The sequence below is a fragment of the Balearica regulorum genome, chromosome 17, assembly GCF_011004875.1.
Source record: "Balearica regulorum gibbericeps isolate bBalReg1 chromosome 17, bBalReg1.pri, whole genome shotgun sequence".
Lineage (NCBI taxonomy): Eukaryota > Metazoa > Chordata > Aves > Gruiformes > Gruidae > Balearica > Balearica regulorum.
The window spans coordinates 2,126,026-2,194,830 of NC_046200.1; the positions used below are offsets into that span (position 1 = coordinate 2,126,026).

Here is a 68,805-nt window from a genome sequence, read left to right on the forward strand (position 1 = left end):
TGCCAGGAGGATGAAGATGCTGTGCCAGGTGGATGAAGATGCTGTGCCAGGAGGATGAAGATGCTGTGCCAGGTGGATGAAGATGCTGTGCCAGGAGGATGAAGATGCTGTGCCAGGAGGATGCCGGCGCAGAGGCACCTCCCTGGGAGCAGACCGTGGGACCACCCAGCATTGCTGCCAAGTCCCTGTGTTGCCCCTGCTCAGCAATAACGTGTAACATCTACACGTGTGACCCAAATTCTCCCTGTGCTGCTCCATCCGCAGGCGCGGCCGGATCCCCATGGGGACCAGACGTGTTCCTCCAGCCCCCCCAGCATCCTCCCGTGGGAACGGGCACCGCTGGGTGCTCAGGCGCCTGTTAGCCCCATACCCTAAAGAGGTGACCACTGTGCACGCCCGCCTTGTTTTCCTCCTCCACCAGCTCCTCAGTCTCTTCACGGTTTAAATTCTTCCATAATGACCAAGAGACCTCAGAGGCCGGTGAGCGAGGAGGAAGGCTCTCACTCATCTCACCTCGCGCAACGCAGGCTCAACCCCCGTACGAGACATCAGAGCAGCCCCCCACCCCTGAGAAAGGCAGAGAAAGCCGTGGGCTGGGGCCATGGGTTTTGGATACGTGTCCTCTCAGTGAGATCCGCCTTAAAAATCCAGGGGCTGAGGGTGAAATTTAAAATGCACTAAATAAGTTTATTTTTCCCAGGCTGGGCTGGTTGAAGACGAATCCTCCCTCCCCGCCCCAGCAGCTCAGCTGCAGCCCCGGGGAGTAACTCCCCCTCTTGCGCCCTGGGGAACTCATGTCCCTGGAAAGCCCCGGCAAGTGGTAACGAACCCTGCGAGTGCAGTGACGAGGGGCCAGGCTCCCTCCAGCGCTGGCGGTGCCCTGTGATGAAGTTAGTCTGGAGGTCGGTGCTCAGCTTTGGGGGGGGGGGGGGGGGGCTGGTGCCCTCCTGGAGGGGGATGCAGTGGCAGGGGCTGTCACCACTGAGGTTCCCCGCAGGCCGGGGGCAGCGTGGAGATGCTGAACTGGAAAGCAGGTAGGAGAGACCTTCCCTGAATGGGCTGAAGGTTTTGGCTCTGCATGAAGCGGCTGAGCTAACGGCTGGAGCTGGGCTGTCAGCCTGGGGGCTGCGGTGGGGGCCCAGAGCATCCTCCAGGCTCTGACCAAAGGAGGGACGGATTCTGCTGGAGATTCCTTATCCTGGACCATGGGCTCCAGGTGATGAACCTCTGTGGGATCCCAGTACCGGGAGGGGACTGGGAGGCTCCCAGGGAAACCTGTTGCGTGTTTGAGCCTGGGAATAGCGGAACGGTCCCCAAATACCAGTCCCAGGATCTTGGTTCGTTTTTCCAGCTCCTCCCCAAAGGGCTGTTGGACGTGCCGCTGTGGTGGGGGCTGGAGAGCAGCGCCCGCGGTAGCGGCAGAGATGGGACAGCAGCAGATGCCAAAGGAAGATTTCATGACGTGGTAGATGGAGCCATCTCTGGCCCGCGGGAGATGTGCCCCCAAGCAGGGCTCTGCAGGGAGCGATGGGGTACGAGCCCGTGCTGCCTCCGTGGACGTGCCGGCCGGGGCCACCAGCGCGTGCCCCTGTCATCGCGTGCCCCTGTCATCGCGTGCCCCGTCGTCGCGTGCCCCGTCATCGCGTGCCCCGTCATCGCGTGCCTGCAGGGCAGCCAGCGTATGTACGTGGGAGAGGGAAAAAAGCAAAACCCAAACCAGTCCCATGGTTTTGTAATGAATTAAAGCTGCAGGAGAGCGAAATGCAGACTAAAGCTGTGCAGATGCTCAGCGTGGACACACCAAAGGCTTAGCTCTGCCCCAGGGGACACATGAGGTGAGCCTGGCTCATGTTTTGATGACGTGCTCGTTACCAGACTAATTGCTTCCTTGGCAGATGTTGGAGAGCGGTGGGTGGGACCGGGGCTGGGTCACCCGCACCCCTGGGTGGGGGAAGAGCTGCCTGTGGCTGCAGGCAGGGAGCCCGGGGCAGGGTGCCCTGGGATGCTCCAGACGGTTCCTCTCAGCCGCAATGTCCTCTAATTCCCACCGAATCGTACTGAGCGCCCTAACGAGCCCCGGGGGATGAAGCGCTGTGTGCCGGAGCCTGGTGCTGCTCCTTCTCTCTCCATTTGCAAAGGGAATTATTATTCCTCCTCGGGTTTTACTGCTCCAAATTTTTTATTTTTTTTTTTTTTTGGTGGAAAGCTGTAGGAAACTCTTGGTCTCGCCCCCTCCCACGTGGCTCTGGGCCTCCCGTGGGAAAGGGCTGAGGCTGGTCGATGGTTCCTGCTGGACAATCAGCATCCCGCTCATCCCAAACTTTCCTTGCTGGCTTGGGGACCGAAAGCAGTTCCTGGTGAGGAGAGATGGATCCCGGAGTGCTGCTGGATCCGACCATCCCAAACACCGGTGCTTCCTGGGAACCCCCCCGGGACCTCGGCTGGGATTTGATGCTTGGAGCTGCATCTTCTTGTAAATCCCCGGCTGGGTGACATCCTGTCTGTCACCTCCCGGGGGCTCGAAGGCAAGAAACAAGTGACTCGATAATGCTGGAAAGGATGTCCTGCGCTGGCGTTTAAAAACAAACCGAAGTGCCCGTGCCCGGCAATCCCTCCTCCCTGCGCCTGGAGCTGTCGGTGGCCCTTGACAGCTCCTGCACAAACCAGAAACCGCCGATAAATTGCCCAGCGCGGGCACGTCCATCACCCCCCGCCATCCCGGGGGGCTCAGCCGCTCTCCCCAGGGGTGACCCGTCATCCTGCCCCCGCGGCGGCTTCTCAGCCCGTTTTGGGGGGATGGCAGCGGGTGGGTGGCACTCGATGGGAGCGGTGTTGGTGGGGCAGGGTCCTGCTGCCAGCAGATCCGGGCATTTCCAACCTCCCGCATCGGCCCTGCTTTGCAAAGGGTGTTTTTTAGGTGCGGGGCGGTGAGAAGGGGCAGTGCTGGAGCCGTACCCCAGCCCCGTGGGTGTGCATTGCTCTCCCGCGTGTGCCGCTCGTGTCTCTGAGCACGGCTCAGCGTACCTGGCAGTGCTCTGCAGAGAGAGGCACAGCCTGGGGAAAAAAAACCTGCAAAATTGGAGTCAAACGGAGGTGGGGAACGTGCCGGGAGGGTGGTTTGGGGCTGAAACAGCAGCTCTGTGTGCAAGCCTTGCAGCCTGGCACCGGTGCAGGGATGCTCTGCTCGGGCTGGCCCTGTCCTGCCCATCCCGGCGGTGGAACGCGGTGGGACGTGGCGTGTCCTGCAACCGGCAGCACCGTTTACAGCCTCGAGACTGCCGCGGGTCTCGGCAGCGCCGTCCCAGCGCAGATGTGGCCGTGCGGCGTCCCGCTGGGTTCCCGTGCCACGTTGCTATTTATAAGCCCCGAGTTGCACAAGGTTGGGACTGTTTTTTCCATGATTGTATCAAATCAGCGAAACGGGGGAAAGTGAGCAGTCTGTTTGACATCCTGTATGTGGGCTTTTTATTTGTGCAACCAGTTTTCGTTTCCACTTGGATCGCGAGGCGGTAACGGGATACGTAGCTCATCACCGCAGCGGGTCGCGAAGCCGAGAGCAGGAGGGACGAGCTCCCCACAGCCCGCCCGTGGGAAAGGCAGCAACGCTCATCCACGGGGATAAAGCCAGCCCTGAAACGGGGCAGGGTTTGGGGCTGGGAAATGCAGTGGGAACCCCGTGTCGCGTCCTCGCGGCTGAACCCCGTTCCCTTTCCGGCCGTTTCGTGTGGGGGTTTTTTTTTTTCCCCATGGCTCTGCCCAGGGTGAGGGGAAAGTGCTGCTGAATGATGGAGGAAGCTCCCCCCGGAGAGTGAAAAGCTTCGTGCAATTTCTTCCGCATTAAGTGTGACATCTGCTACGGGATGACTCAGGCAGGTTCCCACCGCCTGCACAGGAGAGGAGGGCGAGCACCCGTACCGGCGGGGTCCGACCTGCCGGGCTCGGTGCTTTCACCCTGCCTCGGCGGAGGGGGGTCCAATAAACCTAAATGAACCGGTTCCCGATAGCGCTGAATTTAGAGCTGTAACTGCTTTGCTCGGTGTGGGCGGCACTCGGTGCCCTTGCCAGGGAACGCGACGTTCCCCATGGTTGCTCCTGCAACGCCGCGGCGTTTCTGCACGGCCGCCGTCCCTGGGAAACGGGGTGTTCGTCCTGCTGTGGCCCGTTGCTGTTTGCAGCGGTTTGCTGAGCAGGTGATGCTGAGCGCCTCGGAGGGAAACCGCAGGGCGAACGCTGGGGATGTGACATTTTATCCCAAGTCAGCGTGTTTTTTAACTTCACTGTTTTGCTAAGCACAGGAATAAGTGCGTGTGAGCAGGATGCTGCGTCCTGCCTCGCCCGGTGGAAGCGGCAGGTGCCTGGGAAAGGACTCGGTGGCAAGGGGATGGACCGATCCTGCCCAGGCACATCGCTCAGCTCCTGCCCCGGTGCTGCGGGGTCTGCAAAACTTGACCTTGCTGGGGGAACTGAGGCTGTGCCGGGTCTTGGCTCAGGACCCCTCGGTGCTGCCGGGCTGTCTGTCATCTCAGCACAGCATCACTGTCCGGGCTCGGTGCAAGGGGTGCTGTGCCCCGAGCTTGGTCCCGGGAAGGGCAGCCCTTAGCAAGGCCACGTGCCGGAGCACCTGTGGCTGAGCGTCCCCAGCCCCGCCATGCCCGGCGGTGGTTTTTTGGGAGCCCCTGGCTCCTGCCACACTGCCTGTCCCACGCACGGGCTGCGTGCCGCCCGGCGCTGCTTGGGCTGTGCACCGCTTTGGGCTGTGCACCGCTTTGGGCTGTGCACCGCTTTGGGCTGTGCACCTCTTTGGGCCTCATCCAGGAGCTGGGCTGTAATTGCGCCGTTCAACTCCAGGCGCGCTGAAGGAGATAACGTTCGTTTTGTGGTTATTTTTCTCCCCTGGCTGGTTTGGTCTGCAGGATGTTTTGCAGGCTGTCTTTACAGCCAAGGATAATTAATTAGCCTTAATTAATTAGCCTTAATGTATGAACATCCTTTCTGCTGGGGTGAGGGGCTGTGTGTCCCTGATGTCCCAGCCGCTTTGGCCAAAGGGAGGTGGGTGAAGTGGCTGGTGGCAAACCCAGGGCAGCGCCGGTGCTGGTGGGTCCTGGACGGATGGATCCCGCTCCTTCCCTGGGCCACATCCTGCCGGGAGGAGGGGGGTAAGGTGGGGGTATTGCCGTGGGGATCCAAACCCTGTGCTGGCTCCTATCCCGGCTGGGTTGAACGCCGGGGCTGGGGTGGCCGCAGCTGAGAAGCGTGGGGGCTGCGCGGGGAGGGAAGGGATTTTTCTCGGTGCCACATCAAGCGTGGGGTTATCCGAACCTCCTGCCCTGCGTGGGTGGGGGCTGCGCCGCTCAGCGCTCCCAAACCGGGGGCTGATCCGGAAAACCTCCCGGTCTCCTCCCCGTTTGGGGCCAGGCTCCCCCCCGAACCCCATCCCTGCATCCAGCCCTGCCCGTCCCTCCTGCCCAGGGGAACCCGGTGCCTCTCACAGCCCCCCCCGGTGCCCCCCGAAAGACTTCCTTTGCATGTGTTATCGGGGCTGGGGGGGTGATGGAGCTGCCACCGCAGAGCCCCCCATGGGCTGCGCAGCCTGGGGGTGCTGCCTGGAAGCAGCTGCTGCATCCTGGTGGTAATGAAAGCCATCAGGGAACCAGCCCCCGAGCAGCAGCCGCGGCGTTTGGGAGCCAGATTTGACGAAGGGAAGTGACTCAACGTCTTGGAAGGAGTTGGGGGCGGTGGGGGGGGGTGGCGGTGGTGGAGGACAGCGGGTGACCCGGCGTGGGGACAACACGGCGGGGTGGCCGGCAGCCACCTGCCTCCCCTTGGGCTCCCTGGCCAGGGCAGGCATCACTCGGAGCCCTCTGTGCTTCGTTAGCCCTCGTTAGGGCAGCGTGCTCCCGGCCGGGGGGACGGGACAGGAAAGGAGGCCCCTTGGGAAGCGGCTTGTTGCTTCCTCGCGCTGGGTCGCGACAGGATCCGGGCCAGCGTTCCCAGCTCCCGGCGTCACACCCTCTCCCAGCTGTTGCTCGCAGAGCATCGTGCTGCCAAGAAAAGCCCGTTGATGGATGCCGCCGCCGCTCCTTCCCCCTCCCCTCGCCCTTAAAACCGGCGGGGAGTGGCACTGTGCCGGGGTCCGCGCGGGGGGTGAGAGCCCGCTCGCTCCCGGGGAGCCTTCGGACTGGGGCTGCGCTGAGCAGCTCCTCTTCCTCGCCGGGCACGGGGTGACCCTGGCACCCCGACCTCATCCTCCCCGGCACAGAGCAGCGGAGAGCGTGGCACCGCACGAGGTATTTGGAAAGGTCACTGGAAGGCTCGAGAAGGGGATACTGGGGGGGACTGGGGTGTGTTACTGTGGGAGAGGGCAGGACGGGACGGGTCCTGCTGGCAGAGCGATGGGGCAGAGCCAGCCCATGCAACCCGCCCCAGCCAGGACCACGTTTCTCACGGGGGTTTTTTATTGCTTTTGGGCGTAAACTGCATTTACTGCCGCTGCGGGGTGGGGGACTGCTTCGCCCGGGCGCATCGGCGTGCAAAGGGTTTGCATCCCGCTGGGGACCTGCCGCGTGCCACGAATGTCACGAGCACGGCACGCTCTGCGTTGCTGCCGGCACCCCGCGCCCCGTGCAGCCGCTGCCCCATCCCGGGGGTCCCGCAAGCCCCTGGGAGCAGGACGCCAGCGTGCCGGTCACGAGCCACCTGGGTTGGCACATCTGCGCGTGGTGCAGGCGTCTGGGCTTTTTGCGTCTCTTCTCCTTTCTCCGGGTCGGATCCTCCGATCCGGGCGCATCAGCAACTTTCCTCCTGATTCAGCTGCGGGGGATGTTGCAACGCGTCGTTGTGCAAAGACGAACATCGGCCCAGACTCCGGTTCCTCCTTTTCAGCTCCTGTGGGAGCTCGGCCGTGCGTGATGGGGGTTAATGTCCCCACCTGCGCAGGGCATGGCGGTGGCCGCGGGCTCCCCAGAGGCATCGCTCCTTGCTGGGCATCGCCCGCTGTCCCCCGGGTCGCGGTTGGGTGGCAGTTTTCCAGTTGCGGTGCCGCTGGCTCTGAGGAAATCGGGATTTCTCCCTTGTGCACGGCTGGAGCCGAGAGCCAGAAAACGCATCGATGTCGGTGACGGCGAGGGGTGGGGGGCTCTGCCCCAGGCTCGCTGCTGGCTCCCGCTGAACATGATGCTCCTGGCGCAGGTGCGCGGTGCCGGATTTCGGTCCAGCCGCTGCACGTGCATGGATTTTTAGTGTGTATCTCCCTCTGGGCCGGCTTTTCTGGCTCAGGGTGGAGGTTTGGGGCCGTCCAGGCTCAGCCCGTGCCGGATCGCCGGACGCACCGCGCACGCCGCGGGCAATCGCCACCTACTCGCAGGCGCGGGCGGAGGCCGGGCTGGCGCTTGGCTGCTGCCCCTCTGCTCGGGGTCGCGGCGCGGACCAGGACGGGCTGATTCATCGCTGGGAACTCGCCGCTGGACCCAAACCCGCCTCGGCACGTGGGGCCCAGCTGGATGAACAGCTGGGGACAGGCAGGACCTGGCGAGCGTGCCGGAGCGGGGGGATGTACTCCCCTTCCGCCATGCACCCCAGGGGCGGATTTCGGTTACCCCTCTCCTGCGTGTCCAAGGCCAGGGGCATCCCAGGCGGTGGGGCAGGGCTGGGGGGGGGGATCCTGGGGAGCAGGGACATGGGGCAGCCGGGGGTGGAGATGCCCCATCGCGGATCGCAGGGGGCTCTTTGGCTGCGCTCACCCCTCGCTGGGACCAACAAGACCACAGCTTTTTTTTTTTTTGCTTTTTTTTTTTTTGGCACCGGCAAGGGATGCCCAACCCCTGCCCGAGGGTCCCGCGGGACTCCCGAGCCAGCTGCGAGCAGCGGAGGGGCCGCGGTGGACGGGAAGCGGAGCTGAGGGCAGTCGGCTGCCCTGTCCCCTCTGCGTGTCCAGCTGAACCGTGCAAGAAAGCGCCTCTACCCAAGGACCCGAGTCCCCACATCCTGCCACCGAGCACCGCTTCCCCCTTCCCAGGCACTGCCCACCTCCGCACCGAGCCCGGCAGCTGGTTTATGCCACGGGCTGCAGATTTAGGGTTTGGTTTTTGGTTTGTTTTGTTTTGTTTTGTTTTGTTTCTCTCGTCCTCCCGTCGGCAATACTCCTTCTCGGGATGAGAAAGCTCAGCAATATCCATGGCACCCTTCCACTCGGATGCTGAAGCGACGCAACTTGGGGGTCGTTTGTGTGCAAGCCCTAACGAGGTTGTAGAAGTAGCAGCAACGTGTAATCCAGCCTCCTTGCGCTCAAAACCCCAGGGGATTTATGCAGCTCAGGTAAATACCTCTGGGTTTCTATATAAATATATCTAATTTTTTTTTTTTTTCTCTTTTAGATGTATTTGGGAGGGAGGGTTTTGCTGTAGCCGGCTGGAAATCATCACTTTGCTGAAGGGATTTGCAACTGCTTGAGGTTTTTTGCTCCTCTGTTATTATAAAGTTGGTTTGGGGGTTTGGCACGGCAGGCGACGGTGACCTCCGGGGTCCCAACGCGCACCGCGCGTTGGGACCCCGGAGGTCACCGTCGCCCGCCGTGCCAAACCCCTTATTTTTTCTAATTTTCCATAAAATCCCCAAGTCTTTTAGAGATGGAGTTTACAGCCTGCAGTGACACGGTGGCTTTGCCCATGGGAAAGCTGCACGGGGAGGAACCGAGTGTGAATTTTGGAAGAAGTTGCGGGGCGGAGGGCGGGGGGGGGGGGAGATGTCCTTTATAACGTGGCAGCATCCCCTCGGTGGGGACAGGGAGAACAGGGGGTTTTTCTTCGCTGTGCTGATCAGCATGCAGCTGGGAGCGCGGCACGCAGCTGCGAGCCGGGGGGCTGGAGGATGCTCCTGCGGATTCAGGGTGATTTTCTCATTGTGGGGAGGGGGGGGGGTTTGCTGAGCTCTGCCAACCCTGACCTTCCCCCATCCTCGGTACGGTCACGTCCGTCCCTCCGGCAGCAGGAGGGACAGAGCAGTTTCTTTTTTTTTTTTTTTTTCTTTTTTTTTTTTTTCTTTGGTTTCCTTCCTCTTTGTACCCTCGAAATCTCGAGCGGTTGAGAACAGCCGGAACGGCCCCGCAGGTGGCACGCCGTGTCCCCAAGACGTGCGTTGACTTTGTCCCTGAGCGGCCGTGATAAAACCCAGGTTGTGTTTAGGGACATCCTCACTGGGCTGAGGCAAATCCTGAGGTCCTAAAGGGGATGCAAATCCCCTGGGATCACCGTGTTCCGTGCCCTATCCCTCCCGCCTGGCCTGGTGCGATGCAGTGGGGAGGATGCTCAGAAAAAAGGAGTTTTATTGGCCTTTTTATTGCTTGCAAAGTCCCAGGAGAGTCTAGAATTAATAGCAGCCTATATATAAAAAAAAAAAAAAGAAAAAGAGAGAGAAGAGGAGATGAAAGAACTTTTATTATCTTGCAAGCAGCTCAAGTCATTTTAAGCAGCACGGAAACACAAACTGCCCTTTTTAAAGAAAATCTTTGCCTGAGTAGGTACGAACGCCCAAGACTTTCCCCTTTCATGCTCAACCCTTCGCAAGAATGGGAAAGTCGGGGAGCAAAGGGCTGGGGCTGGGCTCTTACTAACAGGGCGGCTCTTAACGACCCGGGCACTGGGTGCCAGGGAAGGACGAGTTCCCTTGCCGGGCTCCTGCAGGAGTTTTGCCCTGGGAAGAGCCTTGCACAACCTCTATTTTGAGGTTAAACGCCACTTTCTGGCTGGATTGGCGTGTGCTTTCTATCGGGGTGACCCCGCGCCGTGGCTGGGGCAGCTCGTGGAGACCCGTCCCGACCCGTCCAGCCCAGCCAGCTCTGCCCAGACAAACACTGACTCATGCTGTTATTCTGTCCCACCCTGGGCACAGCAGCTCTTTTAAGGCTGCCTTTTCCAGCTATGCCTTTTTTTTTTTTTTTTTTTTTTTTTTCTTCCCTGTTCACACGGGCGGGAGACGCAGCCATAGTCGGTACGCGGGGAGCAGGCAGGGGTGCCGAAAGCTCCCAGGCGTGGGGGTCCCGGCAGAGCGAGGAGGTGAGGACCGCTCCGCGGCGGTGAAGCGGGGATGCGTCCGAGTGCCATGGATGCAGGTAGGGCTCGGGCTTCCCTGCCGCCAGCCTTGGGCAGAGCGCGGTGCCTCAGTTTCCCCTGTGAGGACTGGCTTTGCCTCCGGGGTCCCCTGCAAACGGTGACTTGGGGGAGCTGCCAACCCGAATCCTCGCTGGCACGAGCGCGCGTGCCTGGTGTCAGGCTGCTGCGGGTGCTCAGCGTGCTGCTGCCTCTCCCTGTCCCCTGCCCCGTCCCCTCCTCAGCCGGGCAGAGCTGGGCAGAGGGTTCAGGGACGGGTGGCACAGCGGGGCCGCGGCCGGGGAGCAGCTTTTGGGCAGGCCGGTGCTCGGGGGTTTGCGGTGGCGTGGTCTGAGCTCCCTTTTGATGGGCACGTGGCTGGGGGCTGATTCACACCCCGGGCTCCGTCCCCCGGCATCCTCGTGGGGACAGGGATGCTGCGCAGCATCTCTCCGTGCCGCAGCTGTTGCCATGGCAATTGCTGGATAAAATAAGGGTGAATTTGAGCTGGGTACCCATTCCTTTTGTTTTCTTGCTCCCCCCCCGAGCGCTGGCAATCCCCCCCGCACAGGTCTGGGAGCGGCTGCTGCGGGGCTGGACGCTGGATCCCGGGGAGGGACGTCCCTCCCAGGCTGGAAAAATGCGGGTGCCGGCGGGTTGGATGGGGTGGCCTCAGGTGCCAGCTCGGCGTGGGGCACGCATCCATCTTCCCCAGGGCGTGCTCCTGCTGACAGCAACAGGAGCGCGCTGTGCTTAGGGTCCGACCCACAGGGTGGGACTCGAGCTCGACCAGGCGGGCCATCGAGATGCTGCTTCGCCCCGTGCCCTTCCCAAAGCTCCTCAGATGAGCCACCATGTGTTTCCCTCCAACATCTGCCTGCGATTCCCATCTCTGGCGGAGCAGGGCTGTGCTGGGACAGCCTGGCCGCGTTCCTCCCACGCACGCCGGAGGAAGCAGGTTTGGGTTTGGGACCTCGGAAACCGCTGCTGGGGAGGAGGAGAGGGGGAAATGCTCAAATGAGAAAAAGGCCGAGCAGCTGCCTGGGGGCAGCGGCAGGGGTGCAGGCAGGGGTGCAGGCAGGGGTGCAGGCAGGGGCACAGCGCACAGGGGCTGGCAGTGGTGAGCAGAACCCACCCTGCTCATCCACCTGCTTCCCAGGGACGTTTTTCAGTCCTGTCCCTGGGTGTCCCTTGCACCCTTAGCACCCGTGGGTGCTGTGGGAGAACAAGCACTAACCCAAGGGCACCCCGGTTTCCCCAGCGCTGGGGCAGCGCTCGTGGGGACCCCGCACAGGCACGCGCTGGTCCCAGCCCGGTTTCACAGCATCATGCGGGTAAGAGCGCGACGCACTTTGATGGCTCAGGCAGGATCTTGTGTGCTCAAAAGCTGGTCTGCTTATTGTATTTGATTTTATTTGATTTTATTTGATTTTTTTTTCCCCCCTCCAACCTGTATCAGTACCTCCAGTAAAGGCGTTGCCCGCAGGCGTTGGGGGAGGCAGCAGGCAGTGCTGGCAGCCTGCCTGTCTCTGTAAATGCCTGGTGCAGGCAGCTGAGAGCTCGGGCAGCACGCGCTGCCGGGGGGCTGAGCATCCCCTGCCCTCCCTGGGCATGGCCGTGTCCCCGGTGTGCGGATCCGGCTGAGCTCCCCCCCCCCGTTTCCCCGTAACCCCGGTCACATCCGTCTCCCGCCCGTCTGGGCCAGCCACGGAAGAGCTTTCGCCCAGAAAAGCTGGATTTGAACATTTTCTGCTGTTCTCTCCGTTTCCTGTTGCCTTCCCAAGAACAACATCCCTGACCTCATCCTCCCCCGGTGAGCGCAGTGATGCTGCTGATGCGCGAGCCGCCCGTCGGGAATCCCACCCCGGCGCCCGCGGGCTGGGCTCGGCCTTCCCTGGGTACCAAGACAAATACAGCTGCGGGATGACGGGGCCGCCGGCGGCTGCCTGGACTGAAAGGCTATTTTGGGTAGATCCTCTGCTCATTTTTGTTGAGGTAGGAGGACATTGATGAATAGACCGAAGGGAGAGCAAAGCAGTTTTGGCTCAAGCTGGGTATTTTCAAACCAGACAGGAGCGTTGAAACATGCTTATGGTTTTGTAGCTTTTTTTCCAAACTTTGGGGTTTTTTTCAGTGAGAAATGGGGAGGTTTCACGCAGCCGCCCCTCGGGCTCTCCATTTTTAGGGAGGCAGGTGGGAATTTGCTGGATGCTTTGCCGGCGGGTCTGGACACCAGCTCCCGGTATCCAGAGCTGTCCCGGGAGGTTCACGGTGGATTTGGCAGCTGCCTGTCCGCTGCCTTGGGGTTTGCGATAGCTCCGCACGAGCCCTGGAAACAAACCCATCATCTGCCCAACCCCGCGGGGAAACAGAGCCCTGCGGCTCCTGCTGCTCTCCGGCCAGCCTCGACCCCTCATCCCGAGCGGGGACCGGGGCCACCCCCCTGCCCAACCTGGCAGAGGTCGGGGGGGGGGTGGGGGTGTTCTTTTCCATCATGTGCCTTTTCTGTCTGCCTCGAGAAGGGCAAATGTTAAAACAAAATAGAAAAAAAAGGAAGTGTGTGTGGGGGAGGGGGTTAGAGCAAAATAAACAGAAAATTCAAATAAATAATCCATTAAATACAGCTTTGAAATGTGAAGCTGAATGTCATCGCACTTGCTGGGCTCAGCAATTAAAAATAATAATAGAGAGGAGATTTTTTACATTAAAAATATATATATGGGCACAATTGGAAGAGGAGCCTGTAAAGCTGCAGGGATCCCTCCTGCCCACCCCGGGCAGGGGACCCGTGGGTGCTGCAGCGGACGCGGGGTCTGGCTGCCCTCGTGGTGGTGAGGGGCAGCGGTCTGTCCCCGGGGGTCCCTCGCTCACCCCACGGGTGACACCACAGGGGAAATGGCAGGCGGGGGGCATTTCCTGGGGGGTTCTCCCCGGTGGCAGAGCGAGTCCCAGGAGCTTTGGGGTTCTCTGGTCCGAGGGTGGTGGGGTGGAGTGGGGTGGGATGGGATGGGATGGGATGGGATGAGATGGGATGGGATGCGATGCGATGCGATGTGATGGCATGGCATGGGATGGGATGGGATGGGATGCGATGGGATGGGATGGGATGCAATGGGATGGGATGCGATGCAATGGGATGGGATGCGATGCAGTGGGATAGGATGGACACTGGACTCTGGGCTCCTCCACCTTTCTGTGGCTTTGCCTTTGGGAAGGTGATGACATGAAAACCGCTGGTCCGTGAAGGCAGCGGTCAGGACGGCTCATTACCCGGGGACATTAATAGTCAGCGCTATAACCTCCAGTTCTGCTGATACTGTTACTTCCACCGGATCATCAACTTTAATCCTTTCGACGATCAAGGTTTTTCTGGGGCAAGGCCTCCTTCCAGCTCAAACTAATTCACAAGCTTTGCACTAAAACCTTATTTATTCTGGCTGCTTATCGTCTCCTGGAGCTCGTCAAGAGGGGAAACGATGGGGCTGTGATTTAAACCCCCGGCCGTGGACTTTGCAGCGATGGGAGCAGCAGCAATCGCAGGAAGGAACAGGAGGAAAAGCCCAGGGAGAAACAATAGGTTACAGGACAAACACTACGGGGATTTCAAAGCAGGGCTGGCGGGGAGGGTGATGCTCAGGGGGACCTTTGAGCTGAAACGCCCTGAAAACAGGAGGGTCCAGCCTGGACGGGCAGAGCCACGTCCTTCCCGCAAGACCGAGGTTGGGTGCGATGCCCCGTGCTGGCTTTCGCACAGATCCCACCCCTCTTGCTGCCCACCACGGCTCGCTCCGGCGTGCTCGGGCTTTGCTAATTGCCGTTGGTGGCTCTTGGCCTTAACCCACCGTGACTGTTCACAGGGGAGTGGTTGAACCCATTTAACGCAGGGCTCTAAGTGGCTGGTGGAGACCGGCTTCTGATGATGGTAAACGATGCTGTTAGGTATGGCAATTAACATTTTAAAACACGCAGGGCACCGATTTAATCAGAGAAATAACCGTGTGAGAGTCCGGGCACCTCGCACATATTTATGGCTTTAATTATTTATAATAACGTTACTGTGGGCTTGATCGTAGGGCTCTTTGCATGAACCTGCTGAGGCTGGCTCGTGTCGGATGCTTGTACCGAGCGTACGGTACAGGATTTCTGTACTGGGTTATCCCAAAAACTACTGGGATCACGGCAGTGTCACCGAAATTGGGAATAAAACTCCTTAACACCAATGTAGTATTAAAGAGCAGGCGTTCTTCATTGCGGCATTGGATGCACGGGGGATGCCTATCGTGCATGCCACCAGCTACAACCACTGAGGGTTGTATTGCCCCAAATCATACATATTCATTTTGTTTCCCGGAACTCGAAATATTTCCATCTTAATTACGCGTGCGCTTTAAGTCTCTGACGGTGCCCAGTGGTTTGTTGAAGAGGCGCTTTTGCCGTCCTTTTTCATGAACTTGAGTCTTTTTTCCATATATGGTCACGAGTAGCCTCATCGAGCAATCTTGTCACAGTGTGTTGCAAGAGGCGTTTCCTGACTCTTATCTGGTGGTCTTACCTGGCATCTGGTTTTGGGTCGTTTGTAAGTAATCATCTTCCAGGATGGACGTTCTTGCAACAGCAGGACCCCAACTTCACCAGCTCTGCGGTCTGGGGTTCCCAGGCCAGCACAGCCCCCCCCGAGGTGTGGGGCAGCACCAACCTGCTGGGGAGGCTGCACAGGGTTAAATTGCGGCGGTGGTGGCTGAGTCTCTGTTTCCTCCCTTAACCCCACGTCCGAGGGCGAACGCCCTTTCTTTGATCTCGGCTTTATTATTACAGCTTCGTCCCTAGACCCGCGCGGAGGGACCTGCCTTTGTGCCGTGGGACGCTGAACCGCTGTCTCTCCCTGCATCCCGACAGGCGTCCAGCCGTGGAGCCGTGCTCACGGGGAGGCAAGGTGAGAAGGTGTCACACCGGCTTCACCCGGCCGGGTGCCCAGCATCGGTTGGGTGTGTGGTCCACTGCGTGCTGGATTTTCAGTCCAATTTGCTGGGTGCTTGGGGGAAAAAAAAGAGAAGAGCTGTAATATTTTGCAGATTGGAAGGTCTCAAAGCTGTTAATGAGCTGTTAATAAGCATCATCCTAGTTTTTCCCCTGGAAGTAGGCGGGTAATAGACATTTCTTGCAGGATGAGGCTACAGCCACATCCTGGTGGAGACGAGTGACTGAATCACGTCCTGTGGCTCAGGGAGCTGATGTCTCTTGGTCGGGGGGGTGGAAACACGGTGAGGCGCTGTGGGAGGGAGCATCTTCCCCCAGGACCAGCAGTGGGGTCCCCATGGGATTCCCTTCCAACCCAAACCATTCTATGATTCTATGATCGCCTGTACCCATGTGCTCCATCCCTCCTCTGCACAGCCTCTCGTGTCTGCACATATCGGGGGGCCGGCGTCCCTCCCACAGGCTGTGCTTGCTGTGATTAACACCATGTGTTTGCTCAACAGAAACACGCAGAGAAACGTCACCGGCTGGAGAACCTGGGACTAACCAGGCTGTAGTTTGTTTACAGATAATGGCACTTTCGAATTTGTCCTATTACTTGGATGATGTCGATAACTACAGTGACTACCCAGATTACACCAGTGAAGACACCAGCAGCGTGTGGACAGACCAATCCCACGACCCAAAGGATGTTGCGAGGATCCTTTCTGTCGTCATCTACACCGTGTCCTGCGTGTTGGGCATCCTGGGCAATGGCCTCGTCATTGCAATCATAACTCTGAAGATGAAGAAGTCAGTCAATGCCATCTGGTTCCTTAACCTGGCCGTCGCTGACTTCCTCTTCAACATTTTCCTGCCCATAAACATTGCTTACACAGCCATGCGGTACAACTGGATCTTTGGGACAGTCATGTGCAAGTTGAATTCCTTCCTCCTCATCCTCAACATGTACACCAGTGTCCTTCTGCTCACCACCATCAGCTTTGATCGCTATGTGTCAGTGGTTTTTCCCGTCTGGTCTCAAAACCATCGGTCGACCAACCTAGCGTATTTGGTTTGCTTAATTATCTGGACCGTTGGCATCATTATGAGCTGCCCGTCTCTTGTCTTCCGAGACACGGCACAAGCCCGCAACTCCGTGATTTGTTTTAGCAACTTTTCCCTCTCCAGGAATAAATCTTACCAAGCCCTGGCACTAATGAGGCACCGAACGGTGAACATCACCAGGTTCCTCGCCGGGTACATCCTTCCCATAACCATCATCACTTTCTGCTACATCGCCATCGTCTTCAACTTGCGTCGAAACCGCCTTGCCAAGTCCAAAAAGCCCTTCAAGATCATCGTCACCATTATAGTCACCTTCTTCCTTTGCTGGAGTCCCTACCACCTGCTGAACCTCTTGGAAACACAGCCTGACATGATCCCGCGCTCCGTGTTTGAGATCAGCATCCCCATAACCACGGCGCTTGCTGCCTCCAACAGCTGCATGAACCCCGTCCTCTACGTCTTCATGGGCCAAGACTTTAAGAAGTTTAAGGTCACCATACTTTCCAGACTGGTGAACGCCCTCAGTGAGGAGACCGGCCACTCCAGCATTGTTCACAGGAGCTTCTCCAAGATGTCTTCAATGACCGAGAAGGAGACGACAGTCCTCTAAACTCGACCTGGATGCCTTGCTGGAGGGCCACATGCCTCTGGTGTTGCCCATGCCCACCACTATGATGGTGGCCACCCTTGTGGTGGCTCCTGGTGTGGGACAGGCATGGTCCAATGCTGTCCTATAGCATTTTCTTTGACTGGTCTTGCTGCCTGGGGGCTGGCAGGCATTGAAGACCATCGCTCTGTGCACGTGGAGAAGACACAACCACCCTTAGTCTTTCTTTGCGATTGCAAAGGTGATTGCACCAAACTGTTTAAGAAAACTCTTCAGGGCATTCCTGTCTAATCTATGCATTGCCTGGCCTGACAAGGGCATTCCTGCCATTTCCAGAGACATCGTTATGGAGAGACAGGGTGGAGGATGTGTCTGGGAAGGCACCTCTGCTGCCAGGCTCCTGAGATGGGTGGCTGGGTGGGCACCCACCATGGATGATACCTGCTATGGCAAAACCGTTGACTCTCTTCCTATGTCCTATGTATGCATATAGCTACTCATGTTAAAGTCCTAAAGCATATTGGTACCAGCACAATATGTTTTTAACCGTGTTGTTAACACTTTATACCTGGAGACGCCCTGTCTTCATAAGAGGGGCTTGAATATCCCAACCTTGATGAACTGGGAAATCTCGCGTGTCCTCTAAGTGATCCAGACCCAGGGCCACCTGCCAGGGTGGGGACTGGGCTCGTGCACAGGGTCACCGACATGGAAAACTGGGAGAAAAAACAGGGAAGGGTTCATTTGAAGAGTCTTTTGAACAAACCCCACTTTGATGGGCACGTTTCACGCGGTACATTTTGCAGAGCAGTTTGATGCTTGGGGCCGTGAGTCGCAGCGGTTCCTTGCAAAGTGCCTGGGTGACACCAGGGAGCAGGTCCGTGGGCCGGGGAGTGCGGTCCTGGGGGAGGACCTGCTGTCCCCTCCTGGATCCAGGTGGACCAGGGCACTGGCTCCCCTGATGGCTGTTCCCCGGTGTGATCAGTTGGTCCTACGGGAAGATTTTGTGTCTTCCCAGCCAGGGAAGGCTATCGCTGGTAGGAGACTCTGCCGTCGCACACAAATCTCTGTGGTGAAGGATGGGCCGAGCCACTGTCTCTATCCAATTTCATGCACAGTTAATTTGGGAGATCCTTCACCATTTGGGCTTCTTGACTATGACACTGGGCTCACGCTTATTTATGTGCTGGTTTCTCCGTGTCACCTACAGCCTCTCACTCCCAGGAAAGCGAGGAACGACTGAGTCCTCCGCCTGCGCCGGAGCAGAACTGGTCCCTGGAGCTGGGTCCAGAGGTACCAGGGACATTTCAGGGGGTCCCTGGGGGTCCCAGACCCTGCAATGCCTGGGGGAGCTTTGTGCAGGGGCCAGCACACCGACAATTGAGAGTCTGCCTACAGGTACCCACAAAGGCTGAGCTATTTATTTATAGCCTTTTTTTTTTAAAAAAAACCACCAAAAAAATGGAAAAAAAAAAGAGTGAAGAGGCAGCTCCCAGGAAAAGGCACGGAGCTATTTACAGGCTCCCGTCAGCCGCAGATCATGCCAGACACAGATATAAATCACGGAGCCCCAGTAATTGAGCTGCAGCCCTGAGCTGCGCGAACGCCGCGGATATTAGCGGACGCTGCGGCGGGAGCTGGATTTCAGACAGATTATCGGGCATCCCCTCCGCCCCCGGCACTGCCTCGCCGATCTACCTTGATCTGCGTAACCTCGTTAGCGCCAGCATGACGGGGAGAGAGGGGAGCGCCTGCACCCCGCGAAGCTGTCGGCATGCTCCTCTCCCGTTACGCGGGAGTAGAGGGACGAGGCGCTGCCTGCAGCATCCCTGCGGGCAGCTGCCCGCGTCGCCCCTGGGATGGGGATGCTGGTGGGTCCGATGCGTTGGGCCGCAGTTTTGGTGCTGCCGGATGGTGTGTGCTGGGGTGTGTTTGTCCCCCGCTCCGGGGCAGGGGGGGTGCCCGTTCTCGCTGGCGTTGCAGGGGATGCTGCAGATGTGGTTTGCTAAAAGTGGGGTGCAGAGGGGTGGGGGATTTATCCTGAAAATAAAGGGTGTCCAGGCTGAGCCCTGAAGAAGGCAGCGGTGGGAGGATGGGCATTATAAGGGAAATTAATGGCAGATTGGTGACCGCCACCTGTGACATCCTGCTCTGAAGAACACGGGGTGGCTGCAGGGCACCCAGCACCCAGCCGCCCACATCTCCGCATCTCCTAGGGGCTGGGAACTGGCAGGCTGAGCAGCGCCGGCCGCTTCCCCGGGGAGCCATGCCCGGTCCCTGGGCTGTACCGCATGCCGTGGCCGAGCCAGGGGCTGCTCCCGGTGCCGAGCCACCTGCGGGCACCATCCGCGTGGGTTTTTCCCACAAAACCTGTGCACGGTCCATAGCCTTGGAGGATGCCATGACCGAGGAGGCTGCAGGGGAGGAAGGCTTTGGCGGTGGGAGGAGGCTCTTCTCGCTCATGTTACGCCGTGTTTAATTACCTGCTGAAAGGTCGCAGGGTTCCTGTTAGCAGTCGGACAGGACGGATGGGACGGGCAGGGCAGATGGACAGACAGCCGCTCAGGGATGCCCGGGGACACGTGGAACTAGCAGAGGCAGAGCAGAAGCCCAGGACCCATTTTGGGGCCAGGGGGGACGGGGTGCACCCCGGATCCAGCAGCCACTGATGTTTTTTGGGCTTGGGGCAGCTGTAGAGCTGGGGCAGGAGCAGCCGCTGTGTCTGGGCTCCCCTCTCCCTGCCTCGGGACAGGTTTGGGGGCGGTGTGGGATGGGGGGGTCTGGGCAGCCCGTGTCCCTCGAGGATGCAGTGCCATTCCATTGCCCCTTGGTGCGGTGCCGTGATGCTCCGAGGCCGTGCTGGAGTGGGGATGCTCCTCACTCATTTTCATGGCTGGATTTTGCAAGCCCATCTATTATTACTGCAAACAGCTTTCCAAAAAAAAAAAAAAAAAAAAGTGATGCCTTGGTACATAACCTTGGGTTAAATCATCATTATAATGACAGCTTGGGAAATCTAATATTTGAGCTCGTCTTTGTAGCTGTTTGCCTATTTAATAAAAAACCTGTTTTACATACAAATACCCCTGGTACGTGCTCAAGCTCATCATGTGGAGCGGGAAGGATCCCAGGGCTTTTCAGCAAGCAGTTGCTTCCTAGTGTGTATTCCTGATCCCCGGCGTTGAATTTGGGATTGCAGGAAAGCAGCCGGGAGCAGAGGGGCCCGGGGATGCGGGGCTGGGGCTTTATGGCCAGGATGGGAGCGTGGTGCTCCGAGCCGCTCCTGTGGGAGATCTGCCAAAGATGCTCTCTGTGGGTTTCCCCCTTTAAGAGAGGGTGTTTGGGGGGACGGGGCAGCGGGGAGGGGGTCAGCAATGCACCCCGGCAGGTTCCCGGTGCTCTGCCCTCCACCACGACATCCATCCATCCCCCCCCCCGGGACAAGGGTGCTGCTCCATCCCCTCCTGGTTCCCCCCCCAGCCCAGTGGGGTTTGGGATGAGGATGAGGAAGAGAAGGGAAAAAAAAAATCCCCCGAGTTTCACCTGCTGGACCCGGTAAGCCGGCAGACGTCGAGCGAGCCTCCCCGGGGAATATCGGCGATGTCTGCTCCCGCGTCGCCCATCGAGGCAGGCTGTAAGCAGATCAAACAGAGAGCATTAAAAATGCATATATACAAAACAGAAACATGGCAGAAATATTCATCACAGAACTTCAGCAGCAGAACCGCTCAGCGCACACGCGACTCTTTTAGCCAGATTTTTCTTTCCCTTTCGGCAGCGTGGCAAAGAAATGCAGCTCAATCTTGCCCCAATTCCTCTGATATTGCCTAAACACTACAGGCGTACCCCGGCATCTCGTAGAGTGGGCGAAGGTGCATCCTTCCAGCTCTCCTTTTTTTTTTTTTTTTCTTTTTTTTTTTTTTTTTTTTGCAGTGCCAGAGATTTTGTTCGTCCGGGGGAGGGAAGCTTGCCCTGCCATGGTGGCTGCAGTCGCCTACGGTGATGGGACAGTCCAATATATTAAATTGGACAGTCCAATATATTAAATTGTTGGTGCTTGGAGGTTTCCTGCTGACCCCGGTCCATCCTGCTCCTGCAGGGACCGATAGTCTCGCCGCTCAGCTGGGGGATGTCCTTAGCTAGGAACTAACGCCGTCCTCTTGATTAATGCTGGCAGGAGGCTAATGACACCGTGGCCAACTCAAGGGTGACGTGCCTAAACTGTAATTAGCGTCCAGGGAAGAGGCTGGGTGGGAGCGGCGGCTCCGGGGCTGGGTGGCACGGCCAGCCCCGCTCTGTGCCCACCCGGTGGCAGCCGCCCAGCTGGGGTCTGCAGCCTCTTTTGGGGCAGGAGTCGGTGAAATCGGTAACTGGGGCTGCACCAGAGTTTAGGGTCTAAGAGTCAAGGGGTGGATGGGATCCAGAGCCCCCACCATCCCCAGGAGACCTCCAGTTACGGCTGTTGTGGGGGTCGTGACGTTAGGGCAGGGCTGGCCGGGGAAGAAGAGCAGCAGGTTTGGGAGCTGGGACACTGACCCCCAGCCCGACACCCCTGTGCCCAGCCCTGGCATCCGACCCCCAGCCCCGGACGTGCACCCCATCCCTAGGACCCTGACCCCCATCCCTAGGACCCTGACCCCCATCCCTAGGACCCCAACCCCCAGCCTGGGACCCCCCAGCGCCAGCCCAGGACCCTCATCCCCAACCCCAGGACCCCGTTCCCCAGCCGCAGCCATCCCACCCATCCCTACCCCACGAGCCCACCGGGGTCCCACGTGCTCAGCACCCCGCAGAGCCCCGGTGACGGTGCTGCAGGACCGGTCCTGGCCCAGCACATCCCCGCGGCGTGCCAGACCTGCCTCCTGCCCCTCCGTGCCCCCTCCCCACTGCTGCCTCCCCGTAATTACCCGCCGCTCGCAGGGCCCCGAACCTTGGGGCTGGGTCTCATTTCCCACGAGAGAAATTGGGAAATTACTCCAAAATACACTGAAATGATTTCTGTGGAACACATTACCGTCCTTAATGACTGTTCTTTTTCAATTAGCTGTCACAGCCCTGAAATAAAGCTGTGCTTTCTTTCTCCGATAAATCACTCCCTTTATTTAGAATTGGAATTAAGGAAAAAAAAAAAAAAAAAAAAAAAGGAAGAATAAACATGTTACCCTTTCCCTTTCCTCAATGCCAGGTGGGATGGAGCCATGTTTAAATTATCTCCGCTGCATTCAGACAGATTGTCAACTGTAAATTTTATGGAAAATAGTAAAACTGATAAATAAACATGCTTCTTTTGTAGGGGATGAATATTACTGCTGCTCAGATTTATAACTCGCATCTCCCCTACATTATAGAGCTTTTGTGAAAGTGCTGTCGCAGCTTCTGTCTTACGCTGCTGAGGTGGGTTATTTCCCTCTCATTTAACCACCAGCAGGAACTTGGTGCTCTGAGCCCTCCCGGCATCATTTGCATTGCCCAGAACCCCCTGAATTCACCCCAAAGGGGTATCTGCTGCCTTGGCCAGGGCAGGGAGCCCTGGTCTGAGCCGCTCTCTGGTGTCATCTCCTCCAGCGTCATCTGGGCCATGGCAGGGACCGGCCTGCTGAGTGCAAAACCCACGCGGAATTGGGGGAAATGCAGGGAGTTTTGGTGCAGACGCAGTTGCTAGGGCAACAGCTGAGTAACCCATCCAGCCCGGGAGGGAGGATGCTGTAGCCTCTGCCAGGACCGGGGAGGCAGGAAAAAACCTCCAGGGATGAGATATTGCAGAAAAAAGATGATTTTTAATGCAGAAAGCCAGGGAGGGGCTCAGGGTCACCCCCCGCCCCCCGACAGCCCCAACCCCACATCGGGGTCAGGCGAGCCGGATGCTCCCACCCAGGGATGCTCGGGGCTCGTCGAGGCTGAGTCAAGTGGAAAGACTCACCGCTTTTAAAAGTCATCGTGGAAACGCTGAGCGTTGCCTACCCTGCCTGCACGTTCCGGTGCTCTCCAACGAGGCGGGCTAACGGCATTACGGAGGAGCCGAGCAGGGCGGCTATTACACGGCCAGAGCTTTGCACGTGAAAATGCTGCAGAAAGGATGGTTGGCTTCTCTTTCCAGGGGGAATATCAATTTTGTTATTGCATGCCAGTCCCATGTGGTTAAAAAAAAAAAAAAAAAAATAGCTTGGCGTTTAATAAATAAAAAAAAATAAAATAAACAATAAACCTTCAGGTTCTGCTTGGGGCTGGGCGGTGCGTGCGGGGAGAGCAGCTGCTGGCAGGACGGTGACCGCTCCTGCGTTAGCCGGGATCGTGGTGAAGGCACGGACCCTCGTAAGCTGGGGGTGCGTGCGTGTGCGTGAGCGGCCAGGTGTGCAACGCACACTTACGGGCAGGTGATGACTTCCAACTGCTCCATTTCGTTGGGGGGAAAAAAAAAAAAAACCCCAAAGAATAAAATGCAGTGAAATAAAGGCATTAAGCTTCAGTGATCCTTAAAGCCACAGGGGGAAAAAAAACCCCAAAACAACCCCCCCCCCCCCAAAAAAAAAAAAAAAAAAAGGTAAGCTGATACTGCTGGGGCTTGGGGAGTTTGGGGTTTGGTGGAGGCGGCGATGCCCCCCAGGCTGTGCGGATATGGGGGTCCCCAGGCTGGGGGCAGCCCCCCCCTCCCTGCTCCCCACATCTCCCCTTCCGCCTCACAAGCTGCAGCCCAGGACCCACTGGAGCTGCACGCAATGGTGTCTCTTAATGGTTTTATCTCGGAGATTAATTGGCTTTTGGGGTTTAATTACTTCCGAGGGGCAGAAGGGAACACTGCCCCTCCTGCAGATGATGCCTGTCAGAACAAATCACGCCCGGCGTGCGTCTTGATCGCTGCAAACATAACACTGTAAAAAAATAAAAAAAAAACAAAAACAAACCGGATTTCACTAACTCCAGATGAGAGGGCGATCGGCCAAGAGAAAAGGAATAAATTGCACGGAGCCTGCTCTTGCTCCGGAGCCGAGGAAGGACGGGAGGCGAGGGGAATAAAGCCCGCAGTAAATCTCCCCGCTCCCACCGTGCGCCCGAATAAACCTGTCTTTAAGGACACTGCCAAGGGAATAAAACCCTCAAGAAGGAGCCGCTTTGGTTGCGTGGTCAGCGGTTTAGATGCGGGAATAACGTTAATGCCATCAAAGCTGGGGGTAGCGGAGCCGACACACCCCCCCCCCCAGTTGCTCCCACATCCCGGGGGGGCACCCAGCCCCTGGGCTGGGCTGGGCGGGGGGTACCAGGGCGCTCGGGGGGGACCCCACAAACACACGGGAAGGCAGAATAGCAACAAAAACTCTCCTTTAATAGCTGGATCGACCTGAGGATTTGTTCTGAGCGAGGTAGGCAGCCCCCGGGCCGCCGCGAGCGATGGAGCACGGGGTCAGCTCGATTCCCGCCGCTGGGACGGGGCTCACCCGCTCTCCTAGAAAACCTCCAGCCATTTGTCAAGGGGAGAGTTAAAAACAGGGCAGCTGCTCCCTACAAACACGTTCGCCCACCTCCATGCAAAGAAACATCAACCAGGAGCCCCCCCCCCCCAGCCCTGGCATCGCTGCCCATGTCCGCTCCGCACACACGTTAGAAAAATATATTTTATTTAAATTCTCCTTTTTTCTCCGTGGAGTTCTCTTCTCTCTCTTTGAATATAGATCGAGCGCTGTCTCTAGATTTCGACCTGTGCATGTGTTTCTATCAAGATCAAGAGTTAAAAGCCAATCCTTAAACACCTAACTCTAGAAAAGGCTGCGTACAATATATGGCTTTTGCACCTACATCCAACGGGGACTTGCAGGTTGGCAGGAGGGGAAGGAGCTCGTCTGCGGCAAAGCCAGGACAGGGATGGGCTGGGAGGGCGGCGCGGTTGGGGGGGGACACGGCTGGGGACCGCATGCAGCTCTGCACAAAGCCAGCCTGGCGAACGGCATCTTCCCGACGCGCGCAGAGATCCTTTGGTTTCGCTTGCTCGTGGGCAGGGTGCGGGCAGGGCAGGGGACCCATGGCGGAGGCTGGATTCGGCCGGAGGGACACTGGAAAGCTCAGCCCCAGGATTTGCTCCCCGCTGCCGCGTGGGTTTGGTGCGGCTGGGCTGCAGCACGGCCCTCGCTCGTGGCCCCCAAAACGGCTTCGGGGTGCGGGGTGGGGAGGCGGTTCTGGCTCGTGAGCTTTTGAAATGAGGCACGGACAAGCTTGTGGTCCCATAAGCTCTCCTGTCCGGGGCTAACATCCCCCTCTCGAGCATCATTCACGTGCATGAGGGTGCCCCCCCACCCGCAGCCCACGGCTGGGGTGACTGCAGCCCCCGGGGTGGGGGTCACGGGCCCCCCGGGGCTGGAGCAGCTGCCCGGTGCTGCGGCTGGGGACACCCCCCTCGCCCCAGGGACCCCCCATCCCCAGGCTCAGGGAGGGTCCCCACGGAGCCAAGGGACCGTGCACGGCTGGGGGGGACACACAGCCACCTCGTCTGGAGGCATCGCAGCTTTCCCCATTTCCATCACCTCTGACCGGGATCCATGGAGCATCGCCTGCACGGTGCCACCCCCCTGGGTCCCTCGTCCCTTGGAAAAACCGGTGGGCTCCATCCGGGAACGGGCAGGGCTGGCCGAGGAGCCAGGGGAGTTTGGGGATACCCATCCCAGGGGAGCTCAGCTCCCGCGGCACCGCGGCAGCGTGCCGGCGCCGGGGGGGTGCGTCGGGCACGGCACAAGCAACGCAGCGTCCCCGCCAGCCAGCCCGGGGGGGGACGGACAGAAGTAACCCGCCGCGTTGCCAAGGAGGGTCACGGCAGCCGAAACGGGAGCGGGATGGAGCATGAACCCCGCGGCGGGGAAGGCACCCGCATCCCTGCGGTGGTGTCGCCATGCCCAGGTCCGCATCGGCGTCGGCCAAGCAAGCTCAGCGATGGCTGGGGACCGTTGTTGCTCATGCAGGAGTGGATTAACAGCTAACAGCAGCAGATGGAGAATCAAAAGAAAAGCCACCCACTGGGTGGAATAGGCAGAGGTCGGGAAGACCGAGCTTTTCCTCGCCACGCAGGGTCAGGTCCCCCCGCTGTTATCACCATCATCTCGGGTAGTAGTCATCCGGGACCCCCGACAGATTTCGGAGTTTCAGAGCCGTGTCCACCGTTTTGATGTAGCCGCTGATCATCTTTCTCATCTCGGGGGTGTAAGGGTCGTACTCCAATTTTCTCAAGCCGGATCGCTTAAAGTTGCCGTCCTTCTGTCCCTCGACGCAGAGCAGCCTGTCCTCGCAGGCGGCGATGCCCAGCAGCCCCACCATCCGCTGCAGCTGGACGAAGAGGTCCCGCTTCAGGTCCTCGAAGTGCACCACCAGCACCTTCTTGCCGTAGCGCAGCCAGTCCAGGGTGTGGGTCGCCCACCACGGCGCGTAGTTGGCCACGAACTCAGGCCACTCTGGAAGGAGCGGAGGACGCGGTTAGCGGGTGTCCCTGCATCCCTGCATCCCCCGTGTCCCCATCCCAGGGCCACCGCCTGCGCTCCCTGCTGAAATCTTTCAATTATCCGTCTGGCTAATTGATCCTCCCATAAAAATCAGGTGATAAAAGGGATAATGAAACATCAATAATAAGCCACAAGTCTCCTGGCAGTGCCATATACATCCATCTCACGATGCATAAAAGCTCTGGGTATCTGCCTCTTCCTCTTGTCCTCCCCACGAAACCAATCCCTGATTAATAGCTTAACCGTATTTAATTCCCCAAAGAATCATTAAACACAGTATCTGTTTCATTAACCGGATACAGGACAATTCACCTTGTGTAATCATATCACATAAAACTTTGCTTTGGAACTGCTCCAGGGATATCTTAAAATTAATGTCATGGAACCAAACAGGGGTTTCACGGCGCCCACGGCCTCTGCGGGCTCCAGGCAGGGCTGAGAACGGGGAGGGGGGGGAAGAAAAATCCCCCCACCCGATGCCGGCAGCCACGGACGAGGTTGGGAGGAGGGCAGAGCTTTTTTTCCAAAATTGCCGCAAAATTAGTTGCTGGGAGAAGAAACCGGTTTGGAGAGTCAGGCTGCAGGGATGGGAGCCCCACGCCCCATCTTAATTACTCACCTTTAATCACTTTTTTTTTTTTTTTTGTCCTCTGGATGATTTATTTAACCATGCACCCAAGTGCTAATTGCAAACCTGGCACAAACGAACTGCCCCCGTTGAGCGGTTGCTTCTCGGCCGGGGGTCCACGGCCGGGGTCCTCCTCAGGCTGGGTCCCCACGTGGGGTCAGGGAAACGGGGGTCTCCAGCCTGATGAAAGTCAGGCTCTCAGCAACCCTCCCAGCCCGATGAAAGTCCTCCAGCGATGGAAAACCCCCATCTTTCCAGGCAAGTTGTCCCAACGGTTAATTAACCTGACAATTAACCCATCAGCTAATTACACCGTACATCCTCTGGAAAAGAATTTAGTGATGTATTTTTGATGCGTGTCCAAATGGGACCTGGGGTGGAGGGAAGGGTCCCCTCTGCCTGCCCCCCCCCTCCCCGAGGTGGGGACACCTGGGGGGGTTTGGGGCAGGGAAGGCTCAGGAGGGTTCCCTGGGGCCAGGGGACCGTCCGCATTCCCGCTGCCCGCTGTACCTGCGATTTGCAGTTGTCCTTTGGGATGCAGCAGATGGGGATAAAAACTAGCAAGAGGCTCGGAGCCCACCACGGCGGGGGTGGATGCCAGCCCAGGGATCTGCCCAGGGAGAAAAGCCACCGAGGAAGCGGTGGGACATTTCTCTTCCAGGGTTTTATGGGATGGGGCGGTGGGGAGAGCGGGGCTGGGCTGTCTCCTGCAAGCACATGGCGATAACGAAATCCAGGCACATAACAGCAACAGCAAAAGCTCCCCTTAAATAAACTCTGAATTAAGGGTAGCAGATGTTCAATCAAGCTAAATATTTTAACTCTTTCCAATGAAGTCAATTCCACAACAGCAATTTGTAAATTGCTATAATTAACAAGCCTCCACAACACGCCTGTGCATGGGAAAGGTAGTGTCTCCGGAGCAGCTGGGCGCACAGAAATAACACCCTGATGTGACGGCGATGCTGCGGGTCACGCCGGGAGACGGACACGGGGGACCCCAAAAGGGTGGCACAGCCCGGGCTTCCCCCCATGGGGACCAGACTCGGGCTCTGCTGGGCTTTAACAACAGCTCGGGAGCTCCGGTGCCTGGGCTGGAGCTCGCCCACCCGGATCCCGTGGGAGCGGGGCAGGGACAGCCGAGCCCACCAGCCTACCTTTGCCCTTCCAGTGGGCGTGAGCCGCGAAGCCGATGTGCCCCCCGTATTTGCGGTTGAACTCCGCCATCAGAGCCTTGTAGGGGTTTCGGATGAGCAGGATGGCCGAATCGAAGGATTCGATCTCCTTCTGGCCGCTTTCGTGGGTTTTGATGCAAATCGTCCTCCCGCTTCGCCAGTGGTCCCTCTCGCCCTTGAACCCTGCCGGGACAGAGCAAGCGGGCGCCTGAGAAGCGGCTGGTGCCGATGTTAATAAAAATAATAAAAGTGAGCTGGGGAAAGGGAACGATGCGGGGATATCAGGTTGCAAAGTACAGTTGGATAAAAGCAGTTGAGGCTTGAAGTAGAATTCGCATCCCTCTCCCAGATGGAAATCATTCATTTGGCTGAGTTACGAGTCAAGCCATGATGTAAAATTCATGTAGGAGAGGGTGGGTAGCGGGCACAGGGACTGGGCTGCCTCCTCACCAGCCGTGCTCGGCTCTTCTCAGCCAGACGGTCTGCAACAGCCCGATAGCGAGCAGCCCGATAGCGAGCAGCCCAGCTTCCCTCCAGGGCAAAGCACACCGACATTAAATAACCGCATACTGCATTAACGTACCTTACGCTTATATTGGTGGGGTCAAGAGCACATTTTTATAGCCACAAGCTCCCTGGCCACAGCATTTAAACCTTCCCAATATATTAAGAAGGGTAAAAAAAACCCCAACCCCATGCTAGTGGGGCTGCAGATGAGCCCAGGGGTTGCAGTGATGCCATGGGGGGGGGGGTCCGGAGAGGGGACCGCCATCCCCCGTGTCCCCTGCGCGGGGTATCGGGGCTGAGCCCGGCACCGCTCCCAGCCCCTTTGCGCCCTGGTCCCTGCGAAGCACAACCCAAACTGCCCGGGAACAGCGTGTCGGTGGCGGAGCTGAGCTGAGGGGGGAGATAAGCTGTAAGCAGCTGTACTACATCAATTATGGATGTGTAATTTGCTTTCAGCAGCCACGCCGCGCGACGCAGGGATGTGATGGCTAATCAGCCAGTTGCCTGGATACCTCCGGGCCCCTCCGACGCGCTCAGCCCAGAATAAACACGAAACCCGCGCTCGGGCGGCTGAGCAAAACCTCGCCAAGGCTTTTGCCCGGTGATGATGCTCTCCGTGGGACGCTCGACACCGGCTGCACTGCGGGCTGGGTGCCAGCACCGGGGGCTGGTACAGTCCGGGCTCCCTCCCTCAGCGCGGAGCATCTCCATCTCTGAAAGGCTGAATTTGGCAAATCTCGAAGAAATGGGTGTTGCTGCCCATGGTGTCGGGCAAGCGGGGCTTTGGGGGGTACCCCGGGTACGGACCCTGGCCAGCTGTGCGGGTACCCTGGGGACAGAGCCCACAAGCCACGGGGGTGCCCCGGGTACGGATCCCAGCTCCACCACGGCTGGGGAGGAAAGGAGGATTTCCTCTCAGAGCTGCAAAAAGGGAAGGAAAAGCAGGAGAAACCTTCAAGGTCTACAAATAAAACTACTGCAAATGGCTACAAAATGGGGGAAATGGTGTTTTCCCTCCCCCTTGCAATATGGTGGGTTATTGGGAGGAGCTGGCTTCTTCCTGAAGAAGCTTCATGCCTGCCTCAAGCTTTTTTTGGCTTTAAACTTATCCTCGCTGCTTAATTCGGGGTCCCCAAAGCCCACGTGCTATCGGCCCCGGCACCAATGTGGTGGGCACAGCGCTGCTGCTTTGCCCCGGGGGGCACAAGAGGTGGGAGTGACAGCATCCCTCCTCCGTGAAATATTTACTGGGCAAATACCTGTGTTGCCCAGGATGGGAAGACGGATCTCCACCAGATCCTTCAGCCCGAGGAGAACAGGCAAATGAGATCACCTCCCTCCATTCCCCTCCCCTGTGAGCTCATCGGCGCTTTTTTGCACTGCTAATATTCATTAATTCGGGTGTTGGTGTTCCCCAGATGCCCTGACACGGTGCTATTTTTATCTGCAGCTGCTCGGGAAGCGCGTGGGGACGTTTGTCCTCCAGGATACCGGTGCCACCAGCACCGTCCGCTCCCAACCTGGAGGGCTGCATCAGTCCTTCTCGCCACGCAGCCGTGACTTTCATTTGCTTCTTAGTTTGTGCATCACGAGACGAGAGTGCCAAACCCACGAACACCAGCTCCTGGGGAAATCTGATCAAAAAACCCAAGTTGTCCTTTTCTTAGGGCAAAAAAAAAAAGGCAGGAATTGCCTCGTTTGCCAGGGTCGGGGTCACGCCGGTTCCTCCTCTAGAAAATTCCAATCCCCACGGAGGGTTAAAAACCACCAGCACGATGGAGAAACGCCAGTTCTGCCTCAAACTGGTCCTCACCGAGGTTAGTAGGCAGCACGGGGAGGTTACGGGGAGGGCACGCACGCCATCGGGACCCTCCGATACCCTTCGAACCAGGACACATCCAGCACAAACCATCCCACGGAGCAGCATCGGTGGTACCGGGCTCTGCCCTCCCCTTCCTCCAGACCCAAGGGATGGCACCAGCACCTTCTCCCAGCTCAGGTGGGACCCGTGCACCCCTGAAAACAACTCCCCAACCCTTCCCCTCACCTTTGTTGTAGAGAGACCCGTCGAAGTAGTAGCTGCCGGTGTAGAAGCCGGTGGCCAGCTCGATCAGGTGGCGTGCCCAGGTGTTGCCGGCGCCGGGGAAGCTGGCCAGGGCCACCAGCTGCTTGGCACGGGTGGGGAGGAACCTCCTGTCCATGCAGCGGTTGTCTGCAGCGAGAACCGGCCAAGGCACGTCAGGGCTGCGGCACGGTAACGTGCTCTTCCTACAGAGATATCCCGCTTCCTTACGGCGTGCTGCTGTCCCCCGGGAAGATGCCGGGGCAGGGAGCGATGAGGTGGCCGCTATAGGGAAAGGCACCCTGCCTAAAGCACATAGGGACACCCCAAAGAGTCCTGAACGCCCCAAAAAGTCCTAAGAAGAGGGCAGGAGGTGCTCTGCCATTACTGTCTGCCGCTGCCTGCCTGATGAGGGGACAGCGAGTAAGACGAGCGCATTTGCCAAGCGACGCTCCCGCTTTTTGTACGGACGAAGGCACGAGCGTTTCCAGCCCGGCCTCAAACGTCGACGCCGGGATTGCGTCGAGACCGAGCGAAACCACCTGAATTTGGGTCCTCACTTGCACCATTCAGCACTTTCCCACTAACAGCTTTCCCCTGTGCTTCCCTGTCCCATCGGTCCCACCGCTGGGACCTGCAGGGCGGTGGGGGACAGGACCCTTCTCTCTGCAGCCTCCCAGGGGTTTTTCTGCCTGGTCACGGCTTTTTCCCCCCCCCTGTATTTTTCCCCGGAGCCTGTTCCCCCACCCCGGGGCTGGAAAAGCTCCGGCTCAGCGGTACTGCTGGTGACAAGGAGGGACAAGCGAGGGCACGGAGGGATCCTGCCGGAGGGAGACGGCAAACTGCTCTCTGCTGCGGCTGAGTCGGGCGGTAATTAAAGCTGTTTGTTCAGGGGAGGATGGATTTCCCAGGAAATTAAAATAAATGGTAATTTTTAATGAAAGCCAAATAGATGCTGCAAGCTCAGGCTCACTTTCTGCCGGCATTCCTGGGAAGGGGGTGGGAAACTGGTGCTGGCACCCACGCCGGAGCGGTCCCTGCCCGTCCCCCTGCCCGGCAGCAGGCAGGACGAGCCCGGCGCCGGCTCACCTTGCACTTGGGTCTGGTAGACGAGGAGGTATTCGGCGGTGCCGCAGCTCTCGAACTCCTCGCCAGCGCATTTCTGGGCGCAGAGCTGCTCGTCCTCGCGCTCGTGCAGGGTGAAGAGGGTGGTGGGGAAGCCGCAGTGGCAGGCAGTCCCGGCCAGGGCCGACAGCGGGTACTCCTGCGGGGACGGACGGAGGGAGGGCAGCCGGCAGCACCGTCCCCTGCAGCAGACCCTTCCTCTGCCCCCGCACCCTTCCTCGCCGCCCCGGCCCCGCTGTGCGGCACGGGGCGGTTTGCAGCATCCCTCCAGCCGGCTGCACAAGCGGCTCGTTGCAGACACCCCAGAACACCCGAGCCCCGACTTTCCCGTGGCACAGCCACGCTGTGGCGCAGACGGCGATGCCCCGGGGAACCGGTGCTCCCGGCAGAGCCGTGGCACGTCGCTCGGGAGTTTGCCACCCGCGCCGAGCTTACTAAGAGCCCGCGGACGGCCCTGCGGCGATCTCGCTGGCGTTTCCAAGCCCGGGGTTCCGAGGCCCGTTCGGCAGCTGACAGGCGATTTACTGCCGGGCTGCGGCGGCGCAGGGTTAATCGAGGGGCTCCGGTTCTTTACACCCCCAGCCCCAGCTCTCCGGGCAGCCATGGGAGCTGGGGCCAGCGACCGAGCAGCCGTTCGTATTTAACCGGTGTGATGGTTTGTTCCCCAGCGTCCTCTGCCAGGGAGGCCACGATTGTCCCCACCTGCAGGTCTTTCTCTTCCTCTGCCTGATAATTTACCTAATTTTAATTAATAAATACTCCAGCAATGCCCACTGCCGGCCTTTCCCCTGCCTGCTTATTGGCATCGTGCCCCAGGAGCACACTGCACTGCAGCACCCCTGGACCAGAGCAGGACCCCGCGATGCTCCTGCCCAAACCCCCCCGTGGGGCTGCTGCTGCCTGCGGGGGGGAAAGGGGGGGCAAAGCCGTGGGGAGCAGGCAGGGCAGGCAGCGGGTGCTGCCCCTGCGGGGAGCTGCGGTCCAGACCCTGCCCGCAGCAGAGACACAGTCAATATGCTCCTCTGTAGTTTGGATATATGTAATTATTATAATAAATCAGATTAAAATTGACCCAGTGTGACCCTTTCTGATGATGAAGATTTAGATGATTAAGCTTTCGACCTGCACCCCTCTCCTGACCCCCCGGTACCTTCTCGGTGCAGAAGTCCACACACTTGTCCACTGACATGTTCAGCATGAGCTGGCTGACGGGCAGGGCGATGGAGATGTTGTCCGGCCGGCGGAAGCACCCCCGAAATATCGCGCTGCCATCTGCAAGAGAGAGAGAGAAGCTGCACCCCAAAAACGATGCCGCTGCCACCCTGCGCACCCCAGGATCGGGAGCAAGAGCCTCTGCACGCCCCGGTGTCCCCGTCCCCCACGGCTCCTCTCCAGCCGCCCATCAGCACAGCGGCGGCTTTTCTCCGGCTCTTGTCACCCTCCAGCTGTGAAGCCGCGTTTGCTAACGAGCTCGCCCGGCTGCTTATGGTGCAAAATCAGAGCAAAAGCCCCGGCAGCAAAGTCAGGTTTATTTTTTCCTCCCTATTTTTATCAGCTTGGTGATCCCAGGCTGCAGGAGGGATGGAACCAGTGAGGAGATGGAACTACATGGGGCTGGTTCTGGCTTGGTCCCCCCGCTACCCCCCTCAGCATCGGTGCCCCGAAGGGTCCCATCCCAGGTCCCCACCCACCGCTGCACGCATCTGGGCACCCTCAGCCCCCCTCTGGGGCTGCTACTCCACCGGGTGCCTGGTGGTGGGAGCTCTGAACGCCACCACCCTCCTTCCCATTGCTTGGGGATGAGGAAAGAAAAGCAGCAAATGTGGGTAATTATAGCGCTGCTTAATTGGGAGCCAAATGAGTGCTTCTGACGGGGAGCACCCTTGGCTCTCTCTGGAGCTCTGCGCATCCTTCATCCCACAGCCAGCTGTGGCGGCAGCACACACTGAATATGGTGACGGTCCTGTTTGGCCATCAGGAAAGAGGTCTTCAGCCAAAGTCCACCCCAAATGCCCTGAATTCCTGGTGAGGTCCTTGGGGCTCCCCGCTCCACCCAGCCCCGGCCAGCAGCCCCCGCGCAGGGGGATCCCTGCAGTTCACAGGAGCAAAACCACCCCAGCCGCAGACCCAAACCGCTTTCAAACCACCTCTCCCGAGCTGAGACCCGGCTTCTGCAGCACAGGGACACCAGGGCTCGCCCCTGCTGGCACCACGAGGGGTTCCCCCATTTCGGGGCTGAGCCGGGAGCCACATCGATGCCACCGACTTACATCTCCTGGCGGACTCCTGGGCCAGCTCCAGGCGGTAGATGGAGAGGCGATTGACCCCGCCGCAGGTGTTGCTCCTCTCCCCCTTGCACTCCATGTTGCACTCGGACTCGCTGGCGTTCGACGCCTGGACCTTGTGCCCACAGTAGCACTCGGCGCCGAATTCCAGCCCCGCGTAGAGATAGCCCCTGGGGAGAGGGAGACGGCGGGGGGGGGCTCAGCACACCCCGGGGTGTCCTCCCCGGCTCCAGCCGTGGGTTCACGTGGTGCTTGGGTGGTTTCGCAGGAGCATCCCCGCTGCAGCCAGCTCGCAGCCAGCGCTGGAAGCAGCACTGCTTTGTTGGATGCAGCTGAACTAGATGATCATTGTAGGCCCCTTCCAGCTGAAAATATTCTATTCTGTTCTGTTCTATCCTATCCTATCCTATCCTATCCTATCCTATCCTATCCTATCCTATCCTATCCTATCCTATCCTATCCTATCCCATCCCATCCCATTCCATTCTCTCAAAGGGAAAGGGCTCCATGGGCCATGGAGATGATAAAGCAGGAGACAGTGCCAGTACTTACCGGCAGGGAGGGTGTAAGGGGTGGTGGCAGAGTGGGAATAAGTGGTGGGGACGTTGCTGGGCTTCAAAGCAGGAGAGCTGTGCTGGATTGGACAGGGGGAGGATGGCAGCGTTACCTGCAGCACGGGCGGGCGCTTGCCAAGGGCCAGCGGAGCTGGGAACCCCCTGGAGAGGGGCAGTGCCTGGACCGGCAAGTCCCACCGCAGGGCTGCCGGCACTGCGGAGGGGTTCTGGTGTTGGAGCATCCCGGCCGCGGCACCGCCGAGGATGCACTGCAGCCATCGGCTCGGCTCACGGCGTGCAGCCGTCACGGTGAGCGTCCTGCCGCGGCAGATGAGCCCAACGGCGGGGACCCCCAGCGATCGGCAATGGCCCTTTGCAGCGTTGTCCCTGCGTGCCGTGGGGTGCTGCACAGATGGGCTTCAGCTCCGGGGGAGTTTGGAGGCAGCAAACTGCCTGTAACGCTGCCTGCCCCACCGGCACGCACAGCCTTCGTGTAACGCTGGGGAAAACTCCCGCAAGAAGAGCTCCACGTGTCTCCCCAGCTGCTCATGGACATGCTTGGACAGTTGGGAAGGTCTGGGGAGGGTGTTTGGGTGGGGGACAGCATTTTGGTGGGGCCACCCCTGGGTGGATGGAAGGGCTGCAGGCTCTCCCAGCACCGAATTGGAGCCCTTACACCCCCCCCAGCCCCATACGAGGATGGAGCCCATCATCACCCCCAGAACTTTTTTTCCACGCGAGGAAACTGGGGTCCTGGAAAACACCAGTGAATTTTTAAAAAAAACCAATAATCAAAATGACGTAACTCTAAAGAAAAAGGAAGGAAGGCGGGAGGAAGGGGAGGGGAGCAGCCGGGGCAGGGAACTGTGACAGCAGAGAAGCGCTGGCGGTGTGCAGGAATTAATGAAGACGCGGTGCCCGTCTCCCACCCTACCGTTCGGCACAGTTGTCCTGGCAACGGAAGACTGTCATCTTCTTGTAGTCAAAGAAGGACACGCCGCGCAGCGTTCGCCGGCGAGTGTTGTCCACGTAGCAGCCGATGTATCTTGCTGGGGGGGAGGGGGGAGGAGAGGGGGGGTAAGAACCAGCCAGGGCTGAGCCCACCGATTCCCACCCCCCTTTTTTGATTTTTCCCTGTTCGTTTGCTTTAGAAACACACGCCCTGGGTACAACGTGCCCCTGCAAACGCTGCAGGTAAAGCCCAGAAACACCCACTACGGACAGAAAGGATGCTGTGGCTCTGCACCGAGGCATCTCCTCTCCGTCCTCTTCCTTCCCACCAGCCTCAAAACTGAGCAAAGTGGCTCCGAAAAGAGACAAGTTACATGGTAAAACAACCCATCCCCTTCATTCTGCCCTGCCAGGAACACAGGGGTGGCCAGAATGGAGAAATACAGTTTAAAACAAATGTTCCTCAGCCAGTAGCTCGTTTTCCCCAGCCCCAGACATCGAGGAGGATATTTGCCCGGCGCTAATACTTGGCAACGTAAAGGCTGATGCCTGTGTTGAGAGCAAATGAAGATGCCGATAGACAGGGAATAAAGCTGAATAAATAGTTACCATGAAATCATTTATCTGACAAATGTAGCCTTTCCCAATAATCTGAAAACAAACAGCCATCTCCTCGCCTGCGTGGCCGTTGCCATGCCCGCAGGGTCTCATCAGGGGCGAGACGCTCCATGAGCCACCCCCAGGCAGCCCTGCACCATCACCGCCCACCCTGTCCCTGCTCAGTCTCCTCGTTAGGTGCCCTCGTTAGCGCCCTCGTTAGTGCCTCACCCCTGCTCCCACCTGCGCATTTGCTGCGGGGAAGACGTTTTGCCCCCGGCGCAGGGATGCGGCGCTGGTGCAGGGATGCTCAGCATCCTCGCTGCCACTGCTGCCAAGGACAGGAGGTTTGGGAGCTGGTGGGATTAGCCATCCGGTAATCAGCTAACGAGGTGTCCATTAACGTGTTCTTGCAGAGGATGTGCGGGTTGGCCACCCAGTGTGGGTGCCCCAGGGACCAGTGGTCGGGTCTTACCGGCCCGGGGTCAATGGCAGAGCTGGCTTGGAATCCCAAACCGGTCTGGTTCACCTCGCTCCCTGTTTCAGGTACGCATCCTCGATGAATGGAACAGCGATCTTTTGCTTTTCATCATCCTGAAATAATATCCACCGCACTCTCAGGGCATCTTCTGCAGGATGCTGGCACAGGGCAACCCTGTCCTGGAGAAATCCTGGAGCCCGTGCGGTGGCCACTGGCCTCTGGCTTTGAGCTGCTGCTGCAGAGTCCCAGCGTGGGGACACAAGAGAGGCTCCTGTCCCTTCGGGGCCCCTGGATCCCAAGCCAAGGAATTGTTTTTCCCAGCACCAAACAGCTCTCAAGCTGTGCCCCCCCCTAAGGCTCTGGCCCCAGCACCCCGGCCGAGCAGCTTCGGGAAAGCACCGGGATATCCGGCAGCACAGGATGGGGCAGGAGCAGAGGTGAGGGCTCCCCTGCTCCGGTCAAGAGTGAAGCCGTGGCTCTGGGCAAGCAAGGCGCCTCTTCCAGTGCGTGATTACCACCTCGTGTCTCCCCTTCCACCTCCACGTCTCCACCCCACACCAAATTCTCCCTCTCATAGAGCATCCCCACGTGTGCCACTCCCATACCAAACTATGGGGTAACACTTCTCACCTCCTGCTTGCATTTTGCATCTGTTGGGGGGGTCCCTGAACCAACTCCAGGTGTACACCCCATCGATGCTCTGCCCCACACGCAGACCCCCACCTTCCCCGCCACGCCGCAGACCCCACCAGCGCTGCAAACCGCCTCCCCCAAGCCAGCCTGGAGGAGAAAGATTGAGAGAAATGTGCCTGATGACTTTAACCACCGAAGAGTCGTAACTCATTGCTCCCAATTACTCTCAGCACAACGTGGCATTTCCGCGGCGCTGAGCAGGTTTCAGCAGGTCAGCTCATTTTGGTCGTGACAGATCTAACTGGTGCAGGATTACTCCAGTCATTTGCACAGAGCCGGTGAGTGATGTGCATTACCTTCAATCCATTGCTCTTGACATATGCGTGCTGCAACTTATTGGGCAGGCAATTGGAATAATTAGGGAGATACGAGGACAATAAGTGAAGGAGGAGCGAGCAGGGAGAGATGCCGAAAGGCGCGTGGTGGGGTTAGGCACAGCTTGAGGGAGGGTGCTGAGCAGCGAGAGGGGGACCTGCCCCAGCAGCACACAGCTCTCACGGGGCCAAGGGGAATTTCGGAGCACGTTGGAAACACGCGCGTGAACAGACACACAGATCCACCCAGCAACAGCCATTAAATTCCCCAAACCTCTCACTCTTTCGGGAGCTAGGCTGGTCACTGGGGCCGTTGGCCCCGCAAACTCGTTTACATCTTAACGTAAAGCTTAACGTAAAGCTTGGTCTTCCAGAGAGCACCGCAGCTCTCGGCCGTGGCGCAGCGCACGCGCACAAACCGCTTTGTCCGGTGCGGGCACAGGGTGCAAGCGGGGACCCCCCGGGCGATGCGCCCGCTCAGCCGGTCACCCCGCTTGCGGTGAGTCGTACCCCACAACGCTGCCCCGACCCACGGGGTGCACTCAGGGCTGCTCCCCTGCCCCGGCAGCCATCGCTCTGGGTCACTCATAGCCCTCCCTGTGAGCCGGGCGCTGGCACTGCTGGTCCGCCCGTCCATCCTCCCGCTCTGCCCCAGCCCCTTGCCAGGCTCTCCCGGCACCCACCGCCCACCTTTGGCAAGCTAAAGGCAGCACAGAAGTGTTTCCGCAGGGCTGTGCTGCGGGGCGATGCTTGAAACAAATATCTGCCCTTGGTTTTCCAGCTGGTTGATGGAAAGCCTCGCGCTGGGCGCTGAGCCCTCCCAGCCCCACGACGCTCCCTCTGCAGCCGTCTGCCCCACAGAGCACCGACGGCTCGCCGGTGACGGGGCTCGGCCCGGCTGTACCGATACGAGTCCGGCACGTGGGAAGGGAAACGCTCCATGCGAGCATGGGAAAGAGAGGGTGGATATTGGTGGCAGCAGTTTTTAAACTAAAAGAGGGTAGATTTAGGTTAGATCTGAGGCAGAAATCCTTCCCTGTGAGGGTGCTGAGGCCCTGGCACAGGGTGCCCAGAGAAGCTGTGGCTGCCCCTGGCTCCCTGGCAGTGTTCAAGGCCAGGCTGGATGGGGCTTTGGGCAACCTGGGCTGGTGGAGGGTGAGAGTGGAGAACTGGATGGGCTGTGAGGTCCCTGCCCACCCAAACCAGTCGGGGATGGTGGGATTCAGGTGGGGTGGCTCATGCTGACCACCCCTGGGACAACTGCACCGGTGTCAGAAGATATAGGGACATCTTCGGCTGCGTGCCTGGCATGGCCGGTCCCCCGTTCTTCAGGGCATTGCTTGCTCGTGTGTCACGGGGGAGCCCAGCCCTGGCTGGGAATGGCTGGAGACGTCCAGCGAAGGACCAGAGGCGGATGTGGCAGCGAGGAAGCGATGCCGGGCACTGCCAGCCTGGGGCCGGTGCTTGTTCCCCTCCCCGGCTTCACCGTCCAAAACCACCGTCGGATTTGAGGCAGGGATGCGCCTTCGCACGGGGGTACAGACGAGCCGAAGGCGTTCCCTGGCAGATGGGGCTGCCCTCCACCCACGCCTTGGCCTGACCCCGGGGCTCCACCAGCGCGGCCGGGAGAGGGAGGAGGAGGAGGAAGAGGAGGAGGAGGAAGGAGACACATCACCCTGGGAAGCCAGAGCCGCACATCACGCTAACCAAACCAGAGCTGGTTTTAGGAGCAGTATTCCCTCTGGAACGATTTCACATGGCAGAGCCTCCACAGCCACCTTGTTAAGCCGTCCCCTGCTTAATTACCGCCGCTGTTAAAATCCGCCTGCTCCTGCCAGACAGCGCGGGGAAGCAGCAGGCACTTTGGGGAGGAGCGGGGGAGCGAGGCGGGTGCTCGGCGCCCGTCCCCCGAGCCTCTGCCAGCCCCGCAGGCACGCCGGGCACGCGAGATTTCTCAAACTGGAGAATTTCTCCGCACCATCCTGCTCGGGAACTGCCGAGATGCTGGTGCGGTGGCACTGCATCCCCTCCAGCTGCCAGGGCTGTGCTGGCTCCCGCTAACCGCTGCCCATGCCGAGCCTTTCCGCGAGACATTAAAAGGGGGAAAGATGATATTCCCGGACCACCTACGAGCAGCTAAAGCCGGCGCTGACTGAGCCCAGCGTCCCTTCCCCGTCCCTCGCAGCCCCCGCCGTGGCCGGGCACGGGGAGGCGGCGGTGCTGGCAGAGGTTAATTGCGGTGGACGCGTTGCATATGGCCGGGGACAGGAGCGCTGCTTGGGGTTTTTATGGTGACTGACAGCTTGGGCTCGCGAACCATCTGGTGAGGATTCGCTAAACGTCAATTCGCATTAATGGAGCAACGCGGCCGCACGCCGCTCCCGGAGACCCCTCGGCGCAGGGGCACGACGGGGAAACCCCCGTTCATCTCATTTTAGCATGAGAAAGTCCTTTGAGCACCACGAGCCATTTTTCCTCCTGCTTCCAAGCCTGGACCGTGCATCTTGCGCGGAGCGAACGTGAGCACAGACCCGCTGCGGGGCCGGTGGCCGAGGAGGAGCCCCCCCGCGCCCCGGGAGCAGCCTGGGTTGGGGGGACCAAGCCTGGCTCAGCACGGTGACCCCTGTGAAACCCTCAGTTTGCCACGGGGTTGGGCGTTCCTGCTTCTTTCCGAGCCACACCCCCCCTGCTCCATCAAGGCTCGCAGCCCGGGATGCCCGGGGAATTGCACGTGCAGGGGCAGCTCCCGAGCAAGCCCGGCTTTGCTCGCACAAAGCAGCCTTCGTGGGCACCGGCGCATCCCCCCCACCAGAGATTTTGCCCACCCTGGGGCTCGGGAGAGGGGAATGAGCGGCGACAGGCAGAGAAGAGCCCGGCGGCATCCCGACACCACTCCAGCTCCGAGTTTCCTCGACCAGCCGATGCCGGTCCTGCCCTGAACGCCGAGGCATCCAGCATGCCGCCGCCGCAGCTGCGCGCCGCTGGAGCGATACGCTGCACTGCTCCTTCTCTTCTCGCCGGCCCACTTTATTGACCACAAGAAATCGTAACGGCTTCCCCAGCAGCAGAAGGTGCGAGCTGCTCCTTCGCGGGGTGTGTTTGGGTGAGGTTTGCTGGCACCGGGTGCTCGTGGGTGCCAGGGAGGGAGGCGATGAGCTGAATAACCACTGGGATGCAAAAGCCTTGATGGGCGGCTCTCAGCCACCCAAATTCAGAGCGAGCGTGCAGCTCTGTCGGCATACAGCTGCCTTCAGGATAAATAGATGACATTTTAAAAATCAATGAGAACTACTACATTCGCTTATCCTTGTTCATTAATAACGGTCCCGCTCGACAATAACACCGCGCACCCCAGGGCAGCAGCCAGGCAGGGATCTCCTGGCTGGAAAGGCCAAACCCCAGCCCTGCCTGCACCCCTGCCTGCCTGCACCCCTGCCTGCCTGCACCCCTGCCTGCCTGCCTGCACCCCTGCCTGCCTGCAGTTCAGTGCCTGCGAGGCAATCGCAGCCAGCCCCTGCCTGAACACCCCAGCGATGCAAACAACAGGCAACAAATCTGGTTTTAGTGGTCGTCGGGGCCAAGGGAATTAAAACTGAATTTGGCCTGGGGTACAGCCAAAGGAGGGGATGAAGACGGGGTGCAGCCTCTCCCCAGCTGGCACCCCCAAAAGCACCTGTCCCAGCAAGGTGCGACGCGGAGCTTGATGATGCACAAGACGGAAAGAGTGAAAATGGAAAAATGAAAGGGGATTCTTGGTACTTGGGGAGGGAGGAAGGAAGGGAAGGAGGGAGGAGATCTTTCTGGGAACATCCCCTGGACCAGTGGTCTCCAAAGCGGGGTGCTGTACCCCTAGAGATGGGCAGGGCAGTCCGTTGGGGTGCGGGAAGAAAATCTTAGCGCTCGAGTAGCACGTGCATATGGTTTATAAATAAATAAATACACATTTACCAGGGGTGCATGCTCAGAAATTTGTTCCTGGTAGGGATGCGTGACCAAACCATCTCACAGACCACTGCCCCGGCGCAGGAGGCTTTTCCCGGGAGAGGCCAAAAGGAGGGACCCCCCCCCCCCGCCCGGACACGTGTGTCCCCAGCCCTTACCTCTGTCCTCCTCCTTCTCGCGGCCGCTCCTGCCCCTGAGTGCCCGGCTCCGGGTGCTGCCGTAGTCTCCGGCTTTGCCCCTCTCCGCCGGTTCCTTGGAGGTGCTTTTGAACCACGGTCCGTGCCGCCGTCCCACCTCCGGCATCGTCGCTGCCGCCTTGAACCCGCGGCTCAGCTGCATCACCCCCAGGTAGGGCAGCCCCGGCCCCTCGCTGGCCCCGGGACCGCGCTGGCTCCCCGGCACCGTGGGCTCCCCGGCGAAGCCTGAGTGCAGGAAAACCAAGCTGCCGGCCGCCAGGTAGAGAGCCAGCAGCGTGAAGAAACGCACGGGTTTTCGCCGAAAATACCGCTGGAGTTTTACCAATAATTTGGCCATAGCGTCTTCATCCCTTCCCCGGCAGCCGGCGCCGCGGGGGAGCTGCTCTCCGGCCCCAGGGATGCTCCGAGGCGGGGGGGGGGTTGCCCCCTCCCAGGCTGGAGGTGGCTCCGGGGGGGTACTGGGGGAGCAGATGGGTGCCCCGAAAGCGCGGCAGGGGCTGCAGGGTGAGGCCGTGCAAAGCTATTGCCCGACTCCGCAAAGTCCGGGAGGGCTGGGGAAGGCAGCGGGGGCGGATTTTGAGCTCCCCCCTGCCGCGCCGTGCACGGGGGGGGTTTCTCCAGCGCTAGCCGTCACCGCTGTCCCCGGTTTATTCTTCTCCCGGCAAAGTCCCCCGGCCGTGCCCCGGCGCCTCGGCTGATGGAGGGATCATGTTAAGGAAATCGAGGGTTTGAAGGTGATTTGAAAGCCGATCAGCTGACGCAGCTCTTCTCGCTCGCCTTTCCGCTCGGCGGCCCCGGCTCTCGCAAGCATCTCTCTAATGGAAACGGCACCGTCGCCCTTTCAGACAAAGAATGAAAAGTCCCTGGACGCGTCTCGGGGCCTGAAATGCTGACTGGGACCCTTTGTCTAACGAAGCCCCATTCATCTCACTCCCAGGGCAAGAAATCTCCACCTGCAAACCAAAGAGAAAGGCACGCTTAGGAAAGCATCCCAGGACGCGAGGAAGATCGCGGTCCCCGTCCTCCCACGGGGCGAGGAAGGATGCCCAGGGTCTCCTTCGCCTTCCAGCCCTGCAGAGGGGCACTTCGACCTCCCCCCCGGCACGAGGATGCGGGACAGGCGGCAGACATCGGCGCGGCAGGAGCGATGCTGGCTGCCAGCAGCCTGGGGTTAGGGACAGGGGCGCGGGGGTGACTCCAGAGCCCGCACGTCTCTGCCTCGTCGTGCAGGATTGGTGCTACAGGACGGCCCTGGGGCACGTGGAGGGCTTTTTATTTCACCCGATTTCACCCACGAGAGGATGAGCTGCGCGCGCACACGTACGTCCACGCACGCATCCACGCACTCGTGCACACGTGGATTTTTTCTTCCCCCCCAGGATCAGAACGTCTCTGTGCACCAGCCGGCCCCGAGCAAAGCCCCGGGTAAGCGAGCGCCTGCCCTGGGGGCTGGGTGGGCGGCGGGGCGGGAGGCTGCTCGGAGCAGCTGCCCCGGCACCCAGGCACCCCGCAGGGCCGGCAGACCCCACAGGAGCGTGACGTCCCCGCGTCGTCCCCACACTCCCGTGGCTGCGTTTCAGCCCCCGGTGCCCCCGGCGAGGCTTTAGCAGACGTGGAGGCCAGGGCATCCTCCGTTCTCCGGCCGGCACCGAAGGGCTGACCATCCCGGTTCGCACCCTGCCAGCTGGGATGGACACGGTGCTGCCCCGGGAACGCCACGGACCCTTCATCCCCCCCCCGGGGGCTTTTCCCTCGGGGTGTGTGTGGGGGAATTTCTCTTCCCCGAAAGCCCCCAGCTATGGAGGGTTCGCTCCAGCCCTGCCCGGGACAACGCTGCGCCAGGTTTCACGGTGGGGCTGGCTTCACGGTGGGAAACACCACTGCCACCGCACCCTGATGGCACATCAGCGGTGGCGGGGACGGCCCCGTGCCCGGGGTGTGCTGCCTGTCACGGACTCATCTTATTTTAGGAAAGGAGACGAAAATAAATGGAAAGACAAAGTGCCATTAGTTTAATGGCCTCTATGTTCCTGCCATCTGTCTTCAGTTGATTAAATAAAAAATATTGGTGGAACATATGGCATGAATTATACATAAATATTTTAATTTGGGTTCCCAGAGCGGTTACTCAAATACCTCTGGCTCTGCCAGGTGAACTTCTGTGGAGCTCAGGGCTGGGCAGGCTGCGCGGAGCAGATCGCTGGTGGGGCACGAGCCCCTCGGGCTCCCCCAAACCACCCCCTCCCTGACCACGCTTGAGGCCAACACAGCCTGAGTAAAGGCTGAGTAAACTCGGAGTAGCAACTGAACATAGGAGACTGCTTGCTATTCAGGCTTTTGCATCTGCAGGCACCTCCGTGGCAGGACGAAGGCGCAGGCAGCACCCAGGCACAGCCAGGGCGGGTGGTCCAGCGCCCACCACGATGGGCGAGCATCCCCCAGCCCGGCGGTCCCATGGACCCCTCGGCGCTTGGCCGCTCTCCCACGCTCCCTGGCCAGCGGCCATCGGGGAAGGGCCGCTCCGTGGGAACTCACGGCAGCGCGAGCTGCTCTTCTGCGCTTCCACCCACCTTCCCAGGGCTTTATACGGGCGCTGAATAGGGGGCTGTTTGGGACGCTGTCGGGGTGCAAACGGGATGGCCCCGCGGCTGTCCCTGGCCCCCAGCGTCCCCGCTGCCGCCCGCCCTCCTCCCCGCCTGGGCTCGGTCCTGCCGGGCTATGGCAAGGAAGCACGGCATATAAAGAAGGGGCTTAAATTACTATCATTAAGCCATCTGGAGCTCATCCTTCTCCATCATGAACTGCGGAGTCGCAGGTCAATTACTGCACATTTGCATATATTCCATTAATGCTTCTGCTAATTGTCTGGAGGAGATAATGTGCTCGGCTTACGGCTCCCTGGCTGGCTACGGTTTACAAACAGCGAGTGTGGCAAACAGAGCCGGCACCAACGCTCCCCGTATCGGCAGAGGCTTGGGACATCGGGGGGGCTGACTGGGGGTCCCCACCCCACCCTGCTGCCGGACATCCAGGATGGGGGATGCCAGCAGCACCCCACAACGCTGCTCCGTGCACCCCGCCAGCCTTCTCCGTGTGGTAAGGATGGATCCACCCCCCCTTGCTGCCTGCACCCCGTCCTGCCTGCACCCCTTGCTGCCTGCACCCCATGCTGCCCGACCGGGCTCGGGCTCTACCTCCCGCAGGCAGCGGGGCAGCTCCTGCCCTTCACAAGCAGAGCCGGTGACAGCCCAGCCTGCGGCGTGGCTAGAGGACAGCAGTGACACACTTTACCAGCCAAACTAACGAAGCTAACGGGGACATTAATCGGCCCGCGCGGTGCAGCATCGTTCAGACTGGGTTTTCGTTGGCTGCTGCAGGCCGGGAGCTGGGACAGCCAGGATGCGGAGGGGATTTATTCCCCAGCCCTCGCTCGGTTCTTACCCGCTGTGCCCAGCCGCTCCCGGCTGCGGCGGTCAGCAGGGCTCTGCTCGGGTCCCAGGGGACGGATCCAGCCCTGGGGAGTCGCACGGCTGGAAAGCTCCCCCCGGCTGGCAGCACCAGGGCTGGGGCATCCCTCCCTGCTCCCCCAGCCCCCCTTGGCACCCAGAGCCAAAGCACGGCAGGGCCGAGGGGGGACATTTCCCAGGTACTTTCCACCAGCTGAGACGGGGGGGGCGGCAGGGGGCTGGTTCCTCGCCTGCCTCCATCGCCACGCTCCTGCCAAGAGCCAAAATCCTCGTCCCGGCAGCGGGATGCCCGGCTGAGCACTGCTGGGCACCCACCCCACCTCCCTGCGTGGGGGCAGCAGTACGGAGGCCGGCAGAAAGCAGGCGAGCTCTGCCCGCAGGTTTGGAGCTCTGCAAGTACTTGCTGCGGGGATGAGGAAATCCTCATTAATTTGCGAGGTTTATCTTCCCCTCCGTGAGCAGAGCCGGTGCGCGGGGAGGTGGGCACGGGTCCCGAGGGGGCTCCACCGAGCGGCACGAGCATCTCTGCGACCGCTCGTGACCGGGATGAATGAAGCGCCGATAAATTATACATTTGGGTCTTGTCTCCAAATTGCTCTGCAATTATTGAGCACCAAGGTTCAGTCGCCTTCAAGCACCACCTCACATCTGACCACGGCAAAACACACTGAAGGGCTCACGTGGTTCCCCCAGCACAGGAGAACAATCAGCCCATTAAAAACAGCAAATTAACGAACACAAGAGTTCCATTAGGAGGAGAAGGCGACCGAACTATCCAATTTCATCACATCATTAGCATTTCTTATCAGAGGGACAGGGAAAGAATAGGGCTTTAAAATACAGAGGGATGGGATGGAGTCTAATGACGGCAACAGGGCGACGTGCCCTGGGGCCCCCGTCCCGCCGGAGGGCTGCTCGGTGCCCTGGGGCAGAGCACAGCCCTGCACCCTGCTGAGCACCCCTGGGTGCACAGCACAGCTTCCCCAAAAAAGGTTTCTGCTGAGGTCTGGAACCGCGGCGGCGTGAGGAGCCGGTGCACGCTGTGCAGGACGCCGTGCGCGGCGTGCAACGCCCAGTGCGTGGCAGGCAGGACCCAGCGCCCCGCGTGCAAGCTGCAGTGCGCGGCACGCTCCCTGGACCTGCTGTCACCCAAAAGCCACCCACTTTGGTGCGGGGACCACATGCCTTCTCAGAAAGTCCCCTGACCCTCCGTCCCTGCGCTCGGCTCCACGGGATGCCGGCAATGGGTGACTGCTGCCGCCGCAGAGCTGCTCCTGCGGTTTCACACCCTCGCACCCTCCCCGGTGCAGGCACCGGGCGACGACACCAACCAGTGACACCAGCAGGAATGGGGCAGTGGGCGCCCTTGGTGCTGGCATCCCTCGAGCCCGTCAGCCTCCGTCCCTAGGAGCGTGCTGCTCGGGAGCTTGGCACTGCTGCCCGGGCAGGAGTTGGGCAGCCCGAGCTGCCAGGGAAACCTGCCGTCGTCTTCGTCAGCCCCAAGAAAATGGATTTTCACCCTTTTTCGCTCTTCGAAACAGAAGCAGCAAATGAGATGCATCAGGCTGAACGGAAATACCATTACTGCTGGGAACGAAACCAGGCTAAACAACTGGGACGTGGAAAAATCAAGGTTTACATCGCAGCAGGGCATGTCTGGACTATCTGACGCATCTCCCCTCAAGCAGCCAGCACCCGCCGACTGCCTCTTCCAGGGGCGAGCCGAGCGCACCGAGCACTCAGCTGCCTTTAAATCGAAGCAAAGTTTATTTATTCAGCAGCTCCCCGCCTTAATTTTGCTGAGAAACGTGTTTGTGCATCCCCTGCGTCGGGGAGGGGTGCACAGGGAAGGTTCACGTGTGCTTAAAAACGGCTGACTCGGCAGCTTTCGAGTGTCGCAGCAAGCGGTGGCTGCTCCGTCCCTGCCTGGGGAACACGGCTCACCCCAGGGTGCTGCTCCGGAGCCAGCACCTCTCCCTCGGTGGTGAGATGCTCCCCAGGCACGTGCTTCCCTGGGGAGCCTTTAAATCCCTTCCGTAGGCCAAACCACCAAGATATGCAAAGGAAAAAGCTCTTCTTTGGGATTTATTGGCTTGATTTGTAAATCCAGAGCGGGACTTGCCCATCTGCTGATAGATTTTTTTGTGCAGGATTTCCAAGCGTGTTGGAGGGTTTGTAAATCTTCCTCCTCGCTGGGAATCAATGGAGGGCTTTAGACCGAAATTAGGCAGCTGACTTTCTCATTTATGGGCAAAACCTGATTTTTAAATATTCCGGAGAAGATTTATCGGCAGTCTCAGTACGTGCCCAGGGCGAGGGGAAGCCGCAGCCACAAGCTCAGCCGGGCACGAAGCACCGAGCTGGGGAGGTATCGCAGATCCTTTAGTCCGGAGGGACGAGTTTGCCCCAGACTAATTGATTAATGTCTGTAAAAGGCCTCAAGCTCCACAGAACCAGGGCTGTGCTAATTGCACAGCCTCCTATTAGCGCTCCCTCCGCTCTCCAGAGGATGCAAACTCGCCGTGCACCAGCCTGCTTCTGCAAGGGCTGAGTTATAAAGAAACCCCGAGGCACCGGGCCGGATCCTGCCCCGGGTTATTTCGACGCGCTGAGAACGACCGGGCAGCGCTATGCAGAAAAGCCCATGGCCTGCAGCATGTCCCAGAGGGGTTATTTTATCTAACCAAGCTGATTTAAGTAAGTTTAACCCTGTTTTTAAACATTACATTTGCTGTTGAGCTACCCGGGATTGCAAATTCCCAGGAATGCCCCGGACCCCCGCCCAGGGGATGCCGATCCCCACCCAGACCCCACAGCCATCGGACGGCACAGGGCAGCGATTTGCTACGGGGCAAACCAGGGAGTCCCGAAACAAATCCAAGCCGGGGTGCAGCCCCTGAAAACAAAGAAATGCAGTTGCTTTCAGGCCACTGATTTCCAGGGAATCCCACCGCTGCGGCACGCAGAAGCTTGCGGGGCTCCGCTCGCTTCCTCCTGTATTTTTTTTTTTGCTTTACAATGGCCCAAGCGGAGCCGAAAAGGGGGGGGGGGGGGTTTGCCTCGCGCTCTGTTCCTCTGCATGCAATTACATCAAAGCTCGTTCCAGGCTCTTGTAGGATGAATTCCCCTTGCAAGTGTGAAAGTGGCTCATAAAGAAAAATGTTTTAAGCCATGAATCATTTAAAAAGCACACGCCACGATGCCGAAGGCAGAGAAGGAAATAGCCGCGTGTCCTGGAGATTTAAGCAGGCGGAGGATACCGGGGAACCGGTGGGATGATTTAAGTAAGCCGGCACAGCAGAGATGCTGCAGCCGTTGTACCCGGTATCCCCATCCTGGCTGCTGAAATGCACCCTAAGTTACAGCATTATTATTATTATTTTAATTAATCTGCAACAATCCCAAGCATGTGTGTTACCTGACTCTCTCCGTCAGCGTTATCCCATCTGCCAGTACCTGGGTTTCCTTTGGCAGAGCCGGAGAGCGTTTGTGGAAGGAGCAGGGAGCTCCCTCGTTTGCCTCTGTGGCTAATTGCATTTGGAGAGCCACGCAGAGGGCGGGCGCTGGGGAGCGGGCAGGATCCGTCTTTGCTTTCAGCGATAGAAATGAATAACCCAGCACCACCCTCACCCACCGCACCCCGCCGGCCCCGGCATCCCTCCTCGAGCATCCCGGCTGCCACCGTCAGCCCCATCCCCACGTGCAATCCTGAGAAACCTCTGTTTCCCCATTATTTCCACATTTTTTCCTTGCGAGGCCAGAACGGGAGCTCCACTTGGATGTGAACGGTGTCAGGCGCGTGTCGGCGGTGACATACAGCGGTGTTCGGGAGAGATCACCCCGGGGAGGTCTTGGTGACGCTAAGGGATGCTCCCCGGACTGCCGCGGGGTCTGCGCTCCCTCTCCCGCTTCTTGCCACCCTTTCGACACTTAAGCCCTGTGAAAAAGGTGATTTAACTTCATTCAGGCAACACTGTGTATCTGCAAATGGGCTTAACCTAATGAGTTTTAATACGTATTATGTTCTAGGTATTTTATGCCCAGTCTGCAAAATCCAGTTACACTTTTCAGTGAGACTTAGCGAGCCGAGACATGCACCGGAGGGAATGCTCGCTCACACAGGGCTGCTCCGAACCGGGCGAGGAGGAGGAGGAGGGCAGGAGGAAGGCAGGGGCTGTCCCCCAGGGAGGCACAGCTGGATCCCAGCCAGCCGCCAGCTCAGCAAAGCCTCCCCAGGACCAAGCGCTGCCTGCAGCCTCCTCCAGCAGCCGGGGAGGACGAGGTTTAAGATCTAAGGGCTGGCCTCTCTCAGATGCAATGCAGGGGCTCGCCAAGCCGGGCAGAGGACCGCCGGCTGCACTGCAGGCAGGGCCAGCCACCGTCCTGCGGTGGGGAAGGCAGCGGGCAGCCAACCCCGTGGCCACCCCCGGGGGGTGCACAGCCCCCCGCGCCCGTCTGTGCGGGCTGCTGCTCTGGAGGAGGCACGGCTCGTCGGCCCCAAAGCCCCCCCCAGCCACTCCGGCAGCTGGCTGGGCCGTATCCTGACGCAGGCAGAGGGGACGGTGCGGGCAGGGCCCCGGGACCCGCTGGGTCTGTGAGCATCCCGGGCCACCTGGGTGTGCACGGACCCCTGCACCGTCCCCGCCGTGGTGGCAAAGCAACCCCACACTGCGGCCACCATCACAGCCGAAGCCTACGGGCTCCTCGTTTCGGAGAGAGCCGTGATGCTGCTAGTTTTCTCTCTCGTGCTTAACGGCGAGGAACAAACCCCGCAGCCAAACCGCAGCGGCCAAGCGGCGTGGTTTTATCCCGAGGTTTTGAGCACTGGAGCCGGTCCTGGCTCCTGGCTGCACGGGAGGTGACGAGACTCAGCTGCCAGGCGCCAAAGGGAGATCCCCCAGGAAAAACCCAGGCACACCCCACCAGCAGCACCTACAGGACCACCCCCTCGTGGCACATATAGCGGCATCGATCCCATATAGACCACGAAGAGGTCCATGGGGGCCCTCAGTTGGGAGCCGGGGGGGGTGCCTCAGCCCCACCAAACCATCTTCCACGGGTGCTATGGGAGGGCCCGGCACGTTCGGTCCGTGATTAATCCCCACAAGCCTCCCAGGCGGGGAAGAGCCAAAACTAATTTGCCTGTAAAGCCCACGCTCAGCTCTTGCAGGTCCCTGCCACGGAGACTTCACTCAGCCCTCAGTAATCTGGGATTATACGCAGGGCTGGGGCAATTAAGAAAAACAGCTTTTCAAGCAGCAGACAATGCCTTCTGCAGCCTATTTAAATTAATATACTGAGAAAGACTATTTCTTGCAGCCCTCGGTTTAAAGCCTCCTTTCCCAGGGGGCTGATTTCTTTCTTTTGCCGCACACCCAGCAGCATTGCATCCTGCTGCACGAGGGAGATGGAGGCCCACTTTGGGAAGAGATCTGCCTTTCCCATGACAGCTGCAGGCTCCGGGAGGGACCGAGGTTACCCTGAGCCCAGCACAGGGGACAGACCGGGCTGGGAGCGGGTGGCCAGGGCAGGGGACAGTGACTGCCCCTGCTCGTCCCCATGGGATGGAGGCATCGCACAGCAGCCATCTCTCCCCACCCTCCAGCTCCCGCGGCAGCGCTGCCAGACCCCCGCACATCGCAGCTCACCGCAGAAAGCCCAGCACATCACAGGCTCTTTCTCAGAGCGTCGCACTGGAGCGCTTCCCAAAATGAGCCGGCTGAGATGGAAACCCCCAGACCACTTCAGGGGCAGCATGCCCCGCAGCCCGGGGAGCGGCGGGCACTGCCCAGCGGAGGGTGAGCCCGGAGATCGCTGCAAATCCACAGAGAGAGCAATCGGCTCCACGGATCACATCCCAACCCTCTGATGTATTCCCCTGGGTCCTCCCACGTTGCCTAGGATCACGCTAGCCAGAGCCAGCCCCTGCTCCCCCCGCGCCCCGGAGATCCCTGTCCCACCTGGGGTGATGGATGTCCCCGGCAGCGGGGTGGATGTCTCACTCCTCGCTGAGCGGCGCTGAACAGCAGGTCCCCCTGCCCCACGCTCGTCCCCCTGCCCCAGGCTGAGCTCCGGGCTCCAGGGGGGACCGGCACATCCCGAAGGAGGTACCGAAGCACAGAGATTTCTATCCCGGAGCAGAGCCAGCTCCCTGCACAGCTCGAGGTGATTGAGGACTTGGTAGTCCCAAGAGGGACAGGAGATTAGAAGAAGCAAAGATTTTCCTGGCATCTGCCGGCCAGCTGGGACCGAGCTGGGAGAGATGCTAAATCCCCAGAGAGGCTGGATCCCCCATGGGGCGAAGCTGGGAGAAGATCCTGCCTCAGCCCTGGGAAGCGTGACTTTGGGCGGGAGCCTGGAGGGCTGGGGGTGCCGAGAGGCGGCCCTGGGGACCAGCCCAGCCTCGCGTGGGGCTGCGTGGGGACGTGGTGCCGGGCAGGGGCTCGGCTCCAGCGTGAAGCTGCAGTGAGCAGGAAAAGAAAATAGCGGTGAAGGAAACCTCCGTGTGGTGCTGCTGGAAGGCAGCGATGGGGTAACGCCGTCCCAGGCCGGCCGGAGCCGTGACCAGGGTGAGAGCGTGGGCAGCTTGCCGTGGCGCTGCGGGGCTGGTGGCACCCCGGTCCGCTGCCAGGGCTGGGGAAGAGATCCCTGGGAAGGACGAGGCTTTTGTCTCTGGGAGAGGAAAAACAGCTGCACACCCCAGCTTGGCTGCGAGGGGACGGTGGGGGCTCCCCTGTCCCACCCAGGCAGCCGCAAAGGGGCAGCACCAGGACCCTAACGCCAGATGTGCGCAGGGGTGAGCCGTGCCAGACCCAAGCGCCTGCAGCCCCGCTGCCGCAGCCTGGACTCGCCTCCTCGGGCGCAGGGCTCTGGGAAAGCCATCCGAAAGCTGAGCAAAACCCCAGGGGCGATTGTCCCTGGCCACACACCGCTCCCCACCAGGCCCGTGCATGAGCGGCGCGTACAATAACTAATAATAACTGCTAATGAACCCCAGCTCGGAGGAATCCCTCGTGCTTAACGGCGCCGGGCATAACGAGGGCCAGCCAGCACTTGCCACCCGGCCAGGCGAGTGGTTTCCCAAGCCCAGGGAAGGGGCAGCTGTTACACAGGATACCTCGGCACAAGTCCCTGGAGAGGGGAAGGTTTGGGCACTCACAAGGTGGGAAGGTGCGGGTGGGCTGGGGCCAGGCTGGGTGGGGGCACCCCGGGGCCAGGGGCTTGGTCCCCACTGCCGGACTGCGCTTCCCGGCTCCGGATTGCCAGGAAAGTTTATTTAATCCTGCCTTCACGGAAGAAACGGTTATAATGCTCAGCTCAAGGTAACCTTCACGCAGTTCTCCAACTGCCTCTGCTTTTCCTGCACACATTTTTTTTTTTAACTTTATGTTAAAATATTCCAATAAGTTGCCAGCATGGATATCGAAAGAAGAAACCAAACAGGGAAGATGCATTTGGAAGGATTACCATCCCTCCCCATTTTTCCCTTGCCGAGATGTTCCTGCACAAAGTCTCGGGAGGAGGAGGAGGAGGAGGAGGAGGAGGAGGAGGAGGAGGAGGAGGAGGAGGAGGAGGAGGAGGAGAGCTCTCTCCCTGCCTGTCTCCCGCTCCTCTCCGAAGCGAGAAACCCTTTCGAAAGCAACAAAATACAGAGCGAAAAATCTCTGCCAAGGCGAGAATTATTAACAACTCCTGCAAAGCATCCTTAACCCCTGCGGGGCCGGCAAGCTCTCCCACGTCCCCCCTAACTTCCCCGCACACGCAGCCCCCATCTTCCCACGCACATCCCTGCCGAGCCGACCCCCCCTGCCCCCCGCTCGCTGCCGGCTCCCTCCGCCGCCTCCCCCCTCCTCACTTCATGTGTTGCGCTTTTCACCTTCCCCCCCCCTCCCCGTTTTTAACCCGTTCCCCCCCCCCGCAGCGCGGCTACCCCTTCCCCGCAGCCCAACTTCGCGGCGGAGCCCCCCCCCCCCCGGTCCGTGTCCCCCCCCCCCCGCCGCCGCCGTCTCCCACCTACCCGCACCGGGCGCTTTCCCAGGCCGGCCCGGCCGCCGCCGCCGCCGCCGCTCCATGCGCCGGCCGCCCCCGGGAGCGGCGGGGCCGGGGGGGGCCGCCGGGAGCTCACTGCGGCTCTGCCCCCGCCGTGCCCCCGCCCCGCCGCCGGCCCTGCCCCTGCCCCTGCTCCTGCTCCTGCCCCGGCTCCTGCCCCTGCCCCGCCGCCGGGGTTCCGCTCATACCGGCCGCGGAGGGGGCCCGGCCCGGCGGCTGCCGCTCGGCTCTGCCCGGAGCCGCTCCCGGGCGCCGTTACTTAACGGCTCCATCCAGCTCCGCTGCGGCTCCGCTCCATCCGCCGGCCTGCAGCGCTGCCTGCCGCTTAACCCCTTCCCTCCCGCCGCTCCGGCCTCCCAGCCGCCCCCCGCCAGCCGCCTCCCCGCTCTGGTTCGATTTGGTTTCTTCTTTTTTTCCTTTCTTTTTTTCCTTTTTTCTTTTTTCCTTTTTTCTTTTTTCCTTTTTTCCTTTTTTCTTTTTCCTTTTTTCTTTTTTTCTTTTTTCCTTTTTTCTTTTTTTCTTTTTTCCTTTTTTCTTTTTTCCTTTTTTCCTTTTTTCTTTTTCCTTTTTTCCTTTTTTCTTTTTTCCTTTTTTTTCTTTTTTCTTTTTTTTCCCCTTTTTTTTCTTTTCTTTTTTTTTTCTTTTTTTTTTTTTTTTCCTTCTTGTTTAGGAATGAGGTTGGTGACAGAAAGCAGCTCCCGGTCAGCCCCGCCACCAGCGATGCGCTCAAGGGCAAGGGATGCTGAGGGTGCAGAGGGCGATGCTGGCCACCCCACCAGGAACCTGGCCCCGGCCCCAGGGCTGCCCCAGCACTCGGGTCTGGCCAGACATTTACTGAGCGGGGCTAGCAAAAAATAATAAAAAAAAAATAAAAAAAAAATTGTGTCAGATCGATGAAAAAATAATTTGAAAACTTCCCGACTCTGAGAGTAGGAAAAATTGTGATTGTAAAGTGATTAAGGTGAGAAGGGATATTGGCAACTTTAAGCTCTGGGGGGGGATTTTTAGGGTGTGCCGGTGGCAGCTGGAAGCCCTGTCGTCTGCCCGGTGCTGCCTCCGACACGGCGGCAGTGTGCCTCCCGCTCCCCGGGACGCCAGGCCACGGCACACATCGAGTCCCTCCACGTCAGGAGATAATTCAAAAAGGATCTAGAGAAAATACCCCTGCCTCGACGTGACTCAGGCAGCACCCTTCGGTGGCCACGGACCCTTCTCTCCCGAGCATCCTTGCTGCAGACAGGGACAGGGGCTCGGAGGGCAGCAATTTTCCGGGTGACACACCCGGCTGGCCCCGGGGGAGCGGAGGGACCCCGAGCAATGTGCCCACAGCGGGTGCCGCTTGTCCCTGCGGTTTGCCGGGGTTCATGCATCCCGGCATCCTGCCGGCAGCCCCGGCTCCCGGAGCCAGCGGTGGGGAGGCCTGGAGTTTCGGGAAAGCAGCGGCTGAAGGGGAGGGATGGATCCTGCTGCTGTCCCCACCGAGGGAAACTGCAGCCTCAGCTCAGTCCACGCTGGATGCGAGAGCATCCATGTGCGAGGGAGCCATCCGAAACTGCCCCAGGCAGGCGCAGGCAGGCGCAGGCAGGCGCAGGCAGGCGCACGGACCGCGGCGGCTCGTTTCCATAGGAAACCAGGCTGGCGAGCGCTGCCTCAGCTCCAGGCTGGGGGCTGAAGAGCTCTTTGTACTATTTTTATCCTCCCGGTACTAGGTTTCTTGGGTTTGGCCATGCAAACGCCCCGGCAGCGCTCCCTCCCTCCGGCCAAGGCCGCGGGGGACTGGGGGGGACTGGGGGGAGATGGGACCTGCCATCGGCTGGGGACAGCAGCAGCAGCCACGCAGTCCTCTGCCCGGGGAGCCCCACGCTGCGGGTCGGTGGGTCCCACCACCCGAGGGCTTTCCCTGCTTCCAAATGGACCCATTATCCCCACAAAACCTGCAATTCCATCTTGTGTTTTATAAAAACAGCCACGTCTTCTCTGCGGCCCCCCCCCCCAGCGCGGCATTTGCGATTCCCGGTCTCCTAATGGGATTCACGGTGCCTTCCCCCCGGACGAGCATCCGTCGGAACAAAGTTTGCTTCCCGCAAACACCTTGCTGGCTTCTTTTTAAACCTTCTCCTGCGCCACGGGAGCTTGGGGCTGGAATATGCACGGAGGGCATACATATGCACGGAGGCGGGCGAGGAGCAGGGGTGAGGGAAGCAGCTGAGCAACGCCAACACATGCCTGTGGGTTTTCGGAGCACGCACAGGCCTGAGGAACAAGAATTTGGCCGGCTCTGGCAGATTAGCTGCTCAACAGCCATTTTGATGGGTGCGAGGGAAAATTTAGAGTCATTGGTTTAAAACAGCGCTCGCAAAAGTAACTTCCAAAGACTGTTTTATTTTGCTTTTTCTTGCCCCAAGAGCAATCAGGGATCTTCCCGAAACAGCAAATATATTTTCCTTATTGACCGCGATGTAAACGAAGCGACTCCAAATGGCGCTCGGCAGCCTGAGCCGCTCCTGGCGATGCTGCACCAGCAGGACCCAATTCCGCAGGGCTTCAAGGGCATTTTTCACCCCAAAGACCTGGAGGTTATTGCCAGGGGACTTTTGACATTGGCCTTAAGCGTCCCCAAGTACAAGTGTCACCAAATAAATCCCTACGTCAGGGCCATCGGGATTTCAGCCAACAGTGACTGCTGAGGTTTCTGCAGACAGTCTTATCCAGGAGAGCGGAACCCACGGCGCTCTGTGCCCTGCCCCAGGGGTGACTTTCATCACGTAAGGGCTCGGGGCAAACGCCGGGTCCCTGCTGCCGTGGGGACACGGGAGCGACCGTCCCCTCCTCCGTGCCAAGGCCGCAGCCTTCCTTTATGGGTCTTTTCAGAAACTTCTGATTACCCAGGCTGTCTCAGGAGGGCTGTCAGCGGGGGGAAAAAAGAGGATGCGGTGCATTATAATAGTAAAAAAGGCTGCATAAAATCTCATTTTGAGGATTATGAAGTGCCAGCACAAAAAAGCTGTAAACAGGATGTCTGAAAAGATCTTAAGCATAAAGGTCAGAATCTACAATTTAAATAGATCGCTTGTTGCTTTCTTGCTCTGTGCCACTAATGAGCTGGGATGTAGGAAAACAAGTTTGGTTTTGAAGCCACATTTTGGTCCTTTTGTGATTTGAAATGTCAACTTTTTAGCAGCAAATTTTTTACCCGGAGGGTGCAGGGGTGCAGCTGAAAGGGGTTTCTCTTCCCCTGGTCCCTGGCATCCCCATGGCAGCAGCGGGAGGGGACCAGCGGGGACAGGGATGCTCGAGCCCAAGGCCTTTGCAGGCGGGTGATGCTGCAGCAGCATCCCAGCCCCGGGGGTCCCTGGGTGCCGGGGCCGGGGTCACGTCACGAGGTTCTGCCTTCCTCCCGAGGATGAGGCTGGTGCGACGATGTTGCCAGGCACGGGGTTACTAAGGCGGTGGCCTCCAGGGAATGGCAGGGTAAGGAGCCTCATTCGAGTCATTTACTTATTTACAGCCTCTCTGAGCCCCCAGTGTGTTCCTGCGGGGGCTCCCACCTCCCGCGGGGTGGAAAATGTGCCTGCAATCCCAGCTTTCCCAGAGGTTTCAATGCCTGGGGGAGCTGGGCCGGCTTATCGGGGAGCAGCTGATTAAAAGTCAATATTCAGCAAATCTCGTGCTCTCGGTGCTTGTCTCTGCTTTGGCCTGAGCAACGCGGGGCAGAAAATAGAGGAGCCAAGAAACAGCAAATGCTGCAAACTAATGAGCTTCTGCTGGCAGCGCGGATGCCTTTCCTCCTCCTCTTTTTCATTTACATTTTCCATCGTTACAACTTTGGCAGGAGCAAGCTGAAGGAGCTGAAATGAGAGCAAGGCAGGGTTGCCCTGGTGGTTTTTAATTGCTTGCGGGGGCAAGTTTTGGGGTCTGCAGGGGGTCGGAGGCAGGAGGTGTGTGTGAGCTGCAGCGCCCCGAGCATCGCTCACGTCCCCAGCACCATCCCAGGCACTGGAAAGGACGGGCCAGCCCTTGGCAGCTGGAGGGGGGGAATATTGGGAAGCGACTCTGCTGCCTTTTTCGCGTGGGGAGCCGTGCTCCGTGGTCCCCCTCCAGCAGCCGCGAGATGTTTAAGGGTCTTCCCCAATGCTGGCATCTCCCCGGCCCCTCCCGGGGAAGCAGCTGCGTGGCCACGGTCCCCTGGGACAAACGTGAACATCTCCTGGAGGCTGCATCTCCCAGTAACCATCCCCTGAGGGCTCACACCTCTTCTTGCCCTGATTTTTTCTTAATTAACTCATTAGGATACCAGCGACAGTGATGCGAGTCTCCAGGGAGGGACCTGCTCTCCCAGTGCAGGCAGCGCAGGCAGCGCAGGCAGCCCAAGCCCTGCTGCCTGCAAGCCCGAGAAATGCCCCGTGGCTGCAAATCGAGGGGGGGTCATTTTAGGGTAAGAGAAGGGGAAAAAAAGGAAGGAGGATGTTGTAACGCTGAGACAGGCTTCTGCGGACACTCACCAGAGCCACGAGACCGGGAAGATGGACACGGGCCTCTGGTGTCTTGTTGTTGTTTTTGTGATTATTTGGAGTTGGGGGGGGGGAATTAATAAAAAAAAACCTCAAACAAGAAAGAGGCAACCTTGTGGATTAAAGCTGGAAGGAAGAGGATTAAGAGATTGAAGGGAAAAGAAGTGCAGAGAATGCAGATGGAGGGGATATTTCCCCTTTCAGTCATTCCGCCTTCTGAAAAAGGGGAAAAAATAAAGATTTTGATAAGCTCTTTAAAAAATTCATGAGGTTTCCATTTCTCTGTTTATTTATTTGTTCCCCAGGATAAACTCCTGAAATACAACATCTCATTTGTCAGCAGGTCGCGGGGGAGCAGGGCAGAAATCAGATTGCCCTACTAATAAATTATAAAAAGCCAACACTCTGCGACCTGTGCTGCCACGCTGGCCTGGGGCGGGAGGGGACATTTTGGGGCAGGAGGGGACAACCTGGGGCAGGAGGGGACAACTTGGGGCAGGAGGGGATGGCTCAGGGCACATGCCAGAGGGTGGGCAGCAGCTCTGTACTGTGGGGCTCTGCAGGTGATGCGTTTCTGGCTGGATCCGGCCATGCCCCCCCGTACCAAAGCAAAGGGGGCTGCCAGCCCCAGAGCCCCGAGAAGGGCTTAATGGGGTGGGGTGGGCGGGAGATGAGGGGGCTGGTACGGGTGCGGGGGCGGCCGGTCCCCCCCGGTGCAGGGGCAGAGCGGGGGAAGCCGCGGGGCACCGGTCCCATCTCGCCTGCGTGGGTGCCAGGCGGATGGCGGCCGGCGTCGGTGGTCCCCGGGGGAGCTCTGCCACCAGCGAGGAGAGGAAAGGTGGGATCCGCGCTCCCCAGCTGCGCACGTCGGGATGGGAGCCGGCACCAGCCACCCCGTCTGCACTCAGGGGCAGGCTCAGCTAACGCACCCCACGGGGGAACCCCGGGCAGGGCGCCCAACGGGGCAGCACCATCCCCACGCAGCGAACCCCGGAGCATCCTCAGCGAGGGCCGTTTGCCCCTTACATGCAAAACAAGGCGGCATTTTGCAATCGATGGGGCTGCCACCGGGCAACCTTGGGCCCAGCACTCAATTTTTCTGGGTTGGTACAGCCTAAAATGCAGATGAAAATACCTCCCGGGGTGGTCTGAGGCTTAATGAGTATCGGAGAGACGTCAGCCCACGTCCCCGCAGCCTACGTGACGGCACAGCTCAGCGCAGCGCCACCCGTTAAAGTTCAAAACAAGATTTCATTTTAATTTCCTAATGGATGGATCTGGTTTTGTCTTTCACGTGTTTTGTAGCTTGCAAACTGCCCGTGGGAGCGCAGCGGGCCCCAGGCAGGGGTGCTGGGCTGCGGCTGTGCCGCGGTGGTACCGGGAGGCTGCGAGAGCCGGCATCACCAAACCCTTTCCCGCAGCTCCCGGCGAGCATCCTCTCCATGGTGAGAATTTCTTCCTGTCCTGCAAACTTCTGGCATTTGGGGCAAAAGTGTTCGAGGGAGGGAATTTTCATGGCCGTCAGAGGGTCTGCACGGACCTGCCCGGTGTCCCCCAGCAGCGCCCACCCCTGTGCAGAGGGGACGGCAGCAGCGCCCAGGACTCGAGCAGCTGGGCTGTGGGGAAAGAAATCATCGGGGCTGACCCCCCGCCTGCAGCAAGTCCTGGGGCAGCGCGGGTCTCGGGCACGGGTCGAGCGTGATTAAACGCCTGGGGGGACAGTGATGGGCTGGGACAGGGGCACGGGGCAGGGGGCAGCTCCGCAGATCTTCAGGCACGGATGGAGAGGGCGCACGGCAGGGCTGTAAATTTACTGGTGACCAGTTTGTCCCCCCCCTCTAGAAGCAGCAGAGCTCAGCCTGTGGCCGTGGTTGCTCCTGGCCACGGCTCTGGAGGTGGTGTTGGTCCGTCCCCAGGGTGGCCGGTGGGTCAAGGCATCCCCGACCTGGACGGGTCCCCAAATCCTCGCGGCAGCGGTCTCCCTGCCGGCAGGCGAGGCGGCGCGGGGGCCGCTGCAGGGCAGGCACCGCAGGTGTTTCGCCGGGGGGAGGAACGGAGAAACCATCTGCGCGCCCGGGTTCGTCCTGATGCTTCGATGGAGGAGAGGATCCGGAGGCAAAATTGTTTCGCGTGACTTTGCGACGGGATTTCGGCATCTTCGTTTAGTGCCATCTGATAAATGAGCCGGCTGCTCCCCCGTGCTGTGCCAGGCGCTGCCGAGCACTGCTGCGACAGAGAGACAGAAGCCGGAGATGCTCCTTGCTCTCCCTGCATCTGGTTTGCACTTGAGATGCTGCTGGATGGGGAGAAGATGGGGCACAGTGAGGCAAGCCCAGCCTTATTCCTGCTTGGAACAGGGAAACTCATGAAAACCTTCAAAAATCCTCCTTTTCACCCCCTTTCGCCATCCTCCCCCCACAGCTCCTGCGTGGCGACGCTCAGTGGTTGCTGCTGGCACAGTGATTTGCTCCGACCTCCTCCTCGCTGGTGAGGAGCATCCGAGGGCCGGGACGAGGGCAGGGGATGGCTCCCACGGGGCTGGAGCAGCCACTCGGCAGAAGCGCGGCTCTCCTCTCCTTTCTTCCCAAAGAAACGAGCCTTGCCTGTGCCCATTCCTCTTCTCTCGAAGGTGGCCATTTTATTGTCAATTATTATTATTATTATTATTATTATTATCATTATTATTTCTACTACTACTACTACTACTACTGTGCACCTGGCCAGGAGCAGAGCTCAGCAAGGGCTGCCCTCCCTGAGAGCCTGAGAGCCTTCTGCACACAATTCCCATCAATGTTAACGCACTGAAGGGAGAATAAAGCCCAGAAAGTCCAGGACTGTTTGTTCCTGTACAAAAGACAATGACTATTTCAGCCATTCCCTGGCGTGACAAAGGCCAATGGTATATCACAAATTAACCGCCGGTAAAATGCCTGCTGCCGGTGGCTTTTGAGGGTGGTGGGTCTGGCAGCTTGGTGCGTGCTGGGGTGAGGGCAGGACAGGGTGAGGGACAGCATGGGGTCCCCTGCACGTGTGCAGCACTGCTGTGGGGCCGCATCCTGCTCCGGGCCAGGCAGCCAGCCTGGCTCTGACAGAGCCACAATCTGCCCTCGATGGTGCTGTCCTGGCTCTGCTTCCATCCCCAAACCAGCGGTGCCCCAGCGCTGCTGCTGCAGAGCCAGCACAGCCACAGCCCTGCTCCTGGTCCTGATCCCAGTCCTGGTCCTGGCCCTAGTCCCGTTCCTGGTCCCAATCCCGCAGGTGTCCCACCCCGGAGCCCACATGGGAAGTGGCTCTAGGCATTGCAGCAGGAAATTCCCATTGGAGATACGGAAAAACCCCTCATCCCCATGGGAGCTACAGCCCTGGGATGGGGACACAGCTAAAACGCTGCGGGGACTGGAAGGCTTTTCTCGGGCTGCTGCACGGCACAGCTCGGAGCTGCTCACCACCCGGATTTTACACCAACCATCCTTCAGTGCCCACCACTGCCTGAGCTCCCCCCCCGCAGCATCCTCTGTTCTTATCCCTTTCCACTCTTCACGTCTCCTCGTCGGTGTGTTGCACGCGAGCCGAGCGCACGCCATCGCCTGGGCACGCTTCTCCCCTCCAGGAAGAGGGAATTAATTGCTGCTTTAAACAAGAAAGGAAGAAAAAGAGAAAGGACTTCCCGAGCAAAGCAGCCCCCACAGACGGGTGGAAACAGGGCTTGAAGAGAGGGAAACACCTAGATGCAAGTATGTATATATTCTATAGATATGTATATATGGAGATGCGTGTGAGGGCCAGGAGCTCCGTGGTGATGGCACCCCAGCTCTACAAACGGGCCGAGGTCCGAGGGGCCTCCCTGGGGGTGACCATCCCCTCCAGCCTCCCCTCGCCGTTGCGGAGCTGCCGGCAGTGCCGGATCCGGAGCCCGTGGGCACCCGGCGAACCCGTGCCCTCTGCTCCCTGGCCGGAGGGCTGCCGGCACGCAGCCTCCCCGGCCCCGGCTGATGGCAGGAGATTACTGTAGCTTTGGAGCAGACACGTGTAATAGCTGTGTCCTAGTTTTTGAGAGCAGATTCCAGCATAAAAAAAAAAGCCACAGTTGTGGTGAGAGCAAATATAGTAACTTGCTCTCGCACCAGCTCTTCGGAGTGTTACTAGCTGTAAAGCCGCACCAGGGTCACATCCTCGCAGGCTGGCGTGTCCCCTAGGAAAATGGAAAATGGTTTGTTTGTCCCACACCTCCTTATCCTCCGCAGTGGAAAAGCATCTCCAGACATGTTTCTGGCTGTATCTGACACAGCCACAAGGTTGTTTCACCTCTTTTGAGGTCAGCAGCCAAGTCATCTCCTTGGCAGCATCCCCGTCTCTGTCCCTGTGCCCCTTCCTGTCCTCATCCCTGTTCTTGTTCCTGTCCTTGTCCCTATTCCCATCCCCATTTGTTCTCCTGTCCTTGGCCCCATCCCATTCCCATTTCCCATCCCCATCCCCATCCCCATTGCATCTCATCCCCATCCCCATCATATCCCATCCCCATCCCATCGTATCCCATCCCATCCCATTGTATCCCATCCCACCCAATCCCACCATATCCCATCCCATCCCATTGTATCCCAGCCCACCCCATCCCACCATATCCCATCCCATTGTATCCCACTCCACCCCATCCCATCCCACCGCATCCCACCCCATCCCCATCCCCATCCCATCTCACTCCATCCCCATCCCATCCCCATCCCCATCGCCATTGTATCCAATCCCATTCCCATCCCATCCCACCCCAACCCATCTCCATCCCCATCGCCATCCCATCCCATCCCCATCCCACCCCATCCCACCCCATCCCACCCCATCTCCATCCCCATTGCCATCCCACCCCATCCCATCCCACCCCATCCCACCCCATCCCATCCCACCCCATCCCACCCCATCCCATCCCACCCCATCCCACCCCATCCCATCCCATCCCCATCCCACCCCATCCCATCCCATCCCATCCCCATCCCACCCCATCCCATCCCACCCCATCCCACCCCATCCCATCCCATCCCCATCCCATCCCACCCCACCCCACCCCACCCCATCCCATCCCATCCCACCCCACCCCACCCCATCCCATCCCTTCCTCATCCCATAAGGCGCAGCTTCTTTCTGTTGAAAGGGAACTGTTAGTTCCACCATCCTCGCTAATTACTAATGACTAATGACGAGTCCTCTCGGAGCAGAGGCTCCCGGGAAGGCGCAGGCAGGCTGCGCTCCTGTTCTGGCACTTCTCACCCGGATCGCCCGCCCTGGCTGGAAGCGTCAACCAAAAACATACCGCAGCGGCTGAATCTAACGTCCTCATCTGCATCCCCAAATTGAAAGATTCAATTAAAGCCACTTAATCACCGACCGGTTGCAAAAAGGAGCCGGACCGGTGGGGAGCGGTGGGTGCTGTCGGGGTGCAGCCATCATCCCCCCCCAGCATCACCCCCCCGGGATGCTGTAACTCAGCTGAATGGGGATTTACTGCCTCTGCTCCATTATCACCAATCAATACAACAGTTATTACTTAATGGGCTAAAATTGTCATTCTAATGTCCCAGATCTGCATGTTACAGCACGGCTAATTGGTACAGAACTGATTTGGGGGCTTAATGAAAATGTAAATTCAAGCACATTAATCAAACAATTATTTCGTAACCACGAGACAGACGGTGCTAAACCTAATTAAGAAATAAACAAAGTTAATCAGTGAGCTGAAAACATTTACTAATCATATAGATATGTTGCAAGAAAGAAATATTAGGCAATAATTTATTAAAGATTCCCAAACCTGCTCCTTTTCTTAATAACCCGGCGCTCCGGCTTCCAGGAAGCACCATCTCGATTTTATTAAAGCATTTGTTCTGCTTTAAGGTCTACTGGGCACCAGAGAACAAAAAATATATTACTCTGCAAGATGAATAATTGCATCAATTTCAAATAATAGGGCCGGGGACTGAACGGGTGTGTGTGGGTGACACCTAATGTTGAGACCGATGCATTTTGGGCTTAATTATCAGCAGTTAGTGCTCTTCCAGCTCAAAAGTTAATTCCAATTCAGACATAAAAACTGCAGAAAGACATAAAGATGAAAGCCGGTGGCATTTCTCTTTCCTCTGCCTGTTCATAGCTTCTTGTCAAAACCTGCGTGTCTGGCACAATTTCTGTACAGAAATGGGAATATTTCTCCCCAAACTCAGCCTGGTGCTGAGCTGGGGGAAGGAGAAGAGCTTGCCCCGTGCCCCAGCGCTGGGTTTTGGGGCACTTCGGTCTTTCTGGGGCTGCCCCATCCCGGGTGCACGCAAGCCTTGCTCTCAGGGCAAGGCGAAACCTGCCTGGGAAACCGCTCCGTTCTGCCAAAACCACCTTCCACGGTTTCTTTGGCACAAAATTTTCCCCAAACTCCAATATCTGCAGCCCCAAAGCTGCTTTTTTAGTTTCCCTTTCAGCCTCGGAGCTGGCGGGGGGGGGGATGGGATGTGGTCCCAGGGTTTTATCCATGGATCCCTCGGCTGGGCAGGATTCTGGTGCTCAAGCCCCATTCCTGCTCCTCCCGTCTCTGGGATGAAGGAGAGGGACGGGATGGGGCTGAGAGCCGCTGGGCGCGGGGGGCGGGTAGCAGACCCCAGCACCGCCCTCGCTGCCTCCCCGAGCCCACCGCCGCTCCTTCCACTTTCTATTTTTGTGTCTTTCTCCAGAGCCATTATTAAGCCCATTTTCCCCACAGCCAGGCTAAGCTGTTTATCGCAAGCCTCCATCGTTAGGTTAATGATTCCCAGCAAATTATTTCATACACAGCCCGGTTCATCCGGAAAATGGAGCAGTAATGTTGACAGCTCGACCAGCTGCAGATGTCCGTGCCGTGCAGGAGGGACGGCTGCCCGACCCGCGGGATGCTCGGCACCGTTACACCCCTGTTTGATACCCCACGACGTGCAACACACCCGGTGACGCTCAGGACCCCACTCCCAGCTCCATCAGCACAGCTCAGCCCCGCAGAAACAGACCCACAGAAGAGCAGGGATGGTTTCTGTCTCCCTCCACCCCAGCCTAGCACTGGCGTTTTATTCCGGCACACGACTTATTCATCGGACTCGGAAGCATCCGGCTCCGTTTGACGCCGCAGGGATGGTGGGAGCTGACAGCAGGGGTTTGTGAACCCGCTGCCCCTGCAGCTTCATAGGAGCATTGCAGCGTGGGGGGGGGGGGGGGCACCCTGAAATGGGGGACACCAAGCAGCTTTGCTTCAGCTGCAGCCTCTGTGCTCCTGCTTCCCAGGCTGGAGGCCAAGCCACCGGCTCTCCCACGGCCGCCGCCTCTCCACAGGGATGTGACGCCTGCCTCTGCACCACGCGATGCCGGGAGCATCCTGCCAGCAACGCCCCGGCCCGGGAGGAGCCCTGGGAGAACCGGAGGGGGCAAAGGGCAGGGATGCTGCAAGGCTCTCCTCCAGCATCAGGAGCACCTCTTGGACCACAGTGACCAGGACCCGGGGACAAGGTCTATTTGCCCACCAGCCCCCTTGGTGCTCCATGTCCTGAAACCGCCTCGTGTCATCAGTCACATCCCCGAGGACACGACATGAATTGTATCTCACGGTAGGCAGCCAGGAGGAGATTTGCTGTGCTGGCACCATGTCCTGGACCATGCCGCTTGGCTCCCAGGGCTCCCAAATGCAGTTTGGTTCTTCTGAGAAGGGGACATGCCATGGGACTCGGGGTGCCGTTGGTTGTGGAGGTGGGGGGGATTCAGTTTTCAGTTTTCTGGGCCCAAATAGCGGCTGCTGTTGCTGCTCTGCAGCGCCGGCCTCGTTGGCATTCTCCGGCGGTGCTGCACGCCCGGCGGGACCGGCAGCCGCTGCAGAGCCTGAATTATTCAGCTCAAGCACGGTCCATTTGCTGATGGAGCAAGTGAGGACTCGGGAGCGGGACTCAGTGCTCGGCCACGTTGGGAAGCTGTTCCCTGGGTGAGCTCCCACGGCAGCACCCTGCCTCCCTCCCCGTGCCGTGCCGTGCCGTGCCGTGCCGTGCGGGGCTGGCACACATCCCGGTCCCGGCCCCCGAGCTGGTCCATGGCACCGGCACGACGTGGGAGGAAGCCCAGGTCCGCTGGCTGGATGCTGCTGTCATGATCTCAGCAGCAATAGATCCAGGGCACCAGGCACACTTTGCCCTGATAAGTATCTGTCTAAAAATTATAAATAAAAAACTAGGAGGAAAAAAAGATATAAATAAGTTGCTATATTTAAAAATGCCCTTTTCCACACTAATGCTTAAAAAGTGCCCCCGGTGCAGATGTGTGCCTTCCTCCCTTTCACAAATCCATCAGCATTTAAGGACGTGCAGATTTAGGTCACCACATTCCCAACCAGGCAAGGGCCGACCTTTCCATGAGCTAAAGCAGAGCGATGGGTCTCCACCCCACCGAAGGTCCTGTCCCTCCAGGCAAGGAGCAGGTCTGTCACCAGTGATGCCAACAGCAGGAAACCTGGGAACAGCCTCATCACTGCCCTGCCCTGGGGATTGCAGCATCCAGGGACTGCCCGGGTCCCCAGGGGATGGAGCAGCAGCCACCACCAAACCCCACCCCAACCATCTTCACCCCAGCAGCCCAGACCTGCTGCTCCCCAGGGGAGAGGGACCGGCACTGGCTCCCTGCCACCGCTGGGACATTTCAAGTGGCAACCATGAAGTTCAAGGTGGCCTTGGTGGCATCTTGGCACGTACCGGGCTGCCAAGCCCCAGCGCTGCTAGAAATGCTCTCAGCTCTCCCCCGGGGTTTGTTGGGACGTGCCCATGATGGGTGGCACAAAAAGGCTGAAAATCAATCCAGGAGAGTATCTGCCTGAGCTGCTAATTCATGCAATTGCTTAAGTGCCGGGCGAACGTCACTGCGGCCCGATGGAGCTGGAAACGCTGCAGCTGGGAAGAGAGGCTTTAAAAACCATTTTTGTCAGCCTACTGCTATTAAAGTGCCTGGGAAGGATGGCAGTGGCTGAGCCCAGCCCCGTCCACCTGCAGTCCCCATCAGGGCACGTGTATCCCCAGCACCCTGGTCGGTCCCGAGTCCCTGGAGACGGTTGGTGAGCCCTGGCTTGCAGATGAAGCCAGCTCCTCCATGCTAGGACGTGTCCCCAAGCCTTTCCCGTTGTCCCCAGGAGAATCCCATGGCAATGCTCCTGTCTCACCTTGCTTTACTCTTTGGAATGTGGGTTGAACCCTCCTGGGTTCGCACTTGTGGAGGCTCTAGGGTTGTGGCTCAGCTCTTGTCACCTCTGCTGTCACCCTGGGGATGCCACCCCCTGCCCTGGGGACAGTGCTCAGATGGGAACAACCTGCCAGGGCTGCTCCCCAAACCATAGGCGATGCCAGGGAAACTGCACCTCCAAATAGCTGACGAAAGTTGGGGGGCACCAAGCGCTCACGATGGTTTTAGTCCCCACCTTTGCTGTCCGGACGGGGCTGAGCAAGTGCAGGGAGGTCAGCGGGGAGCAGTAAAGGAACCGCGGGTTTCTGATTTATGCTGCAAGGCTTTTTCGAACAAGCATAATAAAACCACCGTGAACTGAACATCTCAGGGGCCAAAAAAAAAAAAAAAAAAAAAGATGAAGTGGAAGGAGGGAGCGGCTTTTCAAGCACCAGTGGCAGCCAAGGTTAAAGAGAGCTGTCAGGTTGGGGGGTGTGAGTAGGGGTGATGGTTGGTACCTGCGCTGCTGGGGCAAAGCTGGAGGTGAGCAGTGGGGCAAGCAGAGATGGGGCAGGATGGACCGGCTCGGTTCGGTCAGGGAAGGATGTGCGCCAGGCGGCCAAATGGCCAAGGTGACCCGCCGCGTCTCCTCTCCCCTGCCATTTGATGATTAAACCAACCTCCTGCCAGCAGCCTTCAAAGCCCCATCCTGCTGCGTGCCGAGAGGCGCTGGTCCTTGGCCAGCCCCGTGCTCCGGTGTGGGTGTGCAGCCGAGCCTGGCACACGTGCTAGCCCCCGGCACGCTCCGCCGAGGAGCCCCCCCCCGCACTCCCAGGGCTGGAAACACGCGCAAGGCTTTTCGTTAAGCTTTTGGCCTGACCCGTACCACAACGCCTCTGCCACCTTTCACTCCCCCCATCCCCAGATACCTTTCTGAAGGTAAGTCCTGGCCGGGGGTACCATAAGCCCTGGGGTGAACGTCCCCCCCAAACCCCAGGGACAGACCAGCATCCCCCCACCCATGGCTCTCCCACGCTCTTGACTGCAGCTGGCTGGCTCCGGGGCAGTAATTTTTAACTCTATTTCAGCATAATTCCGTGTCTGAATTAAATGTCATTGCACTCCTCCTCCTCCTTCTGCGCGCTGCCTTTCCCCGAGTTCCCCGTGTAGGATGTTGACAAGTGTTTCAAGCTGATTAGGAAAAAAAGAAGACATGGGAGATAAACTGGGACGAATAAACATTGCGTCGCCATCACCGGCAGCTGTTCCTACGGCTGGGTGGCCCCGATGGTGCCCCCACCTCCCCGCACCGTCCCCGTCACGCTCTGCCCCAGGGACGGCAGCCAAAGCCCCATCTGCCAGCAGCCGCTTCTACAAGCGCAGGAAATTTTGCAGCACCCTTGGTCTCTGCTGCAGGACCACGAGATGCCGGGGACTGGGAATGCATGGCATGGCCGACGCCGTCCCCCACGGCACACGGGCTCTGCGGTGCCGGCAGTGTCCCGCCAGCAGCGTGCAGGTCCCCAGCCTGTTGATCAGCATCTCCCCGGGCTGCTGGCAGCACCATCTGACAGGTATGCAGATTGTCAGGGCACAAAATGCCTTCCCCGTGTCATTTTTCAAACGATTAAATATAAAAAGACCCAAGTGCAGCTCATATTTCAGTGTTAATGTTGCTGCCAAATATTATCACGTTGACGTTGCTTGTAAAACAAAAGCAATCGATAATGTTCTATCTCCGGGAGAGCCGTTCCGGCACAAGATTAGCTTGATGTGCGCTGAGATGTGTTACCTGCACCCGCTGGCTCAGCACCAGCGCTCCGCTGTGCACCCCTGCACCGGGGACCACCTGCGTTTTGTTTTCCCTTCTGCTGGGT

The 68,805-nt window shown here is 59.2% G+C and overlaps 2 protein-coding genes across 12 annotated transcripts; one reads left to right on the forward strand and one right to left on the reverse strand.

Annotated features, from left to right (window-relative positions):
• Positions 1-5,791: 5,791 nt before the first annotated feature.
• CMKLR1 (chemerin chemokine-like receptor 1) lies at positions 5,792-17,248 on the forward strand. 9 transcript variants are annotated; one of them, XM_075770166.1, is made up of 3 exons: positions 5,792-6,287; positions 14,898-15,015; positions 15,563-17,248. In XM_075770166.1, exon 3 carries the CDS (start codon positions 15,631-15,633, stop codon positions 16,714-16,716), a length of 1,086 nt encoding a protein of 361 aa, XP_075626281.1. In that variant the 5' UTR covers positions 5,792-6,287; positions 14,898-15,015; positions 15,563-15,630; the 3' UTR covers positions 16,717-17,248. The 9 variants fall into 9 exon arrangements, with proteins under 9 accessions (XP_075626281.1, XP_075626288.1, XP_075626284.1 ...); XM_075770173.1 differs by having other exon boundaries at positions 15,617-17,248; XM_075770169.1 differs by having other exon boundaries at positions 15,628-17,248.
• A 6,765-nt stretch (positions 17,249-24,013) lies between these two features.
• On the reverse strand, positions 24,014-53,543 carry WSCD2 (WSC domain containing 2). Of its 3 annotated transcripts, none has more exons than XM_075769545.1 (9): positions 53,408-53,543; positions 41,665-42,656; positions 35,463-35,577; positions 33,960-34,144; positions 32,840-32,961; positions 31,654-31,828; positions 30,550-30,714; positions 27,978-28,178; positions 24,014-26,144 (listed from the first exon to the last, which is right to left on the reverse strand). In XM_075769545.1, the coding sequence occupies exons 2-9, from the start codon at positions 42,038-42,040 to the stop codon at positions 25,792-25,794; spliced, it is 1,692 nt and encodes a 563-aa protein (XP_075625660.1). In that variant the 5' UTR covers positions 42,041-42,656; positions 53,408-53,543; the 3' UTR covers positions 24,014-25,791. The 3 variants fall into 3 exon arrangements, with proteins under 3 accessions (XP_075625660.1, XP_075625659.1, XP_075625661.1); XM_075769544.1 differs by having other exon boundaries at positions 53,188-53,529; XM_075769546.1 differs by lacking the exon at positions 41,665-42,656 and having other exon boundaries at positions 53,188-53,529.
• Positions 53,544-68,805: the final 15,262 nt, after the last annotated feature.

What these genes read in the sequence shown, in the direction of transcription:
- CMKLR1 (XM_075770165.1), top strand. An exon ending in CGTGCTCACGGGGAGGCAAG is followed by an intron (nt 15,016 to 15,627) that starts GTGAGAAGGTGT and finishes GTTTGTTTACAG; the next exon opens with ATAATGGCACTTTCGAATTT.
- WSCD2 (XM_075769545.1), bottom strand. Translation starts at nt 42,040, where the DNA reads ATGGCCAAATTATTGGTAAAACTCCAGCGGTATTTTCGGCGAAAACCC. An exon ending in CGAGAAGGAGGAGGACAGAG is followed by an intron (nt 35,578 to 41,664) that starts GTAAGGGCTGGG and finishes CCTCCCCCCCAG; the next exon opens with CAAGATACATCGGCTGCTAC. An exon ending in CCAGGAGTCCGCCAGGAGAT is followed by an intron (nt 32,962 to 33,959) that starts GTAAGTCGGTGG and finishes TCTCTCTTGCAG; the next exon opens with ATGGCAGCGCGATATTTCGG.